The sequence below is a fragment of the Sceloporus occidentalis genome, unplaced genomic scaffold (genome assembly GCF_023333645.1).
Source record: "Sceloporus occidentalis isolate IW3139 unplaced genomic scaffold, rSceOcc1.0.p SCAF_84, whole genome shotgun sequence".
Taxonomy (NCBI): domain Eukaryota; kingdom Metazoa; phylum Chordata; class Lepidosauria; order Squamata; family Phrynosomatidae; genus Sceloporus; species Sceloporus occidentalis.
This window is the reverse complement of record NW_028317064.1, coordinates 3172625-3244713: the sequence shown is the minus strand read 5'-3', so window position 1 is coordinate 3244713 and position 72089 is coordinate 3172625. Positions and strand designations below refer to the sequence as shown.

Here is a 72089-nt window from a genome sequence, read left to right as displayed (position 1 = left end):
TAGAGAGCTTCAATGGTGCCAAAAAACATAACCATCATTGCATCTTGCTTGGCTGCATGTACACCCACCAAGTTGAGTGAGTGATTGTTGCAATTCACAAACACTGCCAGGTTGTTTTTCTCTCTTATTCTTTGATGAACACCACTTCTGTATCCAGCCATCACAGAAGCATTATCATAGCACTGTGACCAACAATCTTGTAGTTCCATTTTGTCCTTCTCTAGCTGTTTCAAGATGTCTTAAACCAAGCTCTCAGCATCCTTTTGGTTTATCTGTATAAAACCAAGGAAGGACTCTCGAACATGTACTGTTTTCCTCTCAAAATCAATTTCCACATACCTCACTTCTGACATCTGCTCACGGTGTGCCTGATCAGGAGTTGAGTCAAACATGAGACCATAGCTTCTGAGTAAACTCCGGCGAACAGTGGATGCCATCATGTGAATGAATTAATTCTGGACACCTGGTGAAAGATACGATGTGGATCCAGAATGACTTTCCACATGAGTGTGGTGTTCTTTCATGACAGGGTCAAAAATGGCCAGTAGTTTCAATAAGCCAAGGAAATTTCCCACATTGGAGTCATCGTCCAGCTGAAGTGACTCCCTGTGTCCTCGTAAAGCTAGGTTTTGAGTTGCAAGGAATTTTATGCAGTAAAGGATTCTCCGCAAGATATCACGCCACGAGCTTACAGTCTAGAGGGATTTAGGGTGTGTTACAATGTGGAACTTCAGTCACAGATTGAGAAGGAAAAGCAGACTTCTCAATCTGTGACTGAAGTTCCACATTGTAACACACCCTAAATCCCTCTAGACTGTAAGCTCGTTAGAGTAGGGCCCTCCTCACCTGTTGTCTCTGTCAATTTGTTATGTTACACACTACTTGTTATGTCTTGTCTACCCATTGTACAGCGCTACGCAATTTGATGGCGCTATGTAAAACAATAAATAATAATAATAATTAATAACTCCTCTGTTTTCAGCTAAATTTCTTTCCACTGTGTAAAGCACGCCCGATGAGTCTTAGCATTTTCATGAACACTAATCTGTTCAGGCGCTTTCCACTGATTGAATCCACTTTCTTGCTCCAATGAGGATTGATGGTCTGACTGGGAAATGAGAAGACAGCAGATACAAAATGCAGACTTTTTAGAAGTCAGGGAATTGTCAGGAACTGGGTCCATACAGACGACTGTAATGACCCAGCGCGCCCAAAGAACGAGTTCAGGAGTTCGGTATGCAGTAGCGGAGTCACAGGACAGGGCCTGGTGCAGGGCGACTGCACTCAACCGCGTGATGAGCATCTAGGGTTGTGCAGCCACATACCAGCGCCCTGATATAGCAGCGGATGTAGTCCAGAACAAAGTTAAATCCTGCAGGCACCCTGGAACAGGCATGAGACATAGCACAAGACTAGCGGGATGCTGCAGGCTGGGCATGTGGAAGCTAAGCAGAGTAATAGCTGAAACATAGCGAGCAAGGGATAGGGAGACCAGGCAAGAAACATAACACAAAAAATATACATCATACAGGGCACTACATGGAACAAGACAAGGAATACTCAAGATCAAGACAGAACAGGACAGGTCAGGACACCCCACAGGTTAAATCACAGACTGACACACATACATACAGGAACTAGCCTAGGACTATTTGATAACTATTGGAGATTCCATCACATCTTATGGCCAAAGTATGCTTAGCCCACCACTACGCCAAAGTACTCCAATGACGGTGGGTCTTAACGCTAAAGCCTGCTTACATAGGTACGAAACAAACCAAACATGAAATCCAAACACATAGCACTGAGACATACCTGTAGACTGCAGACTGAGACAAACAGAACACACAGGTGGGGCACACCTTATAAAGGAAACAGAGCTGAAGCAAAAAGCAGAACTAGAAGCCAGGAATGGCAGATCAGAGCAGAGCATAAGGAAATCCAGGAACGGATTAAAGCAAAACAGAGAAACTATAGCAAGATTGAGAAATGCAGCTCCACAGCCTGGGTAGAACGTGACATGAATAGACCAGCCATGAGCGAGTCACTTCCTCACCATAACCATTTCCCAATTTATATATATATATATATATATTGTTACTGGACAGTGGTTATTGCCTGCAGTTTGAAATAAAAAACCTACTTGTTCCAAAAATATGTATATAATTTGTGTGGTTACCCTAAATGAAAAAGAGGGAAATAACGGTTGAAGAAAGACATACAAAAATATTTAATTTTAAAAAGCCCTGGTCCTTAAGGGGTTAAGTTGTGAAAAATGACAGATTTAGTTGGCATCATACTTTACAAGTAAATATCCTGGCGAAACAGCTCATTATTTGCATACTTAATTTACATTATTTGTCATATGACAAAACCATTGAATATTTATCATATAATAAATAGCAGCAACACAAAGCTGCACTCTACACAATAAAGTTCGGCAGCGCAATGGATTCTACAGATATTAAAAGTTATCATGTTCACGAGTTTGATCCTGTGCAACTTCTTGAAGACTTTTATTCCTCTAGAGCAGAAAAAATGATTGTAGAGGAAGCTACAAACAGACACATTGAATATCTGTATAAAGAACTTTCATCAGGTATGATTTTCTTCTTGATTACGGTTTTTTTGTTAATAATTATGTTTGAAAATATTATTTTACAAGTGCTAGAAGAGTTGGAAATGAAAAATCTACACAGACGTTTTCCATACTTTCTTTTTCATAACATGTATTCTAAAAATATTTTGTTTCCTCTGGATTTTCAAAGAAATATTTTAATTTGTTTCTAATAAATATATATTTATAAGTATAAATTTAAGCTACCTTCAATAATTTTCCTAGAGAATTGTCTCAGTGTAGGGTATATATTTATTGATCTGTTGGTTGCTTCTGTTACAGGTCATATTAAAGGGGACATGTTGATTGATTTTAGTGTTGGTCCCGTTATATCTCATCTCCTTCCAATTTGTGAGTTTTTTAAAGAAATCACTGTATTAGAATTCAACGATGTCTGCATCTCTGAGCTGGAGAAATGGAGAAGCAGCCATGAGGAAGCCTATGACTGGTCTCATGCATCAAAGTATATGATGGACCTGGAAGGAAAATAGTTGAGTATCTCTCTCTCTCCCTCTCTCTCTCTCTCTCTCTCCCTGTCCATACATTCTAGATCTTCACATTATTGATATAGATATAATTTATGTTAAAGGACTATGGCTCTTGTCCCTGTTATGTTTCTACTTCACCTAAGCACAGAAAGGTTTCCTATAAAGTTTTCTTCTGAGCGTACTGTTTCTCATCTCTCAGGTTTACATTTTTCATCAATATTTAATTAGACCTCAGGTCATTTTAAATCCAGCTCTTACACATGGCTAATAGTGCTTCTTTTTGTCAAAGGGGTCTCAGATGTACCCTGTACGAAACTTTCTCCATATCTCCCACTTTTAGTGGGACTTTCCACTGTCCTACCAAATACCCAACTTTTGAAGACTGTGGAGATCATGAGCCATGTTGAGAAGATCCCCAAATCTCCCTTAGCCAGAGCAATAAGCTGTGACATAGATTAAGGTATTTGCTTTTGCAAATGGCCACTTTGCAGAACATTTCACATGAGCACCGCAAGGCGGCTTCATTAGGGCCGGCTCAACACATTGTGCTGCCTGGGGCGAAGTGTGAAATGCTGACCACCCTCACCCCACCCAGAAAAAAAAGTGCCGCAAAAACCGGCCCACATCCATTATGTTATATGATGATAGTTTAAACTCAAATTAAAGTAATCAGGCAGTGAGAATTTACATGCCACAGCATAAAAGAAAGGTGACATTAAACTTTATTATATCCAGGCTCCATCTGGAATTAACCCAACTCAATATAATGCATATAATATCTGTCATTGCTGGCCGCCTCTGTAATTGGTGTCAGCTCTAGGATTCACTCTGAGTGAGCTCTGACATGACGCCTGAAGTTACGTTGCTGTCCAGTAAACTCATAACCATACTGCAACGCTTAAACTGACCTCCAATTACGGAGGATTAGACGCATTAGGACCACAGGACCGCAGACAAGCTAATAATACTTTGTCCTTTTAGCAGCCTGCATGTCCCACCTCTGCCCCCTAATCATCCTGCTGTGCCACCTCTGCCCCCCAATCAGCCTGCTTCTGCCACCTCTGCCCCACTATTCAGCATGTCTGTGCCACCTCTGCCTCTCCCTAATCAGCCTACCTGTGCCATTTCTGCCCCTAAGCATTTGGAACATTTGCATTTTATTTATATGAATATTTTGACATTTATAATAGAACAGGAAAATTTAATTGTATCTAATTATTATTATTATTATTATTAGGTGAGAATGTATAATATTCTTAAAGGGACAACCAAGTATATAAAACAATTAGCTGCTAAGCACATCCCATGAATTTGTAGAATGTTTTATTAAATTCCCGTCTTGTAGGTTAGATATGCTTATTACCATCTCATTAACAAATTAACATACTAATTTCCAAATTATAAATATTGATTTTTTACTTAATCTTTCTTTTTTGTAGTGATGGGTGGCAGGAAAAAGAAGAAATGTTAAGAAGAAAAATGAATCGTATTTTGAAATGTGATTTTACCAAAGATAATCTGACAGACCCAATTGTGTTACCAAAAGCTGACTGTATAATCACTGCCCATATATTGAACGTTGTCAGCATAGATAAAGATGCATATATCAGCAACTTGAGAAAAATCACCTCTTTATTAAAACCAGGCGGCCGTCTGATATTGTTTGGACTTTCAAATGCTTCCTATTACATCACTGGGGGGCACAAATTCAGAATCTTAACTTACGATGAAGAATTTGTCAAAAAAGTCCTAAACGATGAAGGGTATACTATTGAATCATTTGAAACTCAAGACAGAAAGACTAGTAGTCATATAATTGATCATGAAAAAATCATATTCGCAATTGCTATGAAACAAGGGGAGAGTTAATTGCACAAATTTAAAAAAATTTATGGGATAAGTGTCCCTTTAATCCACTGATTAAAACATGATTTAACGTTACCCTGACAATTTTGTTTTTTGCATCATAAATAATATAAATTATGGAAATCGAATTCAAATGGTGGCCTGTAGTACTGTATACATTTAGAAGTATTGAGCAACAGAGATGCTGAGATTTAAAAGTGACTGATATTAAAAAGTTTTTAATTTAAGTTTCATATAAATTTGTCAAAGATGTTAGTACACGAATATTACATGTTTGGTTAGCTTAGTTTTTTATTTATCTTTATGAATATCTATCTATTAGACTTGGGCGCCGGCCAACTCTTCGCCTTAGTCTTCGTGGGGGGGGGAATCGTTCCTGTGTTCGGTTCGGGCGAATATTCTTGTACATTCTTCATGTTCGTTTTTTTTTTAAGTTTTCTGCCGTTTTTTGTAGAAGGGATTAATATTGGGTTAATGTGGTATGTACTATGCAGCAGCTTTGGCGCCAGGATTTTAAATGTCCGTTCGAGCAACACTATTGGTCGCCTGCAGCGGCCTCCTCTGCCATCAACCAATGAAGTGCAACTGAGAAACTCTCAGTGTTTGACCACAAATCTCAGGGTTTTAGCCACAGTCTCAGGGTAAAGAGGCAGATAATGAGGGTCACATCAGCGACCATCTTTTACTGATGGCACACTGGTGGCTGGCCAGAAATTTCGAGGACAGTACCAGTGTTGCAAGTGTAGGCACATAGAGTGACAGGAGGCACGCAACTATGTCAGACGGGCGGCAGGGTTATAGATCTTTTGTACACCATGCTGAGGTTATGGATGAGCAACGCACATCAGCACGCACTTTGGCAGCTCTTAGGAAGATGGTCCAGTGGATTCGACCTCAGGAAGTCACAGACCTTTATGGATTGATGCAAGTAACAACATTTTTGGTCTCCTAAACTCAAAAGCTGATGCTATTAGGTTTGAGGGGCCCTTTCTGAACCAAACATAAAGCCACATGCTGTTAAAACAAAGTGAGGCTTGGATCAAATACAGTATAAGTTGGAAAACATTAAAAAAATGGCTTTGGTAAAAGTAGCAACAACAAAATAGCAAAGTTGAATCCAAGGCAGGAGCGCTAACACTCTGTATGATGAAACCATAGCTGAGATAAGCTTGTCTAAACAGATCTGCCTCTGTCTCAAATCCAATATTCTGCAGTTACGTAGATTAAATAAACCAGTGTATGCAGCTGTAAAAGGCATGCAATTATAGGCCTCATAATCAGGTAGTATAATAAATGAGTAGTATCGAACAGGTGTGGTAGGCTAATGAACAGAGTAACCAATTGGGAAAGGCAGGTGTTTGCATCGATAGGGTGGTTTATAGGAGGATCCTCTCCCCTCTTTATTATTTTATAAGGATCGACACCTTCCACAATTCCATTGTTACTCCAATTACCCTTAAGCAATGTGTCATAAAGCACAGCTGCAGGTAACCCCCAGACATTTCTGTAATATACCACTCCTGTTGGGGTCCCTTTGGATAAAGACAGTAGCCTAATCACTGCACAAGTGGAATCAGTGGCAGTTATTGTACCTAGGTGGTACTTTGAGATGCAACACATTAACTGGATCAGGTACGGACTGAAGATGTTCAACCTACTAGGAATCTGATGACATAAAAAGCAAGATTTGTGGTAAACATATGCCTGAAGGCCCCATATACACCATATGACTTTCACACGAGTTGCCTAAGGCTTTTCGTTTTCAGATATGGAGATTCTGAGTATCCTGGTGCCAGGAGCTAAACCTTTACTTTCCTAGGGCTTCTAATGTACCTGTCTAAAAACTGTCTGCGCTTCTCACCCTAATAAAGTTGGCAACAAATATATAAACATAATATAAATGAGAGGTTTTGGTTATATGAATTGGCCAAAGCATAATTAAGCTCACCCGCCACGTCAAGGCACACTCTCAATAGGGTGAGAACCTACTTTCACCTCCTACATATTGGGCACACAAAGCAGTTTATACGGCCACCAAAACCTTATTAATGTGTCGGGGAGGTGCAATTAAACCTCCTTCCAATTAACCCCTGGACAGCAAGCTGCAACCAGACTAATGACAGGCGCATAGTCGAGATGTGGGCCCCACCTGAAAAAGAGACCCCACCCAAATACCATTCCCCAAATAAAACACAGACACCAGAAATGTAGTGGAAAATTATTTATAAGTCCACAGCTTGAAAAGAACATAAAACCAAAATCATTGTCATACAAAACATTAGAATACAAATAGCCCGACACCACCCACACCATGACAATGACCCCCAATAAATTAACAGTGACCAAAAACATAACAATAAAGTGCCAACAATTTACATTTCCAACTCCAAAATAGGGGTATACCCAGATACCCCTACACCCCCAGGTTCTGAGCCACAGACCAGCTCGAAACCTACAAAAACCACCACCATCAACCTTTCATTCACCTTCTCCACGAAAAAACCCCATACAAGAATTCCAAAACTTGCCACTCCACCCCGCCGCTGTGACAAAACGGGAAAAAAACCCCCCACCCCAACTCAAAATTAGGGAGGGAGGGAGGGACAACAATCCAGTCTGACAAGCAGATTAAAAGTGCGATAACAAAATGGATGCTACCTATTTATAACACCCAACCCCTAACCTAACTGACCAATAAAATTAAACCAAAACCTCTAAGGCCCACCTCCTAGCACTGTCAGGGCCTCCTCCGCTAAGCTGTGCTTGCTCCAATGGCTTCATGACAGGCGCATAGTCGAGATGTGGGCCCCACCTGAAAAAAGAGACCCCACCCAAATACCATTCCCCAAATAAAACACAGACACCAGAAATGTAGTGGAAAATTATTTATAAGTCCACAGCTTGAAAAGAACATAAAACCAAAATCATTGTCATACAAAACATTAGAATACAAATAGCCCGACACCACCCACACCATGACAATGACCCCCAATAAATTAACAGTGACCAAAAACATAACAATAAAGTGCCAACAATTTACATTTCCAACTCCAAAATAGGGGTATACCCAGATACCCCTACACCCCCAGGTTCTGAGCCACAGACCAGCTCGAAACCTACAAAAACCACCACCATCAACCTTTCATTCACCTTCTCCACGAAAAAACCCCATACAAGAATTCCAAAACTTGCCACTCCACCCCGCCACCAGCCAGACCTTGACCCCTCAAGCCGTCTGAGCCACGCCACCCCGAAAAAACAGGGCCCGAACCAAACCATCTTGAAAACCTAAGTTCAACAAATCCAGACCAACATCAGTCAAATGCACCCCGTCAGCCCGAAAATAACCTGGGAGCAGCAATTCCAATTCCAAATGCCGCACCACCACACCCCCAAACCGCCGAACAAAACTGGCCATCAACCGATTGACCTTACCCCGGCATCTAGCAACAGCCACAGGATCACGAGCATGCCTCCAACTTAAGCGAGGCACCATCTCTGACCATACCACCATAACCCCCGGCACCAACTCCCTCAACCGATCCAAATCCTGCTTCATCCTCCGAACCAATTCCTTCTGCGGCACCAGACCCAACTCATTACCCCCAGCATGAAATAGCACAAAATCCGGTCGCAACCCAGAATGCAACCTCCCCCACACCTCAGAACACACATCCATCCAGCTGAAACCCCGAAAACCAAACCACCAAATCTTGATCCGGTCCTCAGGAAAGCCCAGTTGCTGACCGTTAACCCGAACTGCAGCTCTCCGTCTGGCCCAGAAAACATACGAGTGGCCCACGATCCAAGCCACCAAACCTACAAAGAAAAGAAAAACAAACCAAATGAACACAAGAACATCGCACCCTCAGACCACATCCCCAGGCCGCACATACGTACGAAAACAATCGGACTCCCATCTCCCGATCCTCTTAACCAAGGCATCGCCCAAACCTAAGCGTGCCGCCTCCGTAGCCGCCCCAATCCGGAACGAATGGGTTCCAAAATGCCGAGGGTCCAAACCAAGACCCAGCAGCCCTTTGCGAAAAACCTGTAAAAACTGAAAACGGGACAACGCAGTACCATCAGCATGAACAAAGAAAGCCCCAGACACCCGAGGGCGACCGTCCAAAAATTCCATCGCACCCTTCACCGGACACAACAAAGACCCCTCAAACGGGTACAGAACCACCACACAACCCTTCCCCAAAACATCCGTTTTCGATCTCCGTAACCAGATCGAGACCATGTCCCTACTCACCACCACATCCTCAAAACGCAACCCGCCTTGACCCTTCGTATTGCCACTCACCAGCTCGCCAATCCGAAACGCCCCAAAAAACGCAAACAAAAACGCAACTTGAAACAACCGGGCCTCATAAAAGGAAAAACAAATGCCAGGTAATACTCCAAGCAACCGAGATAGAACCTGCACCGAGACAGGCCGCCTCGAATCCACTCTCCTACGATTCCTCCTGAACCCCTTCAAAGCCTGCCGAACCACAAAATTTTTGGTGTGATCCACCCAACCACGAAGTTTAAACAAAAAGGCCAGTGCAGCCATATTCTTATCAATCACAGACGCCGAAACCCCCGAGGAAAACAAATGAAATATAAACCAAAGCAAAGCATCCAACTGATTCGAACTGGAACCCAAATCCCCAATCACAGACACCTGCCGATCCCAAGCATCCCACACCCTACTGTAAGCCGCCCACGTCTTAGGTGCCAACGAAGCTCTTATGCAACCTCCAAACATTCGGTCCCGAGCAGCCAGATCTCCTCCGGGCACGCCTGACCCTCCGCACACGCTCCCGGTGCCGCGTCCCGAAACCGCTGCCACTGGAAACGAGACAGAGAATCCGCAACTACATTCAGAAATCCAGGAACATGCCGAGCACGAAAAACAACATTCAATGACATGCACAGCAACACGAACCTGCGCAACAACCTAACAACTGGACCCGAAGCTGCCGACAAATGATTCACCGCCTGCACCACTGACATATTGTCGGAAAAGAAAACAACCTTCCGATCCCGTAACAGATCCCCCCACAAAGCCAAAGAAACAACCAAAGGGAACAATTCCAAAAAGGCCAAATTCCGAATCAAGGAACTCTCCAACCATTGAACCGGCCACCTTTCCGCACACCAGCGGCCCCCGAAATAGGCCCCAAAACCAACACTACCAGACGCATCCGTAAACAGGTCCAACTCCTCTGCCGTAGCAGACTCCTTCCTAAAAATCACCGTACCGTTAAAATGGGCCAAAAAGGTCCCCCAAACCTCCAAATCCGCCCTCATATTCACGGACACCCTGATAAAGTGATGGGCAGACCGCACCCCTGACGTTGCTGTAGACAGACTCCTACTAAATATCCTGCCCATAGGGATAACCCTGCAAGCAAAATTCAAGCGACCGATCAACGATTGTAACTGCCGAAGGGTAACTTTCCTAGCAGACTTCACCACGCCAACACACCGCCGCAACGCCATCAGCTTATCCTGAGGGAGCCTGCACTCCCCCTTACTGGAATCAATCTCCAATCCCAAAAAACTTAAACAAGTCGTGGGGCCCTCCGTCTTATCGGCGGCCAAGGGAACCCCAAACAAATCCGTAACCCATTCCAACGTCCGCAGCAAATAAAAACAATCAGCCGAATCAGCCGCCCCTACGCACAAAAAATCGTCCAGATAGTGAACCACCGACCGGCTCCCAGCCTCCTCTTTAACCACCCACTCCAAAAAAGAACTAAACTTTTCAAAATAGGAACAAGAAATGGAACAGCCCATCGGCAAACACAAATCAACAAAATACTCACGATCAAAAACACAACCTAATAAATGATGACACCCCGGATGAATCGGCAACAAACGAAAAGCAGCCTCAACATCAGCCTTAGCCATAAGGGCATTAGGCCCGGCCCTCCTGACCAACTCAACCGCCTGGTCGAATGATGCATAGGAGACCGAACACAGCTCCCTATCGATGTCATCATTAACCGACAAACCTGTGGGGTAAGACAAATGGTGTATCAGCCGATACTTCCCCGGCTCCTTCTTCGGGACTACCCCCAAAGGCGAAATCCTCAAATTCTCCAACGGAGGAGCCGAAAACGGCCCCGCCATCCTACCCAACTGCACTTCCTTCATCAACTTATCCTTAACCACGTCAGGAAAGTCCGCAACCGACTTAAGATTCCTACACTCACGCCCCGCCTCCCTAGGCTGAAACGGAATGAAAAACCCATGCAGGAAACCCTCCTTTAACAACTCCGCATCCGCACGCCTACCGTAGCGGCTTAGCCACGGTAACATCGCGCTTAACCTCACTGGAGACCGCCCCAGCGGGAGCCGCTGCAGGGGTTGACCCACCGCCACCGACGGCCCCTGACTTACCCCTCTTGAAACACCGGTTGAGACCATGCGCCCCCCCACATCCAGAGCACTCATGCTTAAATTTACAGCTGGCGCCCCACTTGCACTGACCCTCATTAAAGAGCCAACAGAAACCTTTTTTATTAACGGCCGACGAGGAACCGGAGGTTCCCGCGCCGGCCCCCTGCTGAAAGGGCGGTAACACTAGGCGACCTCCGATCCCTGGTCCGTGAGCGGCGCCCGTGGCCAGTCCGCTGAACAGGCCGTGAAGGCGACCGACTCCTGCGTGAAAAAACACCGCCAACCCGACTAGCGTGCCTGCCCCGCTGCGCACCAACCCCAACTGGGACCGTGCGTTCCCCCCTAGAGCCATCCTCACTCCTCCTGCCACTGAAAACAGCACCCCGTGCCTCCCTGGGGCCTGATGCAGATTCACCTTGTACAAAGCGCCGGCCACGCCCATCCCTATCACGCTCAGCCATCCCGCGATCGCCGCAATCACTGCTGCCACTCGCCTGACCGATCCTAGGACTCCTAACAGCACCCCCAGCGCCGCAGGGCCCCGCCGCCTCACCCTCCTCGGCTGCGCCACACACATCGCCGACCACGTGTCCTCCGCGGCCTTCCCCATCGCTTCCCGCCGTCCCAGCAGCGCCCGCCCCGCATCCGAGGCCTGCCGCCCGCTCCTCACCGGTAAGCAGATCAGCCGCACCTCCGGATCCCCGCAGAACCGCTCCGGCTCCCCGCCGTCCTCCCGCAGGCACCGACAAGCCCCGGGGCCTCCGTCCCCGCTCCTCCGGTCCCGGACGTCCTGCCGCTGGGCTCACACACCGCTCCATGTCCCGCTGACGACCGCGCCCTGCCTCCGCAGACGGGCTCCGCTCCCGCCGCCGCCGCCGCCCGGTCTCCTCCGGACTCAAGCGTTGCGGCGGCCTCGTCCTCCGCACCGGACGACGTGATTCCAGCGACGCGGGCCCGGCACCTTCCAGCAACGGGCCCAACTGGTCCCGAAGCCACGCAGCTCCTCGGTCCCTCGCAGCAGCCCGGATTCCCTCCAGCAACGCCTCCACATCACGATCCATGACCCTGAAAAAGAAAAAACACGCTCCCCAGACCAGAAAATGCCAAAAGACAACAATCCAGTCTGACAAGCAGATTAAAAGTGCGATAACAAAATGGATGCTACCTATTTATAACACCCAACCCCTAACCTAACTGACCAATAAAATTAAACCAAAACCTCTAAGGCCCACCTCCTAGCACTGTCAGGGCCTCCTCCGCTAAGCTGTGCTTGCTCCAATGGCTTCATGAGGAGCCAACAACCTCACATATGTGCAAACAGAGAAAAGAAAAAATGTCGGTGCGCTAAGCTAATTCCAGGCTCAAATAATAAAAGTGTGTAAAATGAGGCCTACCAAACAGCCTGAGCATGCTGCGAATACAGTGTGTACAAAAAACAAAAACTGTCTGCGCACCGAAATTTTTCTTTTCTCTGCTTAAAAAATGTGAGTTCCCTAACCACAATTTGCATTTATACTGTCATATTCTGTGCAACCCTATCGCACTCCAACACTAGTACCAGTGCTGGAGAAGCCGACGCTAAGTTTTAGCCTCGCTGCAGTGCGAGAGAAGCTTTTTGATAGATTTCATCTATTTAATTGAGCTGTATGGATGGAGAGAAAGTGCCACTATGCAAGCTGTACGTAGTTGGCTGTTGAGTACCAGACGCCATGTAGCTGGAACTCTAGGGGTAAAGACAAAACGGTGTATCACATAACATAATAGTAAAAATATAACCCCCTCCCCAAAAATATAACCCACTCAACTTCTGCAAATTCGAAACAAAATAGTAAAACTAATGAAACTAAATAATGTTATTAAAAAGCCTCCATCTCCTTGGTAAATGTATCCAGCAGATACTGTTGTACATTCATGTAGATCTGTTTTTTTAAGAAAAACCCAAAAATGTACTTTAATAAATTATCTTTTTTTTGTGTTCTTATTTGTTTCATTTTTTTTATATGGGTGTTTTTTTTAGAATAGGGGGGCATTTGTGACATCACAGAGCCATTTTACCAACAATGTACCATGCACATAGCTGGCTGTTAAGGGGTTAAGCCAAACACATATCACGTCAAATGGTAATAAACTCATGCAAATAATCCAGAATGTATTATATATGTACACTTTAACAGAAAGAGACAGATAATTCTATGAATTCATATGATCAGTGCGAACGAGGGCTGTCCCAAAAATTCAAAATAGATAGACTATATTATACAGTAAACAAAACATTTATAGCTGAAGGACATCCTGTTAACTATTAACTTGAAACATATTCTGTGATTAGATCACAAAACTTTTTATGACTAAAAAGGCCTATTTAAAAAAGGGGGAAAGAAGAAGAATAAAGCACGTAATAAAAGCTATCATTGGGCACATTCTCATGCTGTTGAGGACAGTGGGCAGGGTAGGGTTTTTGGACGAAGATCACCAATCTAATAAACAAGTCTAAACATAAACTTAGCTCCTATGCATCTGTCCTTCTCAACCACTGACAGTTAGTCCTACTATTGTGAGACTTCCAAAATTAATTTATAATTCAACCTTGTGTGATCACAGATTAGGTATGATGCAACATGCATATTTCATATCTGCACCCCCACATGCACCATCTTTCTCTATACTCCATTAAGATGATGGTGGTGTTGATGTGAAGCTGACACTGGGTGACCTCCTTTGTTATATGGACTATATTTTCTACTAAAGACCTGCTTACTGTTAGCTAAGCCCTCTTGTGATTCTTTTCATTATGTAGATTAATTAACCAGAGTGGAAGACCTATACAATTTTTTTTTATCTATCATTTGTGTAAAGGGTTGGTAGACATGTGCAAATGGGCCAAAAATCTGAAATGTTTTTTTGGTTTCTTTTTTGGCCCATTCTTTCAGACAAAAATATAGCTGCTTTTTAAATTTGGAAACAAAATTATTTGTCCGATGCCCACATTCAATCACTCTCCCTCACATTCTCACGGTCTCTGAATGTCTCTTACTTTCTCCACCATTTCAGTGTCTCACAGCTCTGCTTCTTCTCTTGCATCCTCTTCATCTTCTTGTTCCTCATCTGCTTGTTCTTCTTTTTCTCCATCTTCTTTATTCCAGTGCATCTCCACGAAAGGGACCTTTTAGTGAACTTCTGCAAAAATGGTGGTGCTTCTCTCTAATTGGGGAGAGGATGTGGCCGGAAGCTTCCAATACCCAATCTCCCCAATCCTCCAAAGAAAATGGAAGACAGAAGAGAGAGGAACAAGAAGATGCAAGAGAAGAAGCAGACCTGTGAGAAGCGGCGGCAGAGAATGTAGGGAAGCGGGCGGCAGAGAGAAAGTGAATGAGAATGAGATTGTGATAGAATGTAAATGAGAGTGTATGAGAGTGGGAATGAATGAGCCCACAGAATTCAAATGAAAATTCTGAGCATTTTGCTGTATTTTCACAGATTTGTACAAATTTACGAAATATGCAAATCCCATTAAATTAAATTTAAGACAGAAAGGCATGGGACTTAAAGATAAATAAAAATGAGTTAGTTGTGCACCTTATTAACCAAGTAAATTCACAATAGGACAAAGTTAGATGCTCCCAGGTACTGTCATAGATACATGAATTTGTAAGGTAAATAACCTGGAAATAGCCATTAATTCCATAGGAACATCAAATTTGATGGCAGATATGAACCATTCAAATTTGGCCCATTCAAACCATAATGTTGAAATAACTATAATATATATTATCACAAAAAATGCAAATCTTAACTAGTAGGTTTGAATTCAGTTGAAATTCGCTAAATCATCACCTTAACTTTGAGTTAGAGCATCAAATATAAAAAAATAAATATTGAAACAAGGATTTGAGATTCTGTTTTGCCAATGGATATCCTGGTGAAACATCATATGATGAACTAAAACATGTTATGCGTTGTTTTGGGATTACTGATTAAAATAACTGGTATTTACTCACAACTGATAGATAGATATATATATAGGTGTATATCTATCAGCATGAAAACTGAACTGGCTTATCAAGAAAGACGTCTTCCGCTCCTTTAAAATACTATCCTGTAGATGAATTTGATCCGAAAGACTTTCTCAGTACATATTTTTGTACCAAAACAGATGACGCACTTCTAGAGGACGTTGTCATAAACCCCATGAAAGATGTGCTTAAGGAACTTAAGTCAGGTATATTGTTACTGATTAAACAGTATTCTGTTTTTGTAGAAACATACTAAAATTTCTGAGTTGTATAAATGAATTTGGTTATCTTTAAACACAATTATGAGTTTACCAACTGGTGGTAATGTGTTTTTTTTCTGGTTTAAGAATATAAACCATAAACATGATATTTTAGTAGAGCTCATTTTAAGAAAGTTGCTGTCTTATCATTACACTAAAAATGCCAGGTAATTGCGTATTTTGTTTTGCCAAAGTAACATTTTGAATTCCCAGTGTATTTCTGTTGCAGGTCACTTTTATGGGGGCATGTTGACTGACATGTCTGTTGGCCCAAGTATTTTTCACCTCCTTTCAATTTCTAAGCTCTTCAAAGAAATCGCTATATTAGAATTCAATGATTCATGCGTCTCTGAACTGAAGAAATGGCTAAACAAAGACGGGAATGCTCAAGACTGGTCTCATGCGTCGAAGATATTGGCTGACCTGGAAGGAATAAGGTTGAGTATAGCTCTATATGTCCAAGATTTTCTTTTGTTTGCTATTGCAACTTGTCCACCTACTAGGATACAACACCATTCATCAGTTGCTCTCCTCTTTATTTTAGGTCTTTCCATCATAGCAACCTATGAAATAAATCTGCTGTAAAATTTTATTGTTTTAAACGGTGATACGATCACCTTTAAAACCTATTCCAAAAAAGTTTATAAATACTTCAGATGAAGTCTAACATCTCAAATAAAATGCAATATGGCTTCATAAACCATAAATATAATTTATAGTATAGTTTGTGTGAAATTAGTAAAATGTGATATAGGAAAACAGCGTCATTTGCCAAAAGAATACTAATTTATGAAAAAAAGATGTAATTTCACCTCCATTACTATTTTAGAATTTCAAGGGAATCTTTTAAATATTCCTATGCCATGTCTGCGAAATATGTTTAATTTTCAATTACCATTTTTTTAATTCTTCTTTCTCTTATTTCCAGTGTTGGGTGGAATTTAAAAGAAGATTTGTTAAGAAGTAAAATTAAGTATATTCTGAAGTGCGACTTAGCCAGAGATAACCCTACCGACCCAGTAGTGTTACCGAAAGCAGACTGTATCTTTTCTGCATGGGCACTCGATGTTGTCAGTAAAACTAAAGATGATTATATCCGCAACCTGAGAAAAACCTCCACTTTACTGAAGCAAGGAGGTCGTTTGATATTGTTGGGAGCGCTCAATATTTCTTATTATACGGTTGGGGAGCACAAATTTAGTGTCCTAACGTATGATGAAGAATTTCTCAGAAAGGCTTTAAAAAATGAAGGCTATGTCATTGAAACTTTTGAAGCGAGAGGTAGGAAAACGCTCACTGACAATCTTGACTATGAGAAAATAGTGTTTGTCACTGCATTTAAACAGTGAGATTACCGGTCAATTTACATGCTAGTGAAACAGTTCAATACATAAAAAATCTGAAATCTTTAGTAGCTTTATAAATGATGAATGTTACACCAGCCCTTAATGTGTGTGTTATTGCTCCTGTAGGTACATACTTTTTTGAGAAGTATTATCAATGCTAAACTAAATGCTTGGATGTCATTTGTGTTCAGTGGCGGGCTGGGCCGGGGGGCAGGGGGGCAATTGCCCCCCCAGGCCGCCCGAAATCTAATCTAAACGGCCGCTGGGTGCTGATGCCGCCGGCCGGCGCTACTTTAATACTTTTTTTAAAAATTTAATATGGCAAGCCGGATCGGCTATTAAATGGAAAAAAAAAATAGTATTAAAGCAGCGCCGGCCGGCGGCATCAGCACCCAGCGGCCGTATGCGATGGCCGCCAAGTGATGGGAGGGGTGAAAGCCCCGCCACCTCGCACTCACCTTTCACCCCTTTCGCACTATGTGGCCATCAGATTGTTGGAAATCGAATCTAAACGGCCGCTGCGTGCTGATGCTGCCAGCCGGCGATACTTTAATACTTTATTTATTTATTTTTAATATGGAAAGCCGATCCGGTATATTAAATGAATAAAAAAAAGAATTAAAGTAGCTCCGGCCGGTGGAATCAGCACCCAGCGACCGTTTAGATAAGTTTTCCAGCAGTCTGACGGCCGCATAGTGATGGGAGCAGCGTGAGGGGTGAAAGGTGAGTGCGAGGGGGCGGAGCCACTTCACTTGACTTGCCCCCCAGGCCTTAGGCTGCCAGCCCTCCCCTGTTTGTGTTAAAACATTTCATGTAAATTATGAACACATTTGTTGAAAAAAGTCTTAATTATATGTTGGCCAATTCATTTTCAGAGCCGTGCATTAAATGGTTAATAAAAACCATAGAAATTTAGGTTTGAAAAGACTGTTTATTTCAGTGGTCTCTATAATGTTTGTTATCACATTAGTTACTAACGAGAATGGACAGGAAGGAGCAACCCTCGTTTATCCAGTGCCGAAAAGGGAAAAAAGGTAGAAGACTCCCTGTCAACCAGACAGTTATCCCCATAAACTGCAACATTATTGCAAGCATCCAGCAATGACAAAGCACCAGTTGTCGCTGTCATGCATTGGCCAGTAGTCATGCTTCCACTTCGGTTCAGGGAGCCCCTTTAAGGGATAAAATACAATTGAAGAAAAATATCATTAGTAGGAGTCAATCAGGGGAGGGCTGGCAGCCTAAGGCCTGGGGGGCAAGTCAAATGAAGTGGCCCGTTGTGCCACGAATCAGCCCACCATACATGCCCATCTTTTCCTGAATGCATATTCATTATTAAAATACAAATATGATTCAAATGTGGTTCAACATAAGTAAATTTAATAGCAACAAAGGATGGTAAAAAAAAAAAGCGAAACCTAATGTCCCCCTGATGCTCAGCCAGGTAAATGCGCCCCATGATACTGGCTGAGGATTATGGGAAGTATAGTACACAGCAGCAGGAAAATTGTAACGGCTAATATGAGTACCTGTCAGGAACCAATTTTTTGCTGCCTGAACCATGGCTTTTTTAATACCTGTGGTGTTTACATCTGCAACCACTAGTGGCCACCCTCCACCCTCTGGAGCACTCAGAACTCAGGTGTGCCTTGTTACCTGGGTTGAGCCCTAGTCTACATCCAGCTGGGCCTTGTTACCTGGATTCCCCTGCCTTTATGAACCTGCCCTGCCCTTCAGTCAGGGTCTTTGTATTGAAGTCTATGGACCTTCCTGCTGTGGCTCTGCACCTGTACTGTTCCTGGTTCCCTGCTATTGTGTCCTTCCAAGTGGACTCCCTGCTATTGTGTCCTTCCAAGTGGACTCCCTGCTATTGTGTCCTTCCAAGTGGACTCCCTGCTATTGTGTCCTTCCAAGTGGACTCCCTGCTGTTGTGTCCTTCCAAGTGGACTCCCTGCTGTTGTGTCCTTCCAAGTGGACTCCCTGCTGTTGTGTCCTTCCAAGTGGACTCCCTGCTGTTGTGTCCTTCCAAGTGGACTCCCTGCTGTTGTGTCCTTCCAAGTGGACTCCCTGGTTTGTGTCCTTCCAAGTAGACTCCCTGCTTTGTGTCCTTCCAAGTGGGCTGTGTGCCTTTTGTACCCTTCCAAGCGGGCTGTGTGCCTTTTGTACCCTTCCAAGCGGGCTCTCTGTCTGTCGTGCCCTTCCAAGCGGGCTCTCTGTCTGTCGTGCCCTTCCAAGCGGGCTCTCTGTCTGTCGTGCCCTTCCAAGCGGGCTCTCTGTCTGTCGTGCCCTTCCAAGCGGGCTCTCTGTCTGTCGTGCCCTTCCAAGCGGGCTCCCTGCCAAAAGACTTATTACCTGTATTTTATTTTGCCATATGTCCGGTTACTTGCTTAGACTATATTACCCTTATTTGCTGGTCCTGTTATATACATGAAATACACTGCATTACCTGGATTTCTGTTTGTGGTGTCTTTGTTTGCATAATCATGCACCGTGGGTTACATACTGAACCCCAAGTATCCCCTGCGCATGGGCTCCTACCTGACCTGATCACCCGAGTCCTGACAGAATACAAAGGCCATTACAAGGAGTCAGCGGGGTTACTTTCAGTCATCAAAATGATAGGAGAATGCTTGCTTGAACTGTGCAAATCATTAATGCAAATCTGGGACTCCAACTCCAATCACTCTCATGAAGACCATTCACCTACACCTGCTACATCACCTGAGAAATCCAACAAGCCTGTTACCAGTGTTAAAAAGGAATCTCCTAGGAAATCTAGGAAACGTGAACCCCTTACCACAACCGAATTACAACAAAGGCGTGATGAGGAATCTTGCTTTTACTGTGGCAAAAAGGGACACTGGATCACCCAATGTCCTCTGAAACCTCCTAAACCCTCTGTACCGATTGAGCAGTCTATGTCACAACCACAGAGCTCTGCTAAAAGGGGAAGTAGCTTTATTCCCCAGGATAGTGAACCCATGGAGTATATACCAACCCTGGTGATTCCTGGTGCTTCTCAAACTCCGGTGGATGTCCAGCTGAAGCCTGATGATTGTTCTGTGATGGAATGCAGCGTCTGTGATCCTACAGTCTGTGGCAGTGTGGGTTGCTCCCATATGGATGAACTTCCTATTGCTTTCTGTTCAGCCGTGATTGCAACTCCTATCACTGCTACCTCAGCAAAGTGTGATACACCAGAGACTACCATAGCCCCTAGTATCACCTCTGGACTGATAGCAAAGATACATGACCCTATTCCATCTCTGAGGAAGAAGGGGCCTTCCATCAGTGCTTCCCATACCAAGCCTGCTTCTCCCGTTTTGACCCAGTGCAGTTCTGGTACTACCCCCCTGCTCCCAGTAGTGCCCTGGGTACAGGGCAGCTATGTGACCCCTGGTACATGGAAAGAGAAAGCACTGAATCATACCTTCTCATCAACTTCTTCAGCATCCAGTCCTAATTTGACCTACGATTGCACCACAGATAACCTTTCCTTTGATTGTGTTATTACCTCTAATGGCAATATAATCAGAAAGGAAGACCTGGAGATCTGTGAACAAGCTTTACCGAAAAAGAAGAAGAAGAAGAAGAAGAAATCACGTTAAGTACACCCTTCTGCTCAGTTTATTAAAGGTGTACAGATTTTGTTCAGTCTGTTCGCGTTCAGTGACCGCTCCTTGGGGAGGGGGTACTGTCAGGAACCAATTTTTTGCTGCCTGAACCATGGCTTTTTTAATACCTGTGGTGTTTACATCTGCAACCACTAGTGGCCACCCTCCACCCTCTGGAGCACTCAGAACTCAGGTGTGCCTTGTTACCTGGGTTGAGCCCTAGTCTACATCCAGCTGGGCCTTGTTACCTGGATTCCCCTGCCTTTATGAACCTGCCCTGCCCTTCAGTCAGGGTCTTTGTATTGAAGTCTATGGACCTTCCTGCTGTGGCTCTGCACCTGTACTGTTCCTGGTTCCCTGCTATTGTGTCCTTCCAAGTGGACTCCCTGCTATTGTGTCCTTCCAAGTGGACTCCCTGCTATTGTGTCCTTCCAAGTGGACTCCCTGCTATTGTGTCCTTCCAAGTGGACTCCCTGCTGTTGTGTCCTTCCAAGTGGACTCCCTGCTGTTGTGTCCTTCCAAGTGGACTCCCTGCTGTTGTGTCCTTCCAAGTGGACTCCCTGCTGTTGTGTCCTTCCAAGTGGACTCCCTGCTGTTGTGTCCTTCCAAGTGGACTCCCTGGTTTGTGTCCTTCCAAGTAGACTCCCTGCTTTGTGTCCTTCCAAGTGGGCTGTGTGCCTTTTGTACCCTTCCAAGCGGGCTGTGTGCCTTTTGTACCCTTCCAAGCGGGCTCTCTGTCTGTCGTGCCCTTCCAAGCGGGCTCTCTGTCTGTCGTGCCCTTCCAAGCGGGCTCTCTGTCTGTCGTGCCCTTCCAAGCGGGCTCTCTGTCTGTCGTGCCCTTCCAAGCGGGCTCCCTGCCAAAAGACTTATTACCTGTATTTTATTTTGCCATATGTCCGGTTACTTGCTTAGACTATATTACCCTTATTTGCTGGTCCTGTTATATACATGAAATACACTGCATTACCTGGATTTCTGTTTGTGGTGTCTTTGTTTGCATAATCATGCACCGTGGGTTACATACTGAACCCCAAGTATCCCCTGCGCATGGGCTCCTACCTGACCTGATCACCCGAGTCCTGACAGTACCCTACCAGGATCATACCTTAAAGTGGGCTGATTGGGGACAGAGCTGACCCTGAAGAGCTGAATGGGGACAGCAATGACACGGGGGCTGAAGGGGGACAGAGGTGACACTGGGAGGGTCTGATTGGGGACAGAGATGACACTGGGAGGGGCTGATTGGGAACAGAGGTGACACTGCTGAGCTGAATGGGGACAGCAATGACATGGGGGGCTGATTGGGGACAGAAGTGATACTGGGGACACACTTACATACACACACATACCTATTTTTTGGTTTTTAACGAATACAAAAAAAATATTATATAGCTTGTACAAATATAAATTGGTTTACTAACCTTCTACTTCCACTTTTGGGGGGTTTCGTCTAGACCTCCATCCCCTGGTAGCAACAGACTGTTTTCCATGTATACAGGATGTCAGTGACACGACATCCGCTGCTCCAGCAGTGCGAGGGGGCGGAGCTTTCACCCCTCACGCTGCTCCCATCACTATGCGGCCATCAGATTGCTGGAAAACTGATCTGAATGGCCGCTGGGTGCTGATGCCGCCGACCGGCGCTACTTTAATACTTTAAAAAAAATAATTTATATGGCAAGCCTGATCGGCTATTAAATGAAAAAAAAGTATTAAAGCCGCTCCGGCCGGCGGCATCAGCACCCAGCGGCCGTTTAGATTAGATTTCCAACAATCTGATGGACGCATAGTGATGGGAGCAGCGTGAGGGGTGAAAGGTGAGTGCGAGGGGGCGGAGCTTTCACCCCTCACGCTGCTCCCATCACTTGGCGGCCACCGCATACGGCCTCTGGGTGCTGATATTAAAGTATCAGCACCCAGCGGCCGTTTAGATTAGATTTCGGGCGGCCTGGGGAGCAATTGCCCCCCTGCCACCCCGCCCCTGGAGTCAATGCAGTTTTATGACGTACAGATTAGTTAGATGTTACACTGGATTCTATAAAGAGATGAGTAAAAACATAGATCAGGAGCCTCATTAATGGTGTCCAGAGTGGGCGTCAGTGGGTTTAAATACAGTACAATCCCATACAAAATGTGGCCTGTTACCCCCAAAAAACCTGACAAACCTATGCATGGGTGGTATCACTGTACTCAGGAGATGTTGTTGAACACGTATTGGGGTGTTATTGGACAGTGACATATACAAGGAGCTGTAAATTAATACCCAAATTAAAATGTGGGGGGGGAATGCAAAACAATTATTATCACATTTGACAAAGACTGGTGATAGAACTAGTGAATGGAAAGAGTTAAAATATCAGCATTTGAAATACCCTGGGGTGCCTAGCTTTCAAATATATGGTTTGATGGGATAAATTGCATTGTCCGGCATCAACGCACTTGGGGACAGAATTACCAGATTTGGGAAAAATGGTTGCGAAATAGCAGAACGCTACTTGTAATTATTGCCCTATAACTTGCAAAAAAAGCAAAAAAACCATAAAAGCATTGGGTATTTCTAAACAAATAGTAGAATATATTTAGCCGTTTTTTCATTAGATTTTATAGCTGAGTAAAAGTTTTTTCAAGTCAGAAAAAGTAATTCTTTTTTTCACCATATTGTATACTTTTCTAATAGTAAATTATATGATGCAATCAAAATAAAAGAAATCTCTTCTTGTACTAAAAAGACAGTATATAACTTGTTGGGGTCCAGTAAATGATAAAGAAGAAAAAAAATATTGAAGCCAGGGCAATGTCACCCAAATTGGCAATTCCCAGGTTAATTCTTGGCTTAGGTGCTGGACTTGTTCCTACTGTTCACATTTTTTTGCCAGCTCACAAGCACAGTTTAGTGAACAGACTCCAAAATGCCATTGTCTATACCTGGAAATTCCTACTTCACTGGAATTCCTTAACCCGTTAAGAACGAAGGGTATTTTATTTTACACAAAAAAACTAAAAGGTTTTTTAGCACTTTTGCTATGTTGTTTTCAAGCATAAATGCATCACCTCTCTCATTTAGTTTAACCACATAAGTTACATATTGCTTTTTTAGTAGGGCCTATTTATTGGAAAAATATATATATATAAACCATAGTTTAGTATGCAAAATATGAAAAAAAAAATTTAAAAAAATATTAAAAAATATATATAGCCAGTGCAATCGAAAAAAAAAAAATGTAGATACACTAGGTGTTTTTTTTCCTACAGTCTCACTCTACAGGTACACTCTTAAGAGTGGCACCGCCACCAACATGAAACATGCCCCTCTGAGCGGGGGAAGGGGTAAAAGGGGAATACTTTTGGGTATATAATACCTATGTTGATTTAACTACTCACTCCCCCCACGACACACAAAGTAAGGAAAGATGGAGGTTAATCAGTGATCTTGGTTAAAAGGGGGCCTATGGACGCCATTTTTACTTGTCTTTGTATTTTATTTGATTATGTGTTGAATGTCAGAATGAATCTGAGAAAAGTCCAAGGTCCAGTTATGTTTTCAATCTTTAAAGCAGGGAAATGGGCAAACTATCTGGACTGAGTTGTTCCACCAAAACCGATGTGTCTCTGATACAGAAAGGGAAGGGAGCCCGGATCGCGTGAGCTTACAATATATTAGAAGGTTGAAAGATAATAAGACAGAAGGAGAGGGACTGCTTGGCTGAGGATACCTTGATCATAGTTAAGGCTATGTTGAGAAGGCACTGGTGTGCAAATCTCAAAGTTGGGGAGGATGGGGGTTTCTTTAGGATGATGATTGAGGTTAGGAGGGCAGCTCATTTGTTTCTTTAATAGGTGTGTTTTTACTGAGCATTTCTCCACTTTACCCTTGTCTACCTTTCATGAAATTCCCTAAGGCTCTGCTTTACTGCAATTCCTCTTCATCCATTTGCATTAAATTCTATGTGTCAATCCCTTATAGTTGTGTCCCACCAGAGTTCCCCACAAACTCCCTTAATCCATGCAAATACTGCTGGATTGGAGCCAACCATCTGGTTTGGCAATGTTTGTGAAGAGCAATTTTAATACTTTGGCATTGTCACATAAGTAAATCTTTTAAATGTGATATACAGTATATTGCTATTACTGCATTATTTGATTTATTATATCAATAGAAATGAAATCTTTAAAAACAAATCTCCTTAGTGTCATATGATGGTTGTGTACACAGGCATCATCATGACTTAAAACAACAATACATAAAATATGAAAATACAGGATATGCATCCGGTTCTACTAACGAATACCCCGGAGGAGACCTGTGCAGTCAAGTTATTAAATTCGGTCGTGATCCCATTATCTTTTGACAATGAAAAACAGTGTAATAATTACCTATGACTTAATCTCAGCTAATAATACATTTTCTGATAAAAATGAGCTGTACTGTTCTTTTAACTTAGCAGCAATAAATACTACTGGACTCAGTATCAATTAATTCTACATCTGTTAACTATTATCATGTTCACAAGGTTGATTCAAAGCAGTTACTAGATATTTTTTCACTTAAATCAAGCACACCAATCCCAATGCAATATTTCATAAATAATACTAATAATAATAATTATTATTATTACTTTAGAACTTTAGAAGTAGGTATGTGTGAAAGGTTGAACTTTATTGACTTAAGTCTGTTTTTAACCTGTTACTATACTATACTATCTTTTATCAGATATTTTTTTATGATGAACTAATATTTAGGTTTTATTAAAATGTGTTTGACATCTGTTTCTCTCTCATGTTCGAAGTTCTATTCCTGACTATTCCTACATGTCATTAAGCCCATAACTTTCAACTACCTTCTCTGTCCCTCCACACCCACACCACAAACCTCTCTCAGTGCCCAAGATCTTGCTACCCACTTCAAAGAGAAGATAGAGACTATTAGAAAAGACCTCTCTTCCTTACAACTCCCTCCTACACCACTTAACACCACTCTCTCCACTCCTACTATACTACCTGCCTTTTCCCCTACAACCGAAGAAGAGATAGCAACTCTTCTTTCTTCCTCTCACCCAACAACCTGTCCCCTCGACCCCATCCCTTGATACCTTACAAAGTCTCTATATCCATCCCTTGGTCCATCACTTACCCACCTATTCAATCTTTCTCTATCATCTGGAACTGTACCATCTGCCTTCAAGCATGCGCTAATCACACCAATTCTAAAGAATCCTTCCTCAGATCCCGTCTGTTTGACTAACTACCACCCTATCTCTCTGCTTCCTTTTACCTCTAAGCTGCTTGAACGGATTGTGTACAATCGCCTCATTAACTTCCTCTCCTCTAATTCCCTCCTTGACCCTCTACAGTCTGGTTTCAAACCCCTTCACTCTACTGAAACAGCTCTAACAAAAGTCTCCAATGACTTGCTCTCTGCCAAAGCAAAAGGTCACTACTCTATTCTAATTCTACTGGATCTCTCTGCTGCTTTCGATACTGTTGATCACCACCTTCTTTTAGACTCACTTGCTCCTATAGGCATTCGAGATACAGCTCTCTCCTGGATCTCCTCATATCTGTCTAACCGTTCCTTCTCTGTCAACCTCTCTGGCAAGACATCATCACCCCTTCCACTTTCGGTTGGTGTCCCCCAAGGTTCAGTCCTTGGCCCTCTGCTGTTCTCTCTTTATACTTCCTCTCTTGGCAAACTAATCAACTCATTTGGCCTCCAGTATCACCTATACGCAGATGATACCCAAATCTACCTGTCTTCTCCTGATCTCTCTCCATCTCTCCTGTCCCGTATTACCAATTGCTTGTCTGCTATTTCTTCATATATGTCACAACACTACCTGAAACTTAATCTTTCTAAAACTGAACTCATTATCTTCCCTCCCTCCATCTCCACTCCACTACCTGAATTCTCACCATTAACAACACGACTATCTCTCCTACTAACCAGGCCCGATGCCTTGGGGTCATCCTTGACTCAAACCTCTCCTTCATCCCTCACATTCAGTCCCTCGCCAGATCCTGCCGCTTGCACCTAAAAAACATCTCTCGTATCCGCCCATTCCTCACCCAAGAATCCACAAAAACCCTGGTTCATTCCCTTATCATTTCCCGTCTTGACTACTGCAACACTCTTCTGGTTGGCACTCCACTGTCTCGACTCTCTCCTCTACAGTCTATCCTAAATGCCGCTGCTAGGCTCATCTTCCTTGCACGTCGCTCCTCTTCTGCTTCCCCCTCTGTGAAACCCTCCACTGGCTCCCAATTACCTTTAGAATTAAATTTAAAATCCTGGTACTGACATATAAGGCCATCCATAATACTGCTCCTCTGTACATTTCTGACCTCATTAGCAAATACTCTCCTACTCGATCCCTACGTTCCTCCCATGGGCTAAGGCTCTCCTCCTCACTCATCACCTCTTCCTTTTCCCGTCTACAAGATTTCACTCGAGCTGCCCCATATCTCTGGAATCTACTCCCAAGGAACCTTCAGCATTCTCCCTCCCTCCCAACATTCAAGAAACATCCAAAAACCCACTTCTTCAGAGAAGCCGCACCATCTTAGCTGCTAGAACTTCCTTGTCATCGATACAACCACCACAATACCTGTCACCCTTTCTCTATGCCTTATGTTTGTCACCCCATTTCCCTCTAGATTGTGAGCTTGTGAGCAGGGCTCTCTCCACCAAATGTATCGGTTTGTCTTAGTCTGTCAATTCTTGTCTTGTCATATCCCTTGAATTTATGTATTGTATTAAGCGCTGCGTAAACTGTTGGCGCTATATAAATAAAGGATAATAATAATAATAATAATAACTATATAGAGTTGGGATACGGTGGAGAATGTAAATTTTCCAAAGATATACAAACACATCTTAATACTTCATGCATAGAGAACACCATATATAAATAATTCTATTTATTTTTTGATTATTTTTGGTGCTCTCGATGCATTTTCCCTTTCTTCTTTTTTTTATTGTGTTTGGGGCTCCAATTTTACACAATATTTTCTTGATGAAACATGTTTTCGTCTTCATTTCTCATTTAAAACATGTTATTTTTAATATTCAGAAATTGCCAAATGCAAACGTAGAAATGTTTTAATTATCTGATGACATTAAAAAGAAGGCATTTAATAATTTCAACTACATTTATGGAGACACATTGCAAACACACATCACATGATTAGAATTACTACATATTTAAGATGTTTACATTTTAGGTTTTCAAACATGATTTATCTGATTATCCTAACGGGAACATGTTTATTGTCTACTAATCAGTTTTGTTTACCTAAGTTTCTCTTATTTTACATCTCTTTTGCATGCAAGGTTCTTAGTTCCTGTTGTATCTGTATGTTTTAATGTATGTTTGTTAATTGCCCCATTTAAATTGTAAAATCATACAGTGACAATTGATGTGCCTGGCACATGTGGGGTTTCAAGAAAGTTAATTGTGTTGTTACAATGCCTCCTTCACTCGGGGGGTGTTGCTGCATCAGCGCATGAAGATTGTTTAGGGTTATTATTAAATATTAGGACTTGTAACTAACAAAAAACGAAGAGAAGTTTACCAAACAAAGACTGGGAAACAAGGATGTGACATCATGTTCTAGAGGATATCCTGGTGGGCATCATATGTGGCAGGGTCAAGGGTGGCCAAGGCTCATTGATGCACATGGGGGTCGAAGGCTGGCCTGTGTGGTCAAATCCAACAGATGAGCTCCTGTAGCTAAAACTGCTGGTTCTGATAGAAAGGTGTCCGGACATGCAGTGCATCGCAGTTTGTTGCGTATGGAGCTGTGTAGCCGCAGAGGAGTGAGGATGCTCATGCGGATCCCTGTCCACTGCCGAAAGTGCCTACAATAGAAACTGGACCACGGAGCAATGGAAGAAGGTGGTTGGTCTGATGAATCACATTTTCTTTTACGTCCATGGATGGCCAGGTACGTGTGCGTGACTTACCCTGTAGAACCTATGGCACCAGGATGCATCCATGTAGGCCGCACCTTACAACTTACAGAATTTTAAAGGATCTGCTGCTAACGTCTTGGTGCCAGATACTACATTTAAATGTTTTGGCTGATACAATGTGTGTGAATCACTTAATAGTGAAAAGGGGAAATATGATTCAACACTGACATATCAGAGCTGCAGAAAAGATAGCTTTCACCTTTAAGGAGTTGAGAAATACAGGCAATTAGATCCTGTTGCCTGTGCAGTGCTCAGGGGGTTATTAATATTCTTGTGGAAAACACATCATAAGACTAAAAATGTTTGCAATATCGTGATAGGACGTGTGACAAAAATAATATAATCAACCTTTATTTAGCATCATCCTATCCCATATAAATTTCAACAAACACTGAGCTATTTTTCTTAAAACAATTAGCACTAAACTCAGCAACATTTAATAACATCATGGATTCCGCCTCTCACAAATATTACCATGTTCATGCGTTTGATCCAGTACATTTCCTTGAGTCTTACTTTTCTCCGAAAACAGATGAAGCACTTCTAGAGGAGACTGTTTTCAACACCATGAAATTTCTGCATGACGAAAAAGTCTCAGGTATGATGCTCCTATTTAGCTTCATATTTAGCTTCTCTTAACTCAAAACCACAGAAATACAAAATTTCTAGATTCTTATTAATTGTCAGTCTCTCATACAAAAAAATATCAGCTACATTTTATCTATGAACCTCAACAACCGTTGGTGTCCCAATTCAAGCTTAATCAAAATAGAAAGGGGGTTACGCTACAATATAGAAACAAGTTTATGGCTACACTAAACGTCCGCCTGTACAGCACGAAAATCATAATTATAATTATTTAAAGAACAAAAGTGTATGTAAGTGTATAACTACAAAGAGACTCCTGGCTCAGTTACTCTACTGCCTGAATACAGATAACCAACTTATGGCTTAACTGTCTCACTTTATCAGACGTGAATGTAGATGACATTTATACATACAGAAAGTGTTCAAAATAAAGCCTCGCAGAAGAGATTCCATTGGACGTGGACATAATAAAAAACATAATTTCAATGTATTTGTGGATGCTCTCTAACTGGTGTAGTCACAGAGCAGGCTACTTAAAGGACCTATTTTTTTAGACCATTGACCATATAATAAACATCAGGTGCACTGTTCCCTTCAGTGACTTTGCCTACTTTCCTGCATGAAGTGTCTTCAGTTTTGAATCATAAATGGTATCTCCTTCCTCCCACTTCAGTGATACAGATTTTATTCTCCTCCTCTGTCTACAGTCTGTGAAATTCAATGCAACCAAATTCTATTAGTATGTAGTGATACATTTACTTTCAATGGACACATTTCATGAATATAATGCAAGATCACATGGTGGATTGAATAAAATTGTGTAACCGTATGTTGGTTAATTGTATTCAGTCCGTAGATTAAATGAACAAAGAAGCTATTTGTACTTAGAACCTTTAATATACTCTGGTTATTTTAGTAACTATAAATGTTTTACAGCTATATATACTTATAAGTGAAACAAATACATTTTGCCTATAGCAACTTTTCCAGGTAAATGTTTAGTATTCATCTTCCACCAAATTATGTTCAAATTCAGGGACTGTATACGAAAGTGGCTCTGGTTTAGAACTGGACTGACATTTTACACAATATGAAGAAAAATTGAACTTGACGTTAGATAAGAATTATTCGGCCCATTTAGTATGCCCATTTTTATTCTGTAAAGATTCAGACATTAATCTGTCCTTGGTCATGTCATGTCAAATGTTATATGTTTATCAGCTGTGTTTTGTCTGCTGCAGGTCGTATTAATGGAGACGGTTTGATTGATTTCAGTGTTGGCCCTACTATGTTTCAACTCTTAACAATTTATGAGTGTTTCAAAGAAATAACTATATTAGAATTCAATGATTTCTGCATCTCTGAGTTGGAGAAATGGAGAAACAGCCACGAGGAAGCCTTTGACTGGTCTCATGCATCAAAGGTTTTGATAAACCTGGAAGGAAAAAGGTTTAGTATTGCCACATATTTTAAACATAATCTTCTGATTGGTATCGTGATTTTTTTTACCTAGAAAAATAAGATGCCATTCTGTGACTCATTAACCCATTATGTTAGATCATCACACCAACCAAAAAAATTAATTGGCTTTAAGATTCCATTAGTTGATACCGTAATAAGTGTTACGTGTAATCTGATTCTCCATGGTATTTTAAAAATGAAATTAAAATTCAAAATGGCTTTATGAGCTGTCACGTTCTGCCCAGGCTGCGGAGCTGCATATCTGTCTTGCTTTAGTTCAGGGGTTCTCAAACTGCGGCCCTCCAGCTGCTGCAGGACTACATCTCCCATACTCCTCAGCCAGCCCCTTAGCTTTAGGAGCATTATGGGAGATGTAGTCCTGCAGTAGCTGGAGGGCCGCAGTTTGAGAACCCCTGCTTTTGTTTCTCTGTTTTGCTTCGATCCATTCCTGGATTTCCTTTTGCTCTGTTCTGATCTTCCATTCCTTGCGTTTAGTTCTGCTCTTTGCTTCAGCTCTGTTTCCTTTATAAGGTCTGCCCCACCCGTGTGTTCAGTTTGTCTCAGTCTGCAGTCTAAAGGTATGTCTCAGTGCTGTGTGTTTGGTTTGTTTCGTACCACTGTCAGCAGGGATTAGTGTTAGGACCCACCGTCATTGGAGTACTTTGGCGTAGTGGTGGGCTAAGCATACTATGGCCATATGTGACGGAATCTCCAATTGTTATCACACAGTTCTAGGCTAGTTCCTGTATTCATGTTTGTTTGTCTCTTATGTACCTTTGCCCTTCTTCCTTGTTCATCTGAGGTTTCTGGTTCCTCTCTCTTTTCCCCATGTCCTAGTTAATATGGCCTATCCTTGCTTAAAGGAGAAGCGTCCGAGGATTCCGGCTCCTCACTCCTTTCCCTGTGTTCCTTGCCTTGTTCCCTGTCCTTTGTTGTCCCCTGTATCATGTATATCTTGTCTAGTAATGTTTATTCCTTGTCTGGTTCACTGTAATGCCCTGTAACATGTATATCTTGTCTGGTTATGTTTCGTGCCTGGTCTCCCTGTCCCTTGCTTGTTGTTTTTCTGCTATATCCTTTGCTTAACTTCCATACTCCCTGCCTGCAGCATCCTGCACGTGATTCTAGTGATATGTTTCATGCCTGCTCCAGGGTGCCTGCAGGATATCACTTTGTTTCATTCTGGACTTCATCCGCTGCTATATCAGGGCGCTGGTGTTTGGCTGCACAACCCTAGGTTTATTAAAGATTATATGATGTGTTAACAATTTGCATATTTGCTAGAATGGGAGTTGTTTGTCCAAGAAAGTGACTGAATTTAGAGAGTTTTAGGAGAGAGTATGGGAGTTTGATTAACTCTTGCATGTGCTTACCTGAAAATTTGCTAGCAAGTTAATTTTTAATGCATTAATTCTTCAATGCATATGAATAGATTAAATAAAAAAAGAAATACAATTAATTTGAAGGCTCCTAATAGAGTTGCATTGGGTCATTAGACTTGAATGGTATCCATTTAGGTCAATGGAGTCTCAAAATACTGAATGTTGCTGGTCCACTGGTGTACATATACAAGTTCCCATTTAGCCAGTGACCATCTAACAATGTGCTTCTCTCAGACATGGATAGATTATTTTTGTTGTTTTTATTTTGTTCAGTTTTTTTTTTTTTGCATGTTTATGTCTGGATAGCTCTTTGCTAGGGCCTAGGGTCATCTTTTCTTCCTTCCTCCTGCTATGAGGGTTTACAGTTTTACATACATTTACTAGTCATAGTCATAATCCCGGCTTCTATAGCCATAAATATACTGGAATCATGGTGATTTTATTAAATCCCAATATAAAGTATTCCTAAAATCATTGTAATAATTATGTTTATGTAATAATTTATATATAACGTGTTTTTTTTTTTTCTTTTTCTAGTGGTAAGTGGCAGGAAAAAGAAGAATTGTTAAAAGGAAAAATTGGACAAATTCTCAAGTGTGACTTTACTAAAGATAACCCCACAGATCCAGTTGTGCTACCGAAAGCAGACTGTCTCTTAAGTGCATGGGTACTGGATAACATAAGCCCAGATAAAGAGGCGTATATTAGCAACCTGAGAAAAATCTCTTCTTTGCTTAAACCAGGTGGTCGTCTGATATTGATTGGGAATATTAATCAAGTATATTATTTAATTGGGGAGCACAAATATAACGTTTTAACTTATGATGAAGAATTTCTTAGAAAGACTCTAAATGATGAGGGGTATATAATTGAAACTTTTGAAGCAAAGGAAAGAAAAACATCCTCTTATATTCTTGATCATAAAAAATTTGTGTTTGTCAATGCGATTAAACAGAAGTGAAATTCGATTAAAATCACAATTTTCTTAATTATTTGAGTTAAATCTGTGACAACAGATACATTGCACTTATCTGTTTGCAAGATTACACATACTAGATTAAGGTTAATTTAAAATATATCAGACCTCATAACTAGTTACATTCTGAATAAATATTGTCAAAATGCATGGTAAACTCTCTGCATAATTTAGAAATTTGGTTTGCACTATATATTTATCAATGTGTGGAAGCAGTCAGTATTCCTTTTGAATTGGCGTTTCAAATCTGTTTATCAAATTTTAAGTAACCATAAAAATATGTATTGATAAACATGTATAAATGCTTTTATTCGAAAATATAACACACTTTAGGAACTAGAAAATGTGTGTCTCTATATCAGTAAAAATCGCCAAATGGTTGTTATCTGCAATCAAATTCTATGTTTGTATTCTGAGAGGTTATTATTATTATTATTATTATTATTGTTTTATATAGCGCCATCAAATTATCTAGTGCTGTACAATGGGGTTGTGGAGAGGGTAATAAGAGCACTTGATATCGAATTTTCCCACCCAATAAAATAATCAACTAAACTAGTACTTTTATTAGAGACAAAAGCCACAAAACCCACAAAAAATAATTTAATCCCTTAATGACAAAGCCCGTACATGTATGGGCTCAAAATGCATTGTTTTCCATGGGTTTAGGTACCGCCCATTGTGCTTAAGGGGTTAAATTAGGTCTCATGGCAACTAAAACCAGTAAAGTGAGGTATTTTCACAAATCAATCAACCAGGAGAAGCACATTTTCGCAAACCATCTGGGTGGCTACTTTTCACGTGTTATCTTTTAAGAATTGGGGTACACAACACATTCTACTCTAACTCTCATTACCGCTACCGAGTCTGTCACAAAGCTGCAGTCTGCAGTACACCACCCAGCATAAGATGCCAGTCTCGAAATATCTTGTTTGGGTCACTGTGGATAAGGGCAGTGCTAATATAGTTCTAATAAAAAACATAATATTCAGCCTAATCTCTGTACAAGTGGGATCAGCTACAGGGAATGTGCAACTATGGTGGTACTTTATGACACAACTCAGTAAAATGGTTATTATAAAAGAAGAGCTTTGCTTACTTGTCCATTTAAGTATGTGGGGGGATATATTGCCCTATATTACTCCCTCACTCCATCACATACTCATAGGGATGTGGATAAAGGATCACCGGAGCTGCTTATAATGTGGAGCCCACTCTGTAGGTAGCAACAATGAATATATGAAAAGGCTCTAAGTGAGATAGACAGGAGAAACAGAGGCGTAGGTACTCACTGGATACAAATGTATCACCCTCAATCATAAATGAGGAGAAAGTGGAAACATCAGCCAGGATAATGGTTTCACCTTGATAAGGGTGTTTGTTCACAACAAAACCGGTCGGTGTATAAGGCATATTTGGGGGCAGGGTGGCATATATAAGGCATATCAGAGGGTACTATGGCATATAGGGGGGTATAAGACATATCTGGGGAGGGCAAAGTGGCATATCTGGGGGGGGGGGGCAGAGAGGCATATCAGAGAAAAAAATATTAACAAAAAACGAATCCAATAACGCCACCAAAACAGCCTGTGTCATAAGTGTATGAACACTAGACGCATGGGTCTATTTACTAAGAAGTAGTGGTCATTCCAGTTAAAGATTATCTTTGTTGCACAGACTGCACTGAAGTTGCATGCCCTATCAGGATAACAGTTGAAAAATAACTTGCATTTTCACCAGGACATGTGTCTATAAATTTTGGGAGTTTTAGGTGAGGTCATGAGAGTTGCATTGGGTTCCTAGACTTGTATGGGGCCCATTCAAGTAAATGAAGTGTGTAATGCATTCTCCAAACTGTTGTTTATATACACGTTCCTGTGTATCCATTGTCAGTCATGGATAGATCACTTTTTTTTTCCCTTTTTATTATTATTTTAATTTTTGGCTGGTTATTTTACTTGGGCCTTAAATAAGGATTGATAGCATTGAGGAGTATTGTCTTAGGTTGCACTCCTTGAGTGCTAAGATTGTGAAGGTTTACAGTTTTGCACGCATTTACTATACATATTCATGTATAGCCTGGCACGTCATGGACTTAAATGAGCTCATAAAGCAATAAAATATTGCTTTCTTCCCTCAAATGGTGTTGATACAATGCCTTCATAGTGAGCCACTTAACATAAAAAAAAGTTGAATAGGCCTTGTGTAATCGCTCTCCAGCCTGATCACATATGCCATATTTAATATGGTGTCATCCAGCTGCTTAAAAAGATCTTAGAATGCAATCAATGATCACTTTCTAACCTCAGTCAGAAATACCTCTCACAAGATAGCAGTACCCATTGAACATAAAAGAGTTCACAGAGGATATGGGAGACCAATCAATATAGCCCAGCTGACTAATCATTACTTGATTAGTAAAATATATATAAAATATATATATGTATAAAAAAAAAATGTATAAAAAAAAAATAAAAATGTAGTCACTTTAAAAAATAATAATGCTCCAGTGATGTCACCCTCTCTTACCGGCAGCTTAATCTGAAAAATTTATTCCCAAATAGTATATGGACACTGGATGACCAGATTTGAAAATCTGTCTGCCAAATTATACATACTATATTATGGTATTTTAAAATTGCATTAGCCCTATTTATTAGTTATATATCAAGATTATCAAGATATTTCATAAACTAACTGCTTTGAATAATTTTGATAGTGGATCTATATAACAATGTTTGGAAGCAATCAGTATACCTTGTAAATTGGCTTTTCAAATCTTAGTAAAATTTAAGTCAATAGGAGAGAGATTGAAAGAGCTAAGATTGTGGTGGTGAGCAGCCCATAAAATAGATTGATTAACCTTGTCACTGATGTAAATTAAACACAAAATGGGCCACAAAATTGAAATGGTGGTATCAGGCACCAAGACGTTAGTGTATGTAAAATATCTAAAGACATAGATTTTTCAGGCTGGGATCATACAGGCTAATGTACATACTGTTAACACGTACTAAAATGTCAGCACTGAACATATACTTTAATAAATATAATATTCAATAAATATATTAAATGACCAATCATAAAAACCTTGAAAACAAGCTCTGAGCAGGATTCGGACCTAAGGAAAGTCCAAGCTAGCAGTGCAAAGAGGCATCAACCACTAATTCGATGGACGTAACCTCCAATGAGGAGTGAAATCCATTTCAACACCTAAAGAGCATATGCAACATATCCTCACTTGACAAACAGATCACATCCTTTGGCTTTCAATACCACCTGTATGCTGATGACACCCAGATCTATCTATCCTCTCCTGATCATTCTCCTTCTGTCTTAAATCATGTAACTAACTGTCTCGCCTCTGTCTCTACCTGGATGTCTGCACGTTTCCTGAATGTAATGGTATGGTGAGGTAGGACCCCAGATGGCGGAGTGGGCCAGGCCAAACAGGAATCAGAAAGTCAGAGAACCAACCGGGTCAGACAGGTAATCAGGATAAGCCAAATCAGAATCCAGAGACGAGGTCAACAAGCCGAATCAATACCAGACGAGCAGGAATCAGGAGCCGAATCAGGAGACAGGAACGAGGTCAACAAGCCAAGTCAAACCGGAGCGGTCAGTAACAATCTAATGCGCAAGCAAACAGCAAAAATACACCAACCAAGGGTGACCCAGAAGAGGAAGTCCAGGTTTAAATTGGGACAGGAGGAGGTGTGTCCTGCATTAAGGAGGTCACCCGAGGTTATAAGAACACGGTGGTACTCTCTGCCCAGGAAGCCGGCTGAGGAGGAAGCGTTGCGGGACTGGCGGGAGAGGCAGGTAAGGCCTTACACTGAAACTCAAAACCGAACTTCTCATCTTCCCTCCCTCCAGTGCTAAGATTCCCCCATCGGTTTCCCTCATTGTTAATGGTGCTGTCTTTTCCCGTCTCCTCATGCCCGCTGTCTTGGTGTCACCCTTGACTTCGAACTTTCTTTCACCCCCAACATTCAGTCTGTCTCTAAAATCTGTTGTCACCATCTTAAAAACACTGCCCGCATCCTAACACAGCATGCCACTAAGGCTCTTGTCCATGCCCTGATTATCTCCCGCCTTGATTACTGTAACTTTGTCTTAGCTGGTCTCCCTCTTAACCATCTCAAACCTTTATAATCCACCATGAATGCTGCTGCCAGAATTATCTTCCTCTCCCATCGCTTCACTAACGTCTCTCCTCTCTGTCAGTCTCTTCACTGGCTGTCTGTGCGCTTCAGGATTCATTTCAAAATCCTTACTCTTATTTTCAAAGCCCTTCACAGCGGTTCCCCTTCCTACGTCTCTCCGCTCATCCAATGATCTCCTTCTATCCTCTCCTCTGATTTCTAGCTCTCATGCACGCTTACAAGATTTCTCAAAGGCTGCCTCTATCCTCTGGAATGCTCTCCTCCGGTTTATCCGTCTCTCCTTCTGCCTTTATTCCTTCAAAAAATCCCTCAAGACCCACTTCTTTAAGGATGCTTACAACATAGCACACTACCGCCCTCCCATATTCCTTTAGCTCACCTTTCCTAGTCCCTCTCCTGCAATACTTTTACTAGTGTGACTGGTCTATCCCTAACAATGGCACTTTTACCTTGTAAACTCGTTTGAGCTCACCTGTTGTCTCTGTCAAATTGTTATGTTACATACTATTTGTTGTGTCCTGTCCATCCATTTTACAGCGCTACGGAATTTGATGGCGCTATATAAAACAATAAAAATAATAATAACATAAACACAGACTTAAAACCCAAAAACACATTCAGAGTGGGTAAACAATGTTTGACTGACCCTTAACTCAGCTCACCACTTGACTTCATAATCCAAATAGTTTGTGTTTTAACTAGATTCTTTTTTTTAGGTAAAACTGTGTTATAGGAAAATGCCTGTTATTATTTTTTCCACTTTTTTCCCTATATGTTTTAGTCAATTATAATATTTTAAAAAGAAAGCCCAATTTGTTGAGGGTGGATAACTGCAAATGTGAAAAAATTGGAAATAAGGTTCAACAATGACATATCAAAAGTGCTGAAGAAGTCTAAAAAGATCTTTAAGGGAGTAAAATTGCAAGATATGAGATCCTGTACTATGTGCAGTGCTGTGGGCGTTACAAGGAGTGTATTTAGATATGAAATATGCTGGTGAAGGCACATGATAAGCTTAAAAACATTGTTTATAATCTTATGACATAACCTGTGACATATTTTAAATTAATATTTATTTAGCATTAAACTTTCCTTATAAATTTCAGCAAAACCGAAATAAAGCTATACATGTTTTCAACTTTCTACTATTAAAGATATCTACGTTCCATACAATTATGGATTCTGCCTCTCACAGATATTACCATGTTCATGAGTTTAACCCAACACATCTCTTTGATTCTTATTTTTCTCCCAAAGCAGATGAAGCAATTCTAGAAGAGGCTGTTATCAATCCCATGAAATTTCTGCTGAAAGAAAAAGCTGCAGGTAAGATTTTTCCCTTTAAACAAAGGTTCTGTTAACTAAAAAAAAGGTAAAATGTCCTAGATTTAAGGTTTCTAGATAATTATTGAGACAACTCAAAATCGTACTTGTGAGTCTCAAATAATATGGGCTACGTTGTTTTCTATGAACTTCAACAAACATTGGTGCCTTAATTTAAGCTTTATCAAAATTAAAAGGGAATTATACTGGAATACAGAATCGCTAATCTCTAAAACGAACACTTTGTTATAAAGTACGTTTTCTAGATGATTATTGCCACAACTCAAATACATGTCTCTGATAAATAATATAGGCTAGTTTTTTTCTATGAACCTCAACAAACATTGGTATTTATTAAAAATTAAAGGGGACTACATTACATTAGGGAAACTAGTTTATGCGTACGTCCTACGAACAGGACAACAGAGCCGACGAGGGACACCGTTGGATGACCGGCGTCCCATCGTGTACTCGTGCAGCCCTGCCGCGGGAGAAGACAGATACGTGCCTGACACAATCATACCTCAGCCATATATAAGTGGCTCTATTTTAGAACTAAAGTCAGACTTTAGGCAATGCTAAGACATTTGTTATCTATATTAATAAAAACCTGATTTTAAATCCCAACGTCAGTTGTATGTTTGATCATCTATTTGTTGTTTCTGCTGCAGGTCGTATTGATGGAGGCAGTTTGACTGATGTTAGTATCAGTCCTAATTTGTGTCATCTGATACCAATTTGTGACCTCTTCAAAGAAATAACTATATTAGAATTTAATGATTTCTGCATCACTGAGCTGGAAAAATGGAGAAACAGCCACGAGGAAGCCTATGACTGGTCTCATGCATCAAAGTTTTTGATAAACCTAGAAGGAAAAAGGTTGAGTATAAATATGTCATTTTTAGATCATCTCCTGCTTCATTGCTATTATTCCACCTGCTAGAATAAGACCATTGTTTAAGATAGTGATTGGATCCGAGTGCTCAGGTGTGAATATATATTTGTTTATATAGCGTCACTACAATATTGTAAAATCACAAACCTTTAAAAAATTCAAAGAGGGCGCTGCTCTTGCAAGTCTTACAGTCTAGCTGGTGGTTGAGGTGGAAGTGAAACAGTTGAATCAGGGTGAATTGGACAGGTCAGGATGATCTGTAGATGTTGGTCGCTCAAATGGCTTCATTTGGTTGCTGTCTGGGAGTGTTAGGTAGGAAGGTTCCGGGTTTTCAGAGAGCTTTTGAAAGTCATGCACGAGGGACAAAGTCTGAAGGAACCGGAAAAGAGAATTCCAAGGAAGGGATACAGCACGGGTGAAATCCTAAACGTGAAAGCGAGAAGAGGTAATGATGGAAGAAGAGAGACGAAGATTGTTAAAGGAACGAGGGGGGGGGGCTTTAGGGGTGTATTTCTACAGGAGGGTATAGATATAGGAAGGTGCGGAATTAATAAGGGTTGTGTAGGTCAGGATCAGAAGTTTGAATTAGATTCTGGAGGGTATGGGGAGCCAATGGAGTGATTGGCAGTAGAGGAGCAGATGAGGAATGGTTATAGAGAAATAAACAAGTTCCCAGAGTTAGCCAGTGGCCATTAACTTTATCTGCTGCTGCCAGAATGGATAGATTACTTTGCATTATTGCTTTTTAACTTTTGCATCATAATTTTTATTGTTATTTACATTTTTGGATGGCCCTTTTCCTTCGGCCTTCAGAGGATTGATGGCTTTGGGTAGTATCACCTCAGGTTGCATTCCTTGAGTGTTATGAGTGTGATGGTTTACAGTTCTGCACACTTTTACTATACATATTCTCAACTCTTGCTGTTTAAATGCACTAAGGTAAATGCATTGGTTTTATTTGATGTCACTATTTGTAGTAGTCCCGAGACTAGTGAATGATGATGTTTATGGAACATAATATATAAATTACATTGTTTTCACTTTTTTCTTTTTCCAGTGGAGGGTGGAAGGAAAAAGAAGAGTTGTTAAGAGGAAAAATGAAACAAATTCTGAAGTGCGACTTTACTAAAGATAACCCCACAGACCCCATCGTGCTACCGAAAGCCGACTGTGTCTTTTGTGCCTGGAAAATAGATATCATAAGCCCCGATAAAGAGGCGTATATTAGAAATTTTAGAAAAGTCTCTTCTTTACTTAAACCAGGTGGTCGTCTGATTTTGTTTGGAAATATTAATCATTCATTTTATTTTATTGGGGAGCACAAATATAAAATCTTAGCTTATGATGAAGAATTTCTTAGAAAAACTCTAAAAGATGAGGGATATATAATTCAATCTTATCTAGCAAATAACAGGAAAACAACATCTCCTCTTGTTGATCATGAAAAAGTTGTGTTTATTAATGCGATTAAACAACAGTGAAATTAGTTTAAAATGACAAACTCTTCTGTGACAATGCATACATTGCTCTGATTTGTCTACCAAATGTAAACATACTAGATTGAGGTGATTTTATAATGTATCAGCCCTAGTTACTAGTTACATTCTGAAGAATTATTATCAAAATGTATTGTAAACTAAACCACTGATTAAGGAAAAATTAGGATAGTATTAGAATGATTATCTATATATCAATGTGTGAAATCAGTCAATATAACTTGTGGATTGGCTTTTGAAGACTGTTTATTAAAGTTTAAACATAAAAATATGTATTTATATGGGTTTTTTTGTTTTTTTTTAATACATAAGCAGGAGAGTTAAGTATTTTTAAACTGGAAGTGTAGCTGGAATGATCTGGTTTAAAAATAATATATCTTTCTAAATCATATATTCAACAGTTCAGTCCACTTAATAAACTGGTATAAAACTGTATACGGATCAGAATAAGAAATACATATATATATATATATATATATATATATATATTAAGGATATATATATATATATATATATATATATATATATATATAAAGTGTATATTAAGTGTATATTATTCATAGATAATAATAATCCCTAATTGAAAAAAAACTGAAATATTTGTAAAAAAAAAAAAAAAAAAGAAGTGTAACTTAATTGTACTTATGTATGCCTCTTATCCTTTGTCAGTAATCTAGCTAAGCTTAGAATGTGCGTGGCTAGATATCCAGCTTTGCAGATTTAAATGAATACACATACCAAGTTTATTAAAAAATACAAATTGGTGCACAAGATAACATGGTGAACATTTTAGCAAAGCTATATTTCTTAAAGCCAGTAACAGAAACCAAGTATCTTTAACTGTCCATCTTTGCCCGTGTCACTCTAAGGTTCTTCAGGAAGCATCCTAGGAAGGACCAGAAAGAAACACTCTTTGGGAGTATAAACAATTAAATTTTGAAGTACTGTAGAAAATACTCTTCACTAGTATAAGCAATCTTTTTAGGCACTGGTTAATGGAATAAACCCTCTTCCAAGAGGACCTAACAGCAGCTTTTCTCACCCAATAAAATAGACAACTACTCATATTCAGGGCCGGACAGGGAATGAAAAGCAGCCCTGGAAATATGTGGACACCAGCCCCATGTATTGTATCGTGTGGTCGAGCTCTTGTGCTCACACGCCATACCCCTTACACACGCCTATCTGAGCCACACTATATTACATTGTTTCTTTACCATAACAGAATACCACATTATTATTAAAATCCCAGGGACCAACAGTGTTAAAAGGCCTGAATAGGTACCTGGGAATGGACAGAATCTTAACTCCTCACCATCCATGCGTACTAGATGACATCAGAGCTCGGCACATGTATGAGATAGAATCTTATGTGATGGGATTGGGGGTACATCCATACACTAAAAAGTCATCATACACGGGATGTCTGAAGCCACAACTTACTGCCACTGACCCTTTTTAATAAGATATGCCTCCACTGGCCTAATAAAGTACAATTTATTTATCTTTGCTATAAGAATGTATTTTTTGGCACATTACTGATTAAATAAAGTTTTTTTATTTTTTTATTAATGGGTATGTTTCTAGTTAATTATTTAATGAGTCATTTAACTATACCAGTGACTTAATTATTGAGTCAATATATATATGCACTGTTTATTGCACTTTATTTGGAGATTATGAGTAAGTGCTAAGTTTGGTGCGAAATGCATGAAGCAGTTAGTCCACCTGGATTCCTTGGCATTTTTTTTAATACATACACTTGATATTACCTACAATGCAGAAGAGTATAGTCAACGGCCAATCCTAAAAACTTCGAAAATAGAGCAAAAGAGCAGGAGTCCTACCTAGGGAAAGCAAGCTAGTAGTATAAGGGGGATTTAACCTGAGTCCATCTTAATATATTTCAAAAGAAAGCCCTATTTGTTCTGTGTGTATAACGTAAACGTGAAAAAAAAGGGAAATTAAGTTCAACAATGACATATGAAAAGTGCTGGAAATGCTTCAGTTGAAGACCTGAAGTCTAAAAAGTCTAAAATTGCAGGATATGAGATCCTGTACTATTAATGTTCTTGTATAATATGCTGGTGAAGGCACATGATAAGCTTACAAACATTGTTTATAATCTTATGACATAACCTGTGGCACTTTTTTAAATTAATATTTGTTTAGCATTAAACGTTCCTTATAAATTTTAGCAAAACCGAAATAAAGCTATACATATTTTTAACCCCCTACTATTAAAGATATCTACGTTCCATAACATTATGGATTCTGCCTCTCACAGATATTACAGATGAAGCAATTCTAGAAGAGTCTGTTATCAACCCCGTAACATTTCTGCTTAAAGAAAAAGCTGCAGGTTGTCACTTACCGGGCAAGGAGATCCTCCGGTTCTCCTAGCCGGCAACCACAGCCACCGCGAGGTAGGGGGAGACCCCCCGCTTCAGCCCAGCAGCCGCAGCTGCCGCAAAGAAGAGGGAGACCCCCCGCTTCGGATCAGCAGCAGCAGCCGCCGCGAAGAAGGGGGAGACCCCCCGCCTCAGCACGGCAGCCACTGCCGCTACTGAGAGGACTCCCTGCCTCCACACAGCAGCAACCGCTGCGAAGAAGGGGGAGACCTCTCGCCTCTGCAAAGCAGACACAGCAGCTGCGGAGAAGAGGGAGACCCTCCGCCTCTCCACAGCAGACGCAGCCGCTGCGGAGAAGAGGGAGACCCCCCGCCTCTGCACAGCAGAGGCAGCCGCTGCCATGGCAAGGAAGACTTACCTCCGTCACGCTGCGTTCCCAGCAGCTTCAGGACAGGTCCTGTTCCGGTGTCCGGACACGTTCTTCTTCACGCCACCTAGTGGCGCCGGCAGTTACTACATCGACCTATATGGGGAGATTACAAAATCGCCAAACACAAGATGGCCGCGCAGGAAGTGACGTAACGGCACTTTGAATATTTGGCGGGAAATCTCCAATTAGTGCCTAAACTCCTGTGCCTATTTAAGAGACTTCCTGACTCAGAGACTTTGCCTTCTGATGGTCGTGCCTATCTTGATAGTGCCTATCAACGCGTGCCTAATAATGCGTGCCTAATAATGCGTTCCTGTTGTTTCTCTGTTATTGACCCCGGTTATTCCACGACATCTCTGCTCTCTGGTATCCTGACCTCGGCTATTCCCACGACGTTCCTGCTCTCCGGTATCCTGACCACGGCTCTCTTGACCATCCTTTGCCAGTCCTACCTGACTTCGATGTCTCCCTGTACGCTGGGTCGTGACACAGGTAAGATTTTTTCCTGTTAACTAAAAAAAAGGTAAAATGTCCTAGATATAAGGTTTCTAGATAATTATTGAGGCAACTCAAAATCGTACTTGTGAGTCTCAAATAATATGTTTTCTATGAACTTCAACAAACATTGGTGCTTTAATTTAAGCTTCATCAAAATGAAAAGGGAATTATACTTGAATACAGAATCTCTAAAGATAATCCATTATGTGCTCAATTATAAGATGACTGCCCCCAAATTTGAATATTAATTTAGGAAAAAAAGAAAATGCTTGAATATAAGACTATCCTATAGGAAAAATATTTTACTAGTAAATATTAATTCCCATGAAAATTATGTTTTTATTTATTTTTATTTGCCAACCTGCCCCCAGTTATGCACATCTGCCCCCAGGCTTGCCACTCAGAAATGCCACTCTGATCCCAGATATGCCTTATACCCCCTATTTGCCATTCTGCCACCCTGATATGCCTTATACCTCCTATATGTGACTCTGCCCCCCGATATGTCATCTGCCCCCCCCAGACGTACCAATGCATCCACAAAATTGGCCCCCATGCTCCAGACTCCCTGCTGTCATTTGCTCAGAAAAAAACCTCTCAAATGCGTGTCTCTGATAAGTAATATAGGCTTTTTTTATGAACCTCAACAAGCGTTGGTGTTTATTCAAAATTAAATGGGATTACATTACAATAGGGAAACTATCTTATGTGTATGTCTATAGCTACAAAGAGATCCCTTATTACTTAATTTAGTGGCTAAATACAATCTTTATATGGCTACACTGTCTCACCTATAGGTCCATTTAGAAGTAGATGGGAAAAGGGATACTTTAAGAAGGCCACATCTTGAATTCTAACTTTTAGGTCTCTGAAGGTTATTGTTTTCCACCAAGCTGCCCCTTCATTAATAGTAATTACTTTTCTTCTGCCTGGAAAGTCTGCAAAATTGAATGCAGCCACAAACAGTTTTAGTATGCAGTGATAGATTTGCTTTCAATGGTTACACCTTATGTGAAGATCTCATATCACACACTGGATTAAATAAGACTATGTAACTATTTATTGGTTTTTTTTATTCAGCGGATGGATTAAATAAGCAAAGAAACACATACTCTAACTCTGTTAATCATTTAATTAAAATCAATGTTTTATAGCCTTATAATCTATATTTTAGCTTTAAGCTTAATGTTAGTGTTTGCTTATATTTTGCTTATGACACCTTTCTACAATATTCCTCAACCAATAAATTATGTCAAAATTCAGTGTCACCATATGTAAGTTGTCTGAAGCCAGACTTTAGGCAATGTTAAGACATTTGTTATGGATATTAATCAAAAACCTGATTTTAAATCTCAATGTAAGTTGTATGTTTGATCATCTATTGTTTCTGCTGCAGGTCGTATTAATGGAGAGGCTTTGGTTGATCTTAGTATCGGTCCTATTTTGTGTCACCTGATGCCAATTTGTGATCGCTTCAAAGAAATAGCTATATTAGAAATTACCGATATCTGCATTTATGAGCTGGAAAAATGGAGAAACAGCCACGAGGAAGCGTATGACTGGTCTCATGCATCAAAGGTTTGGTGAACCTAGAAGGAAAAAGGTTGTGTATAATTACATATTTTTAAGATCATCTTCTGTTTGATTGCTATTATTCCACCTGCTAGAATACGACTGTTGGTTATAGAATGTTGGTCCTCAGGTGTGTGCATCTACAATATATAGCCCCAGCATATTCCGTAGTGCTGTTACAACAGTCACTAGAATATTTTAAAATCACACACCGGTACAAAAGGAGGAAAGGCCACTGTTCTTGCAAGCTTACAGTCTATTTGGTTGTTGAGGTGGAAATGAAACAGTAGGAGAAGACTGTTTGGGTGGGGGTGAGTTGGCCGAGTCAGGGTGATCTATAGATATTGGTCATTCAAATGGCTTGATTAGGATGCTATCTAGGAGTGATAGGAAGGAAGGTTGTACATGTCTCGAAAAAAAAAGTGGGTTTTTAGAGAGCTTTTGAAAGTCATGCACGAGGGAGAAAGTCTGATGGAATGGGGAAGGGAATTCCAGTGAAGGGGCACAGGATGGGTAAAAAACCTAAATGGGGAAGTGGGAAGAGGTAATCATGGTAGAAGAGAGACAAAGGTTGTTAGAGGAACGAAGAGGGTGGTTAAGGGTGTATTTGGATTGGAGGCTGGAGCTATAGGAGAGTGGGGCGTTTTTAAGGGTTTTGTAGGTCTGGGTCAGAAGTTTGAATGTAATTCTGGAGGGTATGGGGAGCCAATGGAGGGATTGGCATAATGGAGCAGCAGATTAAAATCGGTTACAGAGAAATATGCAAGTTCCCAGGGGTAGCCAGTGGCCATTATCTACTGCTGTCAGACATGGATAGATTACTTTGCATTATAGTTTATTTTTTTTACTTTTGCATCATATTTTTATTGTTATTTACATTTTTGGATGGCCCTTTTCCTTTGGCCTTCAGAGGATTGACAGCTTTGGGTAGTATCATCTCGGGTTGCATTCCTTGAGTGTATACTAAAGCTGTTTAAATGCATTCATGTAGATGCATTGATTCTATTTGATGTCAATATTTATAGTAGTCCCTAAACTATTGTAATGATGATGTTTATGTAACATGATGTATATATTACATGGTTTTCACTTTTTTTTTCTTTTTTTAGTGGAGGGTGGAAGGAAAAAGAAGAATTGTTAAGAGAAAAAATTAAACAAATTCTGAAGTGCGAGTTTACTAAAGAAAACCCCACAGACCCAATCGTGCTGCCGAAAGTAGACTGTATCATTAGTGCATGGCTGCTGGATGCCATAAGCCCAGATAAAGAGGCATATATTAGCAATTTTAGAAAAATCTCTTCTTTACTAAAACCAGGCGGTCGCCTGATCTTGTTTGGAAATATTAATCATTCATTTTATTTTATTGGGGAGCACAAATATAATTATGATGAAGAATTTCTCAGAAGAACACTAAAAGATGAGGGATATGTAATTGAATCTTATCAAGCAAATGACAGGAAAACATTATCTCCTCTAGTTGATCATGAAAAAGTTGTGTTTATCAATGCAATTAAACAGAAGTAGAATGAGTTTCAAATTACAAAATCTTCTGTGACAATGCATATATTGCTCTCATCTATCACATTTAACCCCTTCGTGACAAAGGCTGATTCTATTTTTTGTACCCTTCGTGACAATGGCTGTTTTATCGTTTCTGCGGTGTTTGTGTTTAGCTGTAGTTTTCTCTTAACCCATTTACTAAACCCACACAAGTTATATATTGTTTTTTTCAGGACAAGAAGGGCTTTCTTCAGACACCATAATTTTTTTCATATGATGTAATTTCCTATAATAAAAATAATAAAATATGACGAAAAATTGAAAAAAACCCCACATTTTCTCACTTTTATTTGAAAAATCTTTTATTCACCATAAAAAACTACTGAAAAAACCTGCTAAATAGATTCTACTATTTGTCCCGAGTTTAGAAATACCCAATGTTTTTATGTTTTTTTGCTTTCTTCTACATGTTATGGGGCAATAAGTACAAGTAGAGTTTTGCTAATTCAAAACCATTTTTCTCTGAATCTGGTAATTCTGTCTCTATGTGGTATTTGGGGCATCTTTGAAGCCAGAAAATTAAATTTACCCCACCAAACCATATATTCTTGAAAACTAGACACCCCAGGGTATTTTAGATGCTGATAGTTTAACCCTTTCCATGCACAAATCCTACCACCAACCCTTGTCAAAGTTTGTGATAGTAATTGTTTTTGGTGTTTTTTTCACATACTTTGTACTTCAGGTGTGAAATTACAGCTCCTGGTATATGTTGCTGTCACACAACACCCCGATATGTGTTCAGCAACATCTCCTGAGTACATTGATACCCCACATGCATGGGTTTGTCAGATTGTTTGGGGGCAAAAGGGCCACATTTGGAACATGAGCAATTCAAATTCAGTAGGAATTTTACATCTGGGTAAAGAAAAATGCTTGTACCCAACTATCAGTAGGGACAGGTTACAAGAAAGCCTGGCCTATCTCCAAGAAGGGATTTGATCTAGCACCTTAAGTGGTCCCTCATGCCACGGAATGGACACAGGGTTCACTTGACAGTGCAAATAAAAACGCTTAAAAATGGAGGAGCAAATAAAAGCTAAAAAACTGTAAATGTAACAAAAAATTAAATAAAAAAAAATACAAAAATGGAGCAGGAACAAAAAAAAATTAAAAATGGGAAACTGTGTGATACAGCTTGAAGCAGTCACCGACACAGAGTGCAGGTTTTCCAGGGCAATCTGGACAGTAAAATGTAGTGTCCTTTCTTTTCCCCCTGCTGTAGCATACCCTGCATCTCTTTTGGGGATTCTGCTTCTTTGCTGTAGGGGGGGTTTTAAAAATAAAATGGGTAGCCCCAATTCTGTTGGTTCCCATCACTACTTGGGGACCAGGTGCATCACGGTACAAGATACCTGAAATTACTTCGAGCTGAAACTGCAAAAAAGACAGCTTCAGCCCAGTGTCTGCTTTTTTGTGCAGCAAAAAAGCGTTATAGGTTGCAATTTGCATTAGATAAATTGCAACCTTCTTGTACCAGGCCTTTGTCTTCCTCATAATGAGGTAGGGCTGTAGGAGTTGATCTGACAGATCAACTCCACCCATGTGCTTGTTATAGGCCCTGATGCACACTGGCTTTGTAGTGACCCCAGCTCTGCCACGGACAGAAACCTCCACGGTTCTTTCATCGTGGATGGTGCTCAGCATGCACACCTCTTTTCTGTCCCTGAACTTCAATGCCAAAAGCTCCTCTTGGCGTAGAGCTGAGGTCTCCCCCTTTCCTAGCCGGGTTCGTACCAGGTGTTGTGGGAAACCCAAGCGGTTCTTTTTTATAGTACCGCAAGCTACCGTATCGAAACAATACAGCAGCTTGAACAAAGGGACGCTTGTATAGAAGTTATCTACATACAAGTGGTAGCCTTTGTTCATAAGGGGGAATATTAGGTCCCAAACAATCTTGGCACTGGTGCCCAGATGGTCTGGGCAACCTGGAGGGTCAAGGTAGCTATCCTTACCCTCGTATACCCGGAAGGCATGAGTATATCCTGTCTCGCTCTCGCAGAGCTTATACACCTTCACTCCATACCTAGAGCGCTTGGAAGGAATATACTGCTTGAATCCCAACCTTCCTTTTTATTTCATCAGGGATTCATCCACGCAGATATCCCTTCCAGGTGTATAAACCTCTGGAAACCTGGCAGCGAGATGGGTAATGAGGGGGCGGATTTTGTAGAGCCTATCAAACTGGGGGTCCTCCTTAGGGGGGCACAGGCTGTTGTCGCTAAAGTGCATGAAACGAAGAATCATTTCATACCTTTGCCTAGTTATAGTTTGGGCATAAATGGGGGTACTAAAGATGGGGCTGGTGCTCCAGTAGGAGCGGATGGAGGGCTTTTTTATAATGCCCATTAACATTGTGAGTGCCCAGAATTTAAGAAATTCTGGCACGTCAATGGGAGTCCATGGCTGTTTTGCCCAAAAAGAATTAGGGCTAGCAGCACGGTGCTGCTGGGCATAAATGTTTGTTTGTGTGACAATGTCTCCCAAGACATCGTCTCCCAAAAAAACCTGCACAAATTGCAGTGGAGTGAATCCTGTAACATCAATATTGATGCCAGGAATTCCAGAAAAAGGAGGGATAGCTGGCTTGTACCTATTAGGCGCTACCCATGCCTCTGGTGCACTGCCACGACTACGTGTGGCAGGCGTCCTAACAGCCACAGATACATCACTAGATGTATCTGTGAACTGACCAACGTCAAAATCTGACGCTGTATCAGTGGCCTCAGAATCTGTGGCCAAAAAGGCATACGCCTCCTCAGCCGTATACCGCTGCATGGTAACAATTGCAGCAAAAATAGTGGGGAAGGAAAGGGTTAATGGCTATAATAAAAACTAAAAAAAAAAACTAAAAAAAGTAAAAAAAATATGTAAAAAAAAAAACAAACCCAAAAACAATTGCCACTATGCAAGATCACTGTTTATGCAGTGATCAATGGCAATGAAGGGGTTAATATTATATGGGTGGCTCTTATAAGAGCCTTTGGATCAATATATATATTTTTTTTTATTAGAGAATACCTGAAATACCAGAAAACACACCGATCTGTCTCTCTCCCTCACTAGAAACAAGTGAAGGAGGGAGGCAGATCCAATACTGATCAAAGACAATGTTTAGAAAACATTGCCTTTGATTTAGCAAATCATGATCACTCTTATGAGTGATCTGACCACTAGGGGTGTTATTCACTGGATGTCCATGACATCCAGCAACACCCCCCCCCCGATGATGACAGCAGGCTCCGCCCCCCGGCTTGATGGGCGCCGCCATCTTGAAACACCGCGTGTGTTTCGAAGACGCCGGCACCGGGAAGGTAAGTTGAGCATTTAGGAAGCGATCGCGAGTCGCTTCCTTTGCTAAACAGGTGTTGCAAAGATGCCTCGATACTGAGGCATCTTAGCAACACCAGCTAAGCAAAGGAAGCGACTCGCGATCGCTTCCTAAACCCGTTTTTCGGCGGCGGGCGCCGCCATGTTTGAAAGACGTGCAGTCTTTCAAACATGTTTTTTTATTTGCTCCTAGGAGCGATCGGGGATGGCCGGGAATGTTTTTTTTGGTGTTGCTCAATGCCTCGATGTCGAGGCATTAGAGCAACACCGTTTGAGTGAAAAAATCGATCACGGATCGATTTTTTCACCCGTTTAAAGACGTGCCGGTCCTGGCACGTCAATTGTCATAATCGTCACGATTTTCGGTGACGTGCCCGGACCGGCAATTGTCATCAAGGGGTTAAACATACTAGATTGAGGTGATTTCATAATGTATCATTCTTGTTACATTCTGATTAATGATTATCAAGATAAACTGAACTGAATGATTTGCACTCTAAATATCTACATATCTACGTGTGGAACCAGTAGGCATACTTTGTGGATTGGCTTGTAAAGACTTTTTATAAAATGTAAGTAAATGAAACACTTTACTGTAGTTGGCTACAATTTGCTAAAGACAAGATGGCAGAATTGGAGCTAGCAAGCACTAACATTTTCTCCGGTGAAAGTCTACCTGGAATGATCTGGTTTAAATATAATGTATATTTCGAAATCATATGTAACAGACTTTTGCCCCAGGGGACTGACATTCCCCTTGCCATCTTCTGTGGCTACCTCTTCGTGCGTTACTTGGGTATCCTGAGCCTCTGCTTTACGGGAGTTGAGGTACATAGCATTGACAGTGCCACCGCCTGGCTAGGAATCCAGGACATGGATAGGTTTCCCAGACAGAAACATGAAACGTACTACCAGTAAGATATAAGAATGTATTAAAGAATAAATGGCAGCTTAAGTAATGCAAATAATACAGTGGCTGACTAGACACAACAAGATTTGTCTACCTCAGCCCCACACGCTTCACCCTAATGGCTGATGGCTACCAGATGGTGCGCAGATGTGTTGGGGATGCTTTAAGATAATTCACAAGTTTAAAGCAACTATTACTGCAATCCACAGAGTGGGCCGTGTAACTCTTTATTATTGTCTGTGAGGATACTCTTTACTACTCAGATGTATTTAGCTGCATAGGCCCAAGGAAAGCTCCAGAGTCTGTCAGCCATTTGCTGTGTCTACACAAAATCTGGGGCTACACATATATTTAACCAGTGTAAAAACGTATACAGATCAGGATAAGACACACACACACACACATTATATATATATATATATATATATATATATATATATATATATATATATATATATATATATATATATATAGTGTATACTAAGGTAAACACAATTTTAATTAATAGATAATAGGAATTCATAATAGCAGTGAAAAAAATTGTGAAAGATTAAAAAAAATAAGCGTAACTTAATTGCACTTATGTATGTCTCTTTTCCTTAGACAGTAATCTAGCTCAGGTTAGAACGTGTGCGGCTAGATATCCAGCTTTGTAGATTTAAATGAATACACATACCAAGTTTATTAAAAATACAAATGGATGCACAAGGTAACATGGTGAACATTTTAGCAAAGCTGTGTTTCTTGAAGCCTATAACTGAAGCCAGGGATCTTTTACTTGGATTCCTGGCCATCATTTCCCATGTCCCTCTCAGGTCTTTCAGAAAGCATCCTAGGAATGACTAGAAGGTAATAAAGTTCCTCCACAAGGACCTAACATCAGCTTTTTCCACCCAACAAAATAGACAACTACTAGTATTAAGTGTCACCAAATAAGTACTCATTTTGTAATGTGTGTTAAAACAACGCCAAATTTAAATTAGACATCAGCTCAAACAAACCCACACCCATTACCCTTTACCATAAAGTCACTAAACATCTGTGCACTTGTATAGATCACTAAGGATGAAGGCAGTGGAAATGACATAATAAGCCAAGTAATAGGTATTAGACTCGTGCATTTGAATTCCTGTGAATTTCAATTTTAAGGAAACTTTAATTTGTCAATTCGTATGAATCTAAAAAATGAGGAGGGAACCTCACACCTAAAAAGCTCCACATTTTTGTTGTTGTTTTTCACTCATTCACTCTCTCATGCTATTTCACACTCTCACTTATGTTCTGGTTTAAATACAATGTATATTTAAAAATCATATGTAAGTCTTTTGCCCCAGGGGACTGACATTCCCCTGGCCCTCTTCCTTGGTTACCCCTCCCTGCTTTACATGGGGATGCTGAGCCTCTGCTTTACGGGAGTTGAGGTACATAGCATTGACAGTGCCACCACCAAGCTGGGAATCCAGGTCATGTATAGGTTTCCCAGGCAGGAACATAACAAATGACTACAACACACAGTAACAATAGTAAAACAGTATGAGAACGCATTAAAGAATAAATGGCAGATAAAGTAATGCAGATAATGCAGTGGCTGACTAGACACCCAAACCACCTGCAAACTAACCATCAGGTTTCACCCTAATGGGTATCCTCTCAGGTCTTTCAAGAAGCATCCTAGGAAGGACTAGGCAGAAACACTCAGTCTTCTGGAGTATAAACAATACAATTTTAAAGTACTGTAGAAGGTAATAATATGTTTGTTTTTATGATATTTCATCCACACGCACATTGGAAGATCACCCACATGGCTCCGTCCTTTACTAAGAGAGAGGTTAGAATAATACAGATAGACTTGTGGAGAAATAGTAGGGCAGAAACGCTTATTTTTCTCAGCGAATCTGTGTAATTATTGTATAATAGAGAAATGAGGTTTTTTCCCGAACATATTTTAGTCCATACCTATACATATATTAGAAGAAATGGTCCAAAAACGATTTGGACACATTTTTTGGCTTGTTTTTGGCCTAACATCCCCTACCCATTTGGTTCGGATGAAAATCGGGGCGGGGGGACTTTTTAATTTGGGAACAAAATTCCCTTCTCACCCCTACGGGTGATATATGTCTTCCTCTACCAGAGGCGTCGGAGTTTCAGGGTTATATGTAGTATCTTATCTGCTCCTAGCACTGCACTCTTCTGGACAGAGTGTTTTGATGTTGTTCCCGGAATCTGTTGGAGCCACTCTCCCAGCTTAGGAGTCACTTTGGCATTCACTCTCCACATCTTCTAGTTCTATTTTCATGCTCTGGTAATGTTGCTGTCACTTGGTACTGCTACTTGGTCTTCTGGATCTTGTCTACCACCATGTTGGGTTGATTGGCCAGTACCTGCTTCTCCACCTGGAGAAGCAGGTACTGGCCAGGTACTGGATTGGCCAGTACCGGCTTCTCCGCCTGGATCTGGAAGTCCCACAGGAATTTGGGGGTTTTAGCCAATACTCTGTGTTTCTTGGTTGTGTTCTTTACTCACACACAGTCTAACAGGCTGCAGAGACGGCTCAGACACGAGGAGTGTAAAATAAAAAGCTGGGCCTGTTTTAATTTGTCACCACAGGCATTACAGAAAATAAGGAAATCAAAACAAAAAGCCTTGCTCTTGTGAGCACTAACTAATACAGGGTTCTCCAACCTAACTGCAGTTGGGCGGCTTATCCGTTTCAACAAAACAAAATAACAAAATTGTATGCAATATTGGCAGCACTCAGTATTTCGGCAGCTCTCTCCCTCTCTCTCTCAGGGAGCCAAATGATCTCTCTTGCTCTGAGATCAGGAGGCTACTTAACTGCCTCTCCCATTAATTAGTGGAAACAGGTGAGTGCTTAGGAGAGTATCCAGGAATCTCCGGACTGGATTCCCACCTGCTGCTCTTCGGCTGCTCACAAAATCTGGAGTGGAGCACTGGCCCGCCCTACTCTCCAAGTGCTCCACCCCAGGGACCCAAAATACACAAATAACAACAGACATCAATAATTCCATTATTAACAAGACATCTCCCTGGGGCTGGTAGAAACTATTGAGGGTAACCACCCTGCAAAATATAAGGGGATATATACACTTCCTCTATTATCATCCCCTGCTTTCTGTCACAATATATATACACACACCAGCTTACAAACACACAAATACCTACACTGCTCTTCCACACACCTGACCATACACATACACTGACCATCTCACACCAACATATATACACATACACTGCACTCACACCCCTTTCTCCCCATCTCTTACCTTTCTCATCTTCTTTCTTCCATCCAGTTGTGGGAGCATGAGGTCTGTCATTTCAGACCTCTGCTTTACTGCTCCCTCATCACTACGCGCCGGCAATTGATGCCGAGCGCCGGGACATATCGTCATCCCCGCGCTCGGCATCAATAGCCGGTGCGTAGTGATTACTGAGCACGGAAGCCGAGGTCTGAAGTGCCAGACCTCGAGCTCCATAATGTTGGGCTAGCAAGAGGAAGGTTGCTGATCAGGGCTAGTTGGGGAGATCATGATCTTGCACCTACCTCGGCGCGGCCCTGAAGACCGGCCCAGGGGAGGCGGTTTCTCCACTCGCCCCTCCCCTAGAGCTTCGTGGCTTCGTGGGGAATCTCCGGCTCGGTAAGTAAGTATACCCGACGAGCCCCGACTTTTGAGAAGATTTTCTCGGGTTAAAAAGTTGTCTTATACGTCCGAATATACGGTATGTTTTAACTATGACATATCAGATGTGCTGAAAATACAGCCTTCATCTTTAACCCCTTCAATCCCCTATAGACGTACCGGGACATCCAAAAAATGCCTATGGACGTCCCGGACACATCCCTGCCGCTGCACGGGAGATCAGGCTGTCGTTTGACAGCCTGGACTCCCCACTGACAGCATGCTTTCTGCTGTCCGATCTGCTGTAACAGCTTCCGGCATGGAAGCCGGAAAGCTGTTACGTTTCAAACTGCCCGATCGCACGATCGGGCATTCCCTTCCGGGTTGCGTCACTGCTGACGTAACCCGGAAGGTCATAGGAGGACATGTCCTCCGATGAGGCACAGACACTGCGATCTCTGTGCAGGTCTGTGAGGACCTGCATAGAGATCAGAGTGTGATCGGTGCAGGAGGATCACGGGGAGGGGAGTGAGAAACCATGTCTCTCACTCCCCCTCCCGTCCTGAAACAGAAAAGCAGAAAAAAAATGTTAATTCATTTAAAAAATAATGGTAAAAAAATCATTAAAATAATAATATAAATAATACTTAAAAAATTATAATGTGAGCTGTGATGTCATTGTGACATCACTGGCATGTTCAGGAGGTCCCTAAGAGGACCTCTAACCATTTTTGTGTAAAAAAAAATATCTAAAAAAAAAAATAAATAATAATAAAAAAATATAATAAAAAAAATAATTATAAAACCTTACATCCCATTGCCCTAGCATAACATCCAGCCAATATAACCCTCCTGCCCCGTTCACAACCCCCAAACCCGTTAAGCCATAGGCATAAAAATTATACAAAAAATGTACACCTTATAGTATGCTCCCTGGTGCTGGGAAAGTTTGGAAAATCTATATAAATTAGGTATTTCTGAAATCAGGACACCTGAATTGATAAACTTGGAGGGGATTTTCCATCACTTTACCTAATTTTGTGAGGATTTAGAGGGAAAATGTAAAAAAAATCCGTTTTTTTTTTCACATTTTCTCTAGTTTTTACTAAATTTCTCATTCTAAATTTTCAGCTAATCATCCAACTATGGTATCAAAAGAAAGCTCTATCTCTCCTTGAAAAAACAATATATAGTTTACATGGGTACACTATTCGCAGGAAAAGAGAATCATCTCTGAAGCGACATAGCGCAAAAATTGCAAAATTGCTCTGGGCTTTGAGGTACCAAAAACCTCTGGGATTGAAGGGGTTAAGGAGTTACAAATTGCAAAAAAAATAAGATCTTGTTCCTTGTGCACTGCTCGGGGGGTTATTAATATCCTTGTGGAATAAACAAATAAAAAAAATTGTTTGTCATCTTATGATCCGACCTGTGACAAAAATAATATAATCAATGTTTTTTTGGCATCATCTTATCCTTATACACTTCAGCAAACACTGAGTTACACATATTTTTTCAACTACTAGAGCTAAACTCAACAACTTAATGCTTATACCTTATTTTATCCAAGTCCCCCATCTTGTCTTCAACACAAGATTACCGACTAGTGTAAAGTGTGTCAGAAGCTCTGTGTTCTATTCATAAAGTGGCCCTCAAACCAAGTTGTATAACCCTGGAGCAGAAACAGATGTCTGCTATTAAAATGTTCACCTGGTGCCGATACAGTTCTTAGCCTTCCTTAGTACCCCTCCATTGAGGATCACAGTTTCACGCTATTGCCACCACAGAGTGTGACATCTGCATGCACATACATTTTGCAGATCACCAAAATATCATGTATTTACAAGCAAAATCTATCAATATATATATATATATATATATATATACGATGTCAAAAAATAGAGTATTGCAGAGTATGCGGTGATACCTTTTTTATTGGACTAACATAATATTAAAAAGACAAGCTTTCGAGAGTTATCCTCCCTTCATCAGGTCTGAAGCAATACTAATCATCATGATAGAGGTTACAACTTAAAACAAGTGATGATATAAGGGGGGGGGTTGAGTGGGGTGTCGTAAATAATAGGTCTGGAGGTGAGAAATGCAGAGAGGTAGAGAGATAACCCAGGGACAGAACAAATAAACTTAGGGAACCAATAACCACAGTAAAACATCAAAGATAACAGCAATTAGACATTGGATGACTAGATGAAGTTCATATGAAGTTCTGGTAGTGTGTAAGGAAACCAGAATCCACATTAAGTCCCTCTTTTATGGCGTTAAAATGTGTAATCATTTTCATCTCAAATGTTTTTCTTTCCTGAGAGTCTCTGAAATTTCCTTTGAGTACTTTAATTTTTAGGTTTTGGATGGAGTGATTGTTCTGTGTGAAATGATGTCCTACCGGGTAGCAATATTTTTCTTCCTCGTGGTTTTTGATGGAGCTTCGGTGCAGGTTCATTCTAAGGTGCAGTTTAAGCCCAGTTTCTCCAATGTAGCACCCTTTGTCACATGCAGAGCATTCTATCATGTACACCACGTTTGCCGATGTACATGAGTAAGAATCTTTGATGCTGTATGTTTTGTTGTTGTGACTGGCTGTGTTGCTGTCACATATATGTTGGCAAAGTTTGCAGCGGGATTTGTTGCATGGTACGGTGCCATTCTGTGTATGCTCCTGTTCTGGGGCCAGTTTGCTGCGCACTAATCTTTTCCTCAGGTTTGGTGGTTGTTTGAATGCCAGTATTGGGGGCTGAGGGAATATTTTTTTCAGTATGGGGTCTTCTGAGAATATCGGCTGTAGGTCTTTAATAATTTTGCGGATTTCCTCAAGAGTTGGGTTGTAGGTAACTACCAGAGGGATCCTGCTTGTGTTATCCTTTTTTTTGTATTCTAGAAGCCTTTCCCGTGGTGTCCTTACAGCAGATTTAATTTTTTTGGATATAGTTTTTTCCTTGTAGCCCTTCTTCTTAAATGACTCTGCCAGCGCTCCCAGGTGTTTGTCTCTGTCCTGAGTGTCAGAGCAGATACGGTGGTATCTTATGGCTTGGCTGTAAATGACACCTTGTTTAGTGTGTTTGGGATGAAAGCTTGAATTGTGAAGGTAGCTGTACCTGTCTGTGGGTTTTCTATACACGGAAGAGTGAAGAAAGCCAGAGGTGACAGTTATAGTGCAGTCCAGGAAGCTCACACTGTGTTTTGAGAAATTCATTTTGAGTTTTATAGATGGGTGGAATGAATTAAAAGATTCGTGGAATTTTAAAAGGTTTTCTTCTCCTTCTGTCCATATTATGAAGATGTCGTCGATGTAACGGTAATAATTATGCGGTTTGTGGGGGTGAGTGGCTAGGAATCTCTGTTCCAAGTCAGCCATGAAAAGGTTGGCATATTGCGGTGACATTTTGGTGCCCATGGCTGTCCCGGTCATTTGTAGGTAGTTAGTGTCATAGAACTTGAAATAGTTGTGTGTCAGTATAAATTCTATGAGCTTGGCGATGGTTTCACTATCATATTTTTGTGTGGCATTGCTGGAGGAGAGGAATTTGATGCAGGCCTCAATACCATCTTTATGGGGGATGTTGCTATATAAAGACTCCACATCCATGGTTGCAAGTATTGTATTGGCAGGAAGGTTACTAACTTGGCTCAGTTTATTGAGAAAATCAGTGGTGTCCTGCATAAAGCTCTCAGTGCTGATAACTAGGGGCTTAAGAATGTTTTCTATAAGGCCAGATATAGATTCGGTAAGAGTTCCCATACCTGTAATAATGGGCCGTCCTGGGTTGCCTGGCTTGTGGATTTTGGGCAGCATGTAGAAAGTGCCTATTTGAGGATTTGAAGGCACAAGGTTTTCCAATTCTTGTTGCATGTGTTTTGAGAAGGATCTGATAAGTTTGATAAGATCTTCTGTATATTCCCTGGTGGGGTCCTGGTTCAGTTTTTTGTAGTAGAATTCATCTGCCAATTGTCTATTTCCTTCTGCCATGTAGTCCTGGGTGTTGATGATGACTACTGATCCACCTTTGTCAGCTGGCTTGATGATTATGTTTTTATTATTCATTAAATTATTCAAGGCATTTCTTTCTGAAGGTAGGAGGTTGTGTAGCATTTTTTTCTGTTGTGTGGTAGCGAGGGATGCTGCTCTTGTGCGGAAGCTTTCAATGTAGTTGTCCAATTTCATATTACGTCCTGTTGCAGGTGTAAAGTCTTTGTTCTTTTTTCTCTCATTTTTAACAGGACTGGATGTGGTGTTTTCTTTCTCAAAGAAAAATTTCTTAAGCCTCAGTCTTCTAAAAAATTCCTCCAAGTCTGAGGATAATTGAATGTGGTCCAGTTTGGTGCTTGGACAAAATGTAAGCCCCTTGGATAGCACTATTTTCTCAGGTATTGATAGATTATGATTGGAGAGGTTGACAATTTCATTATTGTCTGTGTTGCTTTCATGGTGGTTAACCTTCTTAGCTTGCATAGGGACATTGACACTTTCAGTGGATAAGGTTGATCTTTTTTTTGGAATGTCTTTGTTCTGAGCAAGGTTTGCCAATTTCTTCTTTTTTTTCCTGATGAGAACTTGTTGATTTTTTCTGTAGAAATATTCCAATTGTGTTTCCAAGTTTTTAGCTTCAGGTGCAAGTTGTAGAAGATTCTGGAGTGAGGATTGTCTCTGGTCGTATATTCTTTGTTTAATTCCATATAGCTGATGAATTAGGATGTTACGTAGTTTTTCACTGCTTCGTCTGCAGATGTTCTCAGCTGCTGGTGAGTTGTAGGTCGTTGAAAGTGGGTTCTTAATGCCGATTCCCTTCGGGATGAGGTTCATTTTCTTACACCGGGTAAGACACATCCAATGTCTAATTGCTGTTATCTTTGATGTTTTACTGTGGTTATTGGTTCCCTAAGTTTATTTGTTCTGTCCCTGGGTTATCTCTCTACCTCTCTGCATTTCTCACCTCCAGACCTATTATTTACGACACCCCACTCAACCCCCCCCCTTATATCATCACTTGTTTTAAGTTGTAACCTCTATCATGATGATTAGTATTGCTTCAGACCTGATGAAGGGAGGATAACTCTCGAAAGCTTGTCTTTTTAATATTATGTTAGTCCAATAAAAAAGGTATCACCGCATACTCTGCAATACTCTATTTTTTGACATCGTGTCTACTGGACTAATACGGCTTCACCCTTTTACATATATATATATATGTTTAATTGACTTAGATTTAAATAAACAGATTTGAAAAGCCCATTCACAAGGTATACTGACTGCTTACACACATTAACATGTAACTAATAACTAGGGAAAATACATTTTAAAATTACCTTAATCTGGTATGTATAAATTTGTCAGACAAGTGAGATCAATGTGTGTGTTGTAACATAATTAACTCAGGAAGATTTTCTAATGTATTCCAATTTCAAGTATATTTTTAATCTAATTTCCCTTCTGTTTAATCGCATTGATAAACACATTTTTTTTTCATAATCTAGAAGATAATGTTTTCCTGTAATTTGATAAGATTGAATTGTATACCCCTCACCTTTTAGAGTTTTTCTAAGAAATTCTTCATCATAAATTGAGATTTTTTTCATTTTTGTCCTCCCTAATAAAATAATATGAATGATTAATATTTCCAAACAAGATCAGATGACCACCTGGTTTAAGTAAAGAAGAGACTTCTCTAAGATTACTAATACACACATCTTTATCTGGCTTATGATGTCCAGTAGCCATGCACTAAAGAGACAGTCTGCTTTCGGTACAGGCTCTGCCAAACTGACATCCAAACACACACCAGAACAGGCTCTGCCATACTGACACACACACCAGGACAGGCTTTGCCACACCAAAATCTAATCAAACACCAGGACAGTCTCTGCTATACCGACACCCAAACACACACACCAGGACAGGCTCTGCCACACCGACACCCAAACACACACACACCAGGGCATGCTCTGCCGCACTGAAACCCAAACACACACACACCAGGACAGGTTTTGCCACACAAACACTCAAACACACACACATACCAGGACAGACTACGCCACACCAGGACAGACTCTGCCAAACTGACACCTAAACACGCAAACCAGGACAGGCTCTGCCACACCGACACCCAAACACACATACCAGTACAGGCTCTGCTACACCGACACCCAAACCAGGACAGCGTCTGCCACCCCGAAAAAACGTTCAGTTCCTGTGCTCCACCAGCCCCGTACCAGTCGTCCCAGTTTCCGGGGTGTCTGTTGCAGCTTGCGGGCATCAGAAAGTCTCTATTAAAATGAGAGATGGGATATCTGACATTATGTTACACAGACATCATTATTACAATGGTCTTGGGGCTACTATAAATATTGCCATCAAATGAAATCAATGCACTTATTAATGCATTTCAACAGCAAAAGTTGGGGATATGTATATTAAAACTGTAAACCTTCACCCTCATAGCACTCCAGCAGTACAATCTGAGGCGATAGACCCCAAAACCATCAATCCTCTGAAGGCGGATATAATTTGTGTGGATAGCTTTAATGTGAAAAAAGGAAATATAATTCAGCAATGTCATATCAGTTGTGCTGAAAAGACTTTCTTTAAGGATTTACAATTTGCAGAAAAGTAAGAGTGCTTTGTGCCTTGTGCACTGCTCGGGGGGTTATTAATATTCTTGCGGATTAAACAAATAAAAATTGTTTGTGATCTTATGATCGGACCTATGACAAAAATAATATTTTTAATGTTTATTTAGCATCATCGCATTCTTATAAATTTCATGAAACACTAAGTTATACATATTTTTCAACTACTAGCAGTAAACTCAACAACGTTCAATGGATTGCTCTGCCTCTCACAAGTATTACCACGTTCATGAGTTTGATCCAATTCATTTCATTGATTCATACTTTTCTCCAAAAGCAGATAAAGTACTTCTAGAGGAGGCTGTCATCAACCCCATAAAGTATCTGCACAATGAAAAAGTCTCAGGTATGATTTTCCTTATTTAACAATACATAGGTTATGTTACAATAAAATGACTTAGACATAAAGTTTCTAGATGGTTATTACCACAACTCCAAATTATAACATGTGAGTCTCAAATACTATGGCCTACATTGTTTTCTATGAACCTCAACAAACATTGGTGCCTTGATACAAGCTTAACTAAAATGAAAAGGGGGTTATACTAGAATACAGAAACTAGCTTATGGCTACAAAAAATTTCAATTTGTCAAGCTCTAAAACAAAGTTTATTATGATTATTAAAAGAACAAGAGTATCTGTATAACTACAAAGAGACCTCTGGTTCATCAACTCGCTGAATACAGGTAACTAACAAACGGCTGCACTGTCTCACTTAATCAGACAGAGGTGTAGGTGATATTTACACGTACACACCAGTTCAAAAAAGATCAGATAATTTTATAGGAGGTGGACATATTGAAAAAAGCATAATTTGCACTGATACTTACTAACTGTTGATAATTTAAGGACTTATTTTTCTGTACATCAGGTATCCCATGCCCTTCAGTGACTATAGTAACTAAATGATTCTAGCATGTAAGGTTACATTTACTTTCAGTGACTACCCCTTACAAGAAGTTCTAATACAACACAGTTGAATTAACACTATTGTGTAGCCATATATTGATTACAGTCATTTCATTGAATGGATGCAGTTTGTACTTTTAAATATCCTGGCCCATCTAGTGTTTAAGTGTTCTCATTCTATTGGCTTTTACCACTACTCATGGTAAGTTGTTTATTTACCATCCTGTCTGTAAAGTAAAGAATAATAGTGCTAGTGGTGACAGCAGCATGTGACTGTTCACAGAAATGTATCAAAAATCTTATTTTAAATCTTAACGCTAGTTGTATGTTTGATCAACTGTTTGTTGTTTCTGCTGCAGGTCGTATTAATGGAAGAGATTTGCTTGATATTAGCGCAGGGCCCATTCTTTTCCCCGTACTTGCAATTTGTGATTGCTTCAAAGAAATAACTATATTAGAAATCAATGATTCCTGCATCTCTGAGCTGGAGAAATGGAGAAACAACCACGAGGAAGCATGTGACTGGTCTCATGCATCAAAGTTTTTAACGGACCTGGAAGGAAGGAGGTTGAGTATAGACACATATTTTCAACACCATCTTCTGATTGATATTGCTATTTTTCTACCTAAAAAAAAAATAAGACGCCATTCTGTGACTCCTTTCGCCATTACTTTAGGTCTTATCACCATAGCAACCAAGGCAATTAACCAGCTGTCAGATTCTATTGGTTGATACTGTAATAAGATCACTTTTAAAACAAAAGACTTGAAGTGTTCTTTAGAAGCATTATCCATGGTGTCTAAACTGAAAAAAAACAAAACAAAAAGGCTTCACTATAAGTACACTATAACTTTTACATGGATAATATATATATAATTCCTTTATAATTTTCCATCTTGACTATTGCAACACTCTTCTGGTTGGCATTCCACTCAGTCTCTACGCTCTCCTCTGCAGTCTATCCTAAATGCTGCTGCTAGGCTTATTTTCCTTGCAGGCCATTCTTCTTCTGCTTTCGCACTCTGTGGAACCCTCCACTGGCTCCCTATTAACTTAAGAATTACATTTAAAATCATTGTACTAACATATAAGGCTATCCATTACACCACTCCTCCATACATTTCTGCCCTCATAAAAAAAATACTCCTTTAATAGATCTTTACGTTCTTCCTGACGGCTAAGGCTCTCCTCCTCACTTATCACTCCTACAAGACTTCACTAGTGCTGCCCCATACCTTTGGAGCCTACTTCCACCTCTCAAGACGTGCAAAACAAGTTACTCACTACAATGGGAGTTGTCTGTCAGTACATGTGATTGCATTTTTGCAGTTTCAGGTGAAGCCATGAGAATTCGATTAAATCTTGCATGAACCTGAATCTTGCAAAATTTGCTACCAAAACATTAATTCTTCAATACATAAAAATAGATTAAATAAATAATAAAATTAACATTGATTTGACGGATCCTTATAGAGTATTGTTGGTGTCCATTCAAGTCAGTGGAGTATGCTATGCATTCTCCAAACACTAGAGGTTGCTGGTGTACAGGTGTGTATATATACAAGTTCTTGTGCAGGGATGTTACAATCTACTGTTGTCAGGCATGGATAGATTACTTTTCATTGCCCCTGTTTTCCTCAGGAAATTGCAGTCAATAATGGCGAGTAGTGATATTTACATGGTTTACCTTCTTTCTTTTTCCAGCGGTGGGTGGAAGGAAAAAGAAGAATTGTTAAGAGGAAAAATTAAACAAATTCTGAAGTGCGACTTTACTAAAGATAACCCCACAGACCCAGTAGTGCTATCGAAGGCAGATTGCGTCTTTTGTGGATGGGTACTGGATATCATAAGCCCAGATAAAGAGGCGTTTATTAGCAATCTTAAAAAAGTATCTTCTTTACTTAAACTAGGTGGTCGTCTGATATTGTTTGGAAATATCAATTATTCATATTTTTTTATTGGGGAGCACAAATACAAAGCCTTAACTTATGATGAAGAATTTCTTAGAAAAACACTAAAAGATGAGGGGTATATAATTGAATCTCATCAAGCAAATGAGAGTAAAGCATCATCTCATATAATTGATCATGAAAAAGCTTTCTTTGTCAATGCCATTAAAGAAAAGTGAAATTAGCTCAAAATTACACTTTACTGAATCGTATTGAATGAAATTAGCATACATGCCTCTTATGTGTTATTATACTTAAAAATCTAAATAAAATTGTTTTAAATTGTATTAGACCTAGTTGCATTCTGAAGAAAGATTATTGAGATGCATTGTAATAGAATCATTTGGATAGTGTTAGAATGGTTTGCGCTAGCTATCAGTTTGTGGAAGCAGTCAGTATACCTTGTGAATTAACTTGTGATATCTGAATATTAAACGCTAAATAAATTATGCATAAATTATGTGTTGATAAACGTTTTGTTTTTTATAAATATATCATAATTTGGTGATCTACAAGATGTGTGTCCTTTCAAAATTAGTAAAAATTATTTGTAGCATTCACTCTGGGGACAATAGTGAAACAGAGGCAAAGAACCATGTGGGCACCAGGTGAACTTTTTTAGCAGACGACTGCTTTCTCTGCAGGGTTGTGCGACTTTCCAAGATTTGAGGGGCCGGACTAGGATTAGAATGCGAGGTGCTGAATATCCATCTGACTGGATTGAAACGATTATACATTTTCCTTTAAAAATGCAACACACTGAGGGCATGGACGTCCGACTTCAGACACAAGGTAGTTTATTTCAAACATGTGCTGCAGTTAGGGTTAGTTCATTCATCAGCTGTTGATACTACATTAGCCACAACTGTGGCACATTTTAAGTCCCTTTTTTACTCCTTTCTAACTACAATCTTTTTGTATTACCTTAAAATGTTCCCTGTGCATCACAGAGCTACACTACACTACACAACATTAACTTTTATTGAATGCAACTCCCATGATATTAATCAGCAACACTGCTGAATGATTATCATGTGAGTAGTAGCTAGCAACTTGGGCTTGGGGAGAACACTAAGTCTACAGTACAAACACTAACTTTTGTTGACTGCATCTACAATAACATTCAGCCAGGCATATTGCTAGCTGAACCTTGTGGGAGTTCTAGTTATAGACTGTGTTGTGGTAGCCTGCACTACATACTAAATTTTGACTGGAGCTCCCATGATAAACAGTCTTAGTTACTTTTCTTAGTAACGGGTAATTAACATTAACTCCCTCCTGAGCCAACAAAGGTAGACAATGGGGAGGAGGTAAGGAGGCATTGGGTTGGGAGAGGGCAAAGGTGGGGAGGATATCCCCTACCCCCCTATTACCTTAAGAATTAAATTTAAAATCCTTGTACTAACATATAAGGCCCCTCATAACACTGCTCCTCCATTTCCGCCCTCATAAAAAAATACTCCTCTACTAGATCTTTACAAACAAAAGGTGTCAACAGGGATTTGAGGTAGGGATTCTAGCTTTACATCTTGCACTGTTTGTCTACCAATTTTAATTTTAACTATATTTATTTGTTTCAGTAGAAAGAATGACCAGTGTGTTTTTTTGTTTTATTTTATTTTACAAACAGAGAACACTTTGAAGATTATCTTCTTCCTGCGCTGTCTGATATTCTTATTTGAAAAAAAACAGAATTTAGGAAGATTATGACTTCATGCTTTTTATCTCATCATTGATACTGTGTCTCTCCGTCTAGTTGTATTATCCATCTATTACACAATTTAATGAAACAGAACTGCTGAGCCAGAATGTGCTTGAACATTTTTTACATATGTCAACATCAAACCCTTGTTCGTTGGGGAAAAAAATAATAATGCAAGCAAAATAATAATAAAACATTTTGAGAGAAAAAAAAAACCATCAACTAGCATTTGGTTAAATCACACATAATTGTGTTTGACCAAACTACATTTGTTTGTGGAAAGAACAAATATATATAGATACATTTTACTTATTCATTTCTTAATTTACTAGATTTGCCTAAGGCAAGTAACTTCTATGTGAATTAAGCAAACTATTTCTCTAAGAGCAAGTTATCTAAGTACACAAATGTGTAAATGAGCATTGTGGCCAGGATGTCTTTTTCACTGCAGTTCTGGAATTTAATTACTAAAATGCTTTAAGTACCATATTTGCTCGAATATAAGACGACCCTGATTATAAGATGACCCCTTAACGACGAGGCAAAGATTGAAACCACTGTTTTTCTCATAAGACATTGTTTAATAGTTACAAACAGATTATATGCAAAGCATAACATCATAACATATTAAAAAACCTAGCATGCATCCAGGGAAAAACAACAGTATTTGTTGCTTTGAGATGAGTAGCACATGGCCTTAACTGAGCCTGAGAATCATTGAATATGTAGTCCACAAAGATTTGCCCCTTTTGGAACAAAGTTCCTCTCCAAAACTTGTGAAGATGACATTGATTATAAGAGAAGGTGGTTTTTTGAAGTATTTAACAAAAAAAACTTCACCTTATAATCGAGCAATTACGGTAAAGATTCAAAGCTGGCCATTGGAGATGTCAACGGATAATGATGGACACACAATATTATCATGAAATATATTGATAATTGGTTTATTTTTTTTGTAAAGGAGCAAAATATACTGTACACTAATGTTCAAGTGTTTGGAGTCACTTAGAAATGTCCTTGCTTTTGAAAGAAAAGCAAATTTTGTCCATTAAAATAACACATAATGCATCAGAAATATTGCGCAGACATTGTTAATGTAATTTTGTTCTTGGAATATTTTCATAGGCGTACAAATGCTCTTCATAACTCCCATCACTCCTGTTTTCCAATGGCCCTTTATCACTCCCATCACTCCTGTGTTCCAATGGCCCTTTATCACTCTCATCACTCCTGTGTTCCAATGGCCCTTTATCACTCCCATCACTCCTGTGTTCCAATGGCCCTTTATCACTCCCATCATTCCTGTGTTCCAATGGCACGTTGTATTCTCTAAACCAAGTTTAAGTTTAAAAGGCTAATTGATTGTTAAAAAAAAAAGAAACCTTTGGCAATTATGTGACCACAAACTTTTGAACTGTATTGTATGTGTATCCTGGCAACTATATATTTAAAGCAGCTCATATAAAATGCGATGATCTATACCTCTGTTTGTCAAACATTTTTTCTGCATGCATTTCTCCACTTATATTACCTCAATTTAATGCAAAAACTCAAAAACTATCGAAATGTTTACACTTATTGATATGAATGGGCAAAACAAAAAGTGTAGTCAAAGATCACTAAACCCATGCAAATGATGTATGTGTTTTTCAGTGCACCTTAATCAAAATACAGTTTTGCATACACGAGAAGCAAATATAATATGTCAATGTTTCAAGCTTTTATGTATTTTTTAAACGCTAGTGCCAAAAGGCTCAAGAAGTTTTTTATTTTTCATTTTAAGTCAAAATAGAAATACAAGAATTAATTTAGACAAATTATGTCATACAGAAAACAAAACATATGGTGCTTAAAATAAACTATGTAATATATAGTAATACAGAAAAAACATCCCTGCAAAACCAATAAGTAAAAAGAAATCATTTTCACCCATCCATCTTGTCCAACTCAATAAAAGGATGAATCTGCACAGATACTCCATCAATCATCATGATGAAGAAAACTTTTGCACTCCAGTTGGGCACCACTTCACCCAAACCGGTCACTCCATACATGACCTTAAAATCAAAACACTGAGAGGTCATTTCAAAAACACCCAAGAAACAAAGACATTTGAAGCCAAAATTATACATTTTTATGATTGTAAAAACAGAGGACTTAATGTGGATTTGAGCTTCTTAGCACATTATCAAAGCTTCCTATAACCTGTACTTTTTTTTTGTCTACATGCTAATACCCCCTGCCCCCCCTTATCTGTGTAGTATATGCCACTATTTTTTTGGTGTGCAAATTCTCTACCTTGTTATTTTAACCCCTGTTTTAACTCTGTATCAGAACATGTACTGGTTTTAAACTGTGTTTTTCACTTGCTTGGTCAGAAATGCTTTTGACTTTTATAAAGGGAGGACTTCTGAAAGCTCGTCTATTATTTTAAATACTGTTAGTCCAATAAAAAGGTATTACAAGATTCTGCAACATTCAGGTTTTTTTTGCATTTTTAAATAGCAAAACACTACTTGTACTTATTGCCCTATAACTTGCAAAAAAAACAACACATTGGGTATTTCTAAACTCATAGTTGAATCGATTTAGCAGGTATTTTCATTAGCTCTTGTTGATGAGTAAAGGATTTTTTAAATAAGAGTGAGAGAAGGTGCTTTTTTCAATTTTTCATCATATTTTATTTTTATTTTACAGGAAATTAGATGATATGATCAACAAAATGATATCAAAAGAAAGCCTGTCTTGTCCTGAAAACACGAGCACTGCAACAGTGTTAAATCAGCCTTGGTCAGGAAGGGTACAGGGGCCTGGTCCTTAAGGGGTTAAATATTACCAGGAGTAAACTATATGATGTCATGGTCAAAATGTCGTAGAATTAGAGCACTCTTTTAATTAGACTACATTTTATAGGTTGATCGTGTATCAGATGGTAGAATTTTAATTTATATAATAAAAGTTATGTTTTGAACTAGGAAAGAGGGACACTTATTTGTATGCTGAGTTAAAGCTTAACTTTAAATAATTCTACAATAAATTTTGATTTCTCATCCTGTTCTGTAAAAAAAGCATCCTGGTGGAAGAGCACATGATAGGCTAATAATTATTGCTCATAGTCTTATGATAGGATGCATTAAATAATATATAATTAGGATTTAAATAAATATATATATTGCATTAATAAATGAGCATTCAGTCTTTCTCTCCAGTAAACGCGACTGGGTTTAGTAACAGGATGTCCTCCACTGATCTTAAATATTATCATGAGCATGACTTTGAGTCAAAACACTTTCTTGATGCATTTTGTTCTCCGAAAGCAGATGAATGTCTTCTAAAGGATGTTGTAGAAAACCCCATGAATCGTCTACAAAAGGAACTAATTACCGGTATGTTGTTTCTTAATTAATATATGTTTAAGGAGTTATAGGAATGCATTTTCTGTTATTATCAAGAACAGTTGTGAATTCAATGTATTTTTTGGTAACAGAAAGTTACCATTTCTGAGGCTTTTTCTTTGTTTAAATTGCTAATAGTGCTAGTAGTGGCAGGGAAGGGTGACAACATAAGATAATTTACCAAAATGCACTTTAAGTGCCAGTTCACAGACTTTATTGATAACGTTGTTATATCTCTTGCAGGCCATATTCATGGGGACATGTTGATTGACATTGCTGTTGGTCCAAATATTTGTCATCTTATGCCAATCTGTAAGTTCTTCAAAGAAATCACTGTATTAAAATTCAATGATTTATGCATTACTGAACTGAACAAATGGCTAAACAGCCATGAGGAGGCTTATGACTGGTCCCATGCGTCAAATCTTATGTTGGACTTGGAAGAAAAGAGGTGAGTTTTTTTAAATATATCCAAAATTTGGGTTTTTCTCAAGAAATGCAAACATCCATAATGTGTATTTGTAATATATATATATATATATATATATATATATATATATATATATATATATATATATATATATATATAATGTGTTTGATTTCAATACGGCTCCAGTGAAGTCTTTGGAGATTTGTAGAATCTGAATTGCTGATTTGCCATTTTATAGCAGCGAGAATGACAATTAGATGTCAGAGCTGAATCATCAGATAATCAATGATTAAATTAGCTATCATGAACATATTTAGTGTAGTAAATATCTAATATTAATATTACTAATTCAAATTAATAATTGTTATTAACATAAAACAATACATGTTCTGGTTTCTCATGTAATTACAATCAAATTACATTAAGAAATCTGATACTTGGGAGACGTGGAGGAGGCATGTAAAATGTGATTCAGAAAAATCTCATTCATACAAAACAACAGTTCACCTCCATCACTATATATTCTTATGGATATTTTGATTAAAACTTTTTGATACAAATTTTCTAAATAAAACAAAAGCAATAATTGATGTTATTTTAACTGTGGATTAATATTTCTCCTTTTTTTCAGTGGTGGGAAGCAAGCAATCGAAGAATTGTTAAAAAGTAAAATTAAGCGTGTTCTGAAATGTGATCTCTCCAAAGATAGTCTAACTGACCCAATAGTGTTGCTAAAAGCAGACTGTATCATAAGCGCGTGGGCAATGGAAGCCATCAACAAAGATAAAAATGATTACATCATCAATTTTAGAAAAATATCCTCTTTGCTAAAACCAGGCGGTCGTTTGATATTGTTTGGATCTTTCAATGTTTCATATTATATAGTTGCTGGGCACAAATATGGTGCCGTAACGTATGATGAAGAATTTCTCAGAAAAGTTCTAAAAGACGAAGGGTATATCACTGAAGTGTTTCAAGTAAAAGATAGAGAAACACCTACTGATTACGTAGATTATGAGAAAACTGTGTTTGTCATTGCACTTAAACAGAGAGAGGGTTAAATGTGTATATGTCAAATGACATCCTTTTGAAACCATCTACAACAACTGAAAAATCACTAGTTTGTTAAACTACTGATATTAGCACTATTAATGTGAAAATATTTTATTTATTTATCAGCCTACTGTTTAAATGAATATTATCTATGGCAAGCGACATGCTGTGATGCTTAATGCATTCTATAAAACAATTACACACATATTATGAGTGAAGCTGCAGAATAAATCAATACATTGGTGTGAATTACATGTTTGGACAATTCATTTTCAGAACAGTGTATTAAAAGGCAAATAAACATTTAAAAATACAGTCTATTTCATTATAAAATAAAGAATGCATGTTAAGTAAGTGATTTAATATTCCATTATTAAGCTTGTATTGGGGTGAAATACAAGCCATTTGCTTTAGTAAAAGTGCAAGGGCAAGGGTCTCATTAAACCCCCTGGAACAAAAGATGGCTAAATAGTGTATGTTTGCTTTGGCAAACAGGAGTCGTGTTCAGCTAAAAAAAAAAAGATTCCAGAATTCATAGGAACTTGGTAATGGGGACTAATATGTGTGTGCAGGGACTGATCCCAAGGCTCAATCTTTTGCCCTAATCTAAGCTACTGAGGGTGAGTGGCCGGATTCCAGCTGTGAGTGCTCTGTCAGAGGGGAGTCTCTGTGCCAGAACACTTAATGGCTGTAGACCCAACACATCTGTCAATGTGCCTCTAAACTAGTTAAAATACACAGGCTGGGAGACTCCCTTCTGTTCCCAAGTCTTTGGGCTCTACGTGACAGGATATTGAAACAGGGCCTGGCAGACCGCAAATGACACAAGTAGGTACACAATTTTCCATGCTCGGGT

General features: G+C 40.0%; 2 protein-coding genes and 1 non-coding gene across 3 annotated transcripts; 2 read left to right on the top strand and 1 right to left on the bottom strand.

Moving 5' to 3' along the window:
* The first annotated feature begins 2448 nt into the window (after positions 1-2448).
* Positions 2449-4974, top strand: LOC149285105 (nicotinamide N-methyltransferase-like). Its single transcript, XM_089495799.1, has 3 exons — positions 2449-2599; positions 2900-3080; positions 4692-4974. The coding sequence occupies exons 1-3, from the start codon at positions 2449-2451 to the stop codon at positions 4972-4974; spliced, it is 615 nt and encodes a 204-aa protein (XP_089351925.1).
* A 33346-nt stretch (positions 4975-38320) lies between these two features.
* On the top strand, positions 38321-47234 carry LOC149285104 (nicotinamide N-methyltransferase-like). Its single transcript, XM_089495798.1, has 4 exons — positions 38321-38471; positions 39140-39352; positions 45535-45716; positions 46878-47234. Exons 1-4 carry the CDS (start codon positions 38321-38323, stop codon positions 47232-47234), a joined length of 903 nt encoding a protein of 300 aa, XP_089351924.1.
* Positions 47235-48144: 910 nt separating this feature from the next.
* On the bottom strand, positions 48145-48274 carry LOC149285103 (small nucleolar RNA SNORA35). The gene has a single exon (XR_016277785.1). It is a non-coding gene; the product is annotated as a small nucleolar RNA SNORA35 (small nucleolar RNA).
* Between the last annotated feature and the right edge of the window lie 23815 nt (positions 48275-72089).

What these genes read in the sequence shown, in the direction of transcription:
- LOC149285105 (XM_089495799.1), top strand. Translation starts at nt 2,449, where the DNA reads ATGGATTCTACAGATATTAAAAGTTATCATGTTCACGAGTTTGATCCT. An exon ending in GTATAAAGAACTTTCATCAG is followed by an intron (nt 2,600 to 2,899) that starts GTATGATTTTCT and finishes CTTCTGTTACAG; the next exon opens with GTCATATTAAAGGGGACATG. An exon ending in GACTGGTCTCATGCATCAAA is followed by an intron (nt 3,081 to 4,691) that starts GTATATGATGGA and finishes GAACGTTGTCAG; the next exon opens with CATAGATAAAGATGCATATA.
- LOC149285104 (XM_089495798.1), top strand. Translation starts at nt 38,321, where the DNA reads ATGGATTCTGCCTCTCACAGATATTACCATGTTCATGAGTTTAACCCA. An exon ending in GCTGAAAGAAAAAGCTGCAG is followed by an intron (nt 38,472 to 39,139) that starts GTAAGATTTTTC and finishes TTTCTGCTGCAG; the next exon opens with GTCGTATTGATGGAGGCAGT. An exon ending in ACTGGTCTCATGCATCAAAG is followed by an intron (nt 45,717 to 46,877) that starts GTTTGGTGAACC and finishes CAAATTCTGAAG; the next exon opens with TGCGAGTTTACTAAAGAAAA.